The 72,089-nt window shown below is 42.0% G+C and overlaps 1 protein-coding gene across 1 annotated transcript; it reads right to left on the bottom strand.

The window, feature by feature from the left end:
- Nucleotides 1-19,298: 19,298 nt before the first annotated feature.
- vps25 (vacuolar protein sorting 25 homolog) lies at nt 19,299-47,742 on the bottom strand. The gene is made up of 6 exons (XM_063037177.1): nt 47,590-47,742; nt 32,362-32,507; nt 30,576-30,629; nt 29,934-30,022; nt 27,472-27,547; nt 19,299-23,043 (listed from the first exon to the last, which is right to left on the bottom strand). The coding sequence occupies exons 1-6, from the start codon at nt 47,634-47,636 to the stop codon at nt 22,931-22,933; spliced, it is 525 nt and encodes a 174-aa protein (XP_062893247.1). The 5' UTR covers nt 47,637-47,742; the 3' UTR covers nt 19,299-22,930.
- Nucleotides 47,743-72,089: the final 24,347 nt, after the last annotated feature.

Here is a 72,089-nt window from a genome sequence, read left to right as displayed (position 1 = left end):
AAACCTCGGTCTTCACCCTGCCTTGTGTAGCTGGATCCTGGACTTCCTGTCAGATCGTCAGCAGGTGATAAGAGTGGGCTCCCTCACCTCCACCCCTCAGGGCTGTGGACTAAGCCTCCTCCTTTACTCTCTAGACACCCATGACAGTGTTGCCACCCACAGCCCCAACCTGCAAATTAAATTTGCTGACGATACTACATTAATTGGCCTAATCTCAAATGATAATGAGGCAGTCTACAGAGCGGAAGTCATCACCCTGACACAATGGTGTCAAGAAAACAACCTCTCCCTCAATGTCACAAAAACAAAGGAGCTGGTTGTGGACTACAGGAGGAATGGAGACAGGCTCACCCCTATTGGCATCAATAGATCTGGGGTTGAGAGAGTGAACAGCTTTAAGTTCCTCAGCATAAACATCACTGAGGATCTCACATGGTCTATACATACCGGCTGTGTGGTGAAAAAGGCACAACAGTGCCTCTTACTGTTGAAGAAGTTTGGTATGGCCCTCCATATTCTAAGAACTTTCTATAAGGCCACGATTGAGAACATCCTGACTGGCTGCATCACTGCTTGGTATGGGAACTGTACTTCCCTCAATCGTAGGACTCTGCAGAGAGTGGTGTGGACAGCCCAGTGCATCTGTAGATGTGAACTTCCCACTATTGAGGACTTTTACAAAGACAGGTGTGTAAAAAGGGCCCGAAGGATCATTGGAGACTCGAGTCACCCCAACCACAAACTGTTCCAGCTGCTACCATCCAGGAAACTGTACCGCAGCATAAAAGCCAGGACCAACAGGCTTTGGGACAGCTTCTTCCACCACGCCATCAGACTGATTAATTCATGCTGACGCAACTGTATTTTTATAAATTACTATAATTGCACATTGTACATTTGAATGGAGGCGTAACGTAAAGATTTTTACTCAGGTATATGAAGGATGTAAGTAATATAGTCAATTCAATTCAAAAGACCACACCCTATAGGAACAAACTGTGTAAATATGAACAGAAAAAAATAATGAATAAGCATTAAATATCAAGAACATGAGGTGAAGAGTCCTTGAAAGGGGGTCCATAGGTTGTGGGAACAATTCAGTGATGGGGTGAGTGAGTTATCCCTTCTGCTTCAAGAACTTGATGGACTGGACTGTATCCACTACTTTTTGTAGGATTTTCCTTTCAAGGGCATTGGTGTTTCCATATTAGGCTGTGATGCAACCAGTCAATATATTCTCCACGACAATCTATAGAAGCTTGACAAAGTTTTAGATGTCATGCCGAATCTTCCCAAACTTCTAAGGAAGTATAGGTGCTACCGTGCTTTCTTCATAACTACACTTTTGCACAGTCCCAGGCCAGATCCTTTAAAATGATAACACCAAGGAATTTAAAGTTGCTGATCCTCTCCACTTTTGATTCCCCGATGAGGACTGGCTCATGGACCTCCGGTTTCCTCCTCTTGAATTCAATAATCAGCTCCTTGGTCTTGCTGACATTGACTGCGAAGTTACATAAACTAATTTTCATATACATTAATAAGCATTTTTTAAGTAAAACTGAAATTGCAAAGGTAACAGTATTAATATATTGTCAGTATGCCTAAATTTCCCTTAATTGAATATATTGGCAGACTTTCCAAAGGCAATCAAGAGACATAAGGCCATTGCAGAAAGAATGTTTCAATAAAAGATCAGCATGATTTTATTGAATGACAGAACAGGCATGAGGGGCTGGATGGCCTGCTCCATTTCTTATGGTTTAATTCAGCTGTTGTAAATGTTAGCATTTGTTATCCAATGGAGATAAAATTATAAACTTCGCTGACCTTCATCCCTCACCTTTTGATTATGTGTCTATTAGTACGTGTGTGAACAGCTGTTCAGTTTTTAATGGAAACTTGACTGATTCATAACTGTTGTTGATTTTTATACAATGGGTGTTGATTTACTTTGCTGCTGACATATCTTCAGCTTCACAGACTTCCTTCACCAACTTGGTACTTTCTTATGTTAGTGTAATGCCCATTCTTGCAAAACAGGGGCATTGGGCCAGTCAGTTCTTATAAATGAAAACTGATCGCTAATTTATTCTTTATATAATTAACACATAAAGAAAGACTGTCACATGGGATGGCCAGGGACACAGTACAGAAGTATAGACGTTAGGGTTAAATGAAATATTTGCATGTTGATAGACAATTCTCCTTGTAGAAATTTAGGGCTAATTGAATCATGGAATATCACATCCTGACATGGATATTTTTCTCCTTTAGTCATTAAATATTTGCAATTACTTAGTTAAAAATACATAACAAACGCTACCATTGTCTTACTACCAAAAGTCTTCCTCTGCTGTCAATAGATAGGAAAGGTAAAGAGGGAAACAGGCCCAATACAGGCAAATGGAATTAGTGTAGATAGGCATTATGGTTGGCATGGACACGGTACGTATGCCCATTTTTGTGCTGTTTGTTTCTATGACTCTATGATCATTCTCAGTATATGACTGAAGATTTGCTCTTTTTAATATTTCTGCTGAAATTATTGGTGTGATTTAGAACTTTGATTGTCCTTAACACAGGGAACAACAATTAATATTAGTAGTTGATTTCTGTTATTGATTTAAAACTTTTCAAATAGATAAAAAATGTAAATGAAATGTAAAAAATATATAAATTTAATTCCTTCATAGACACTCCAATGGAATCCAGTTCTGAGGAGTGAAACACAATTTCTTTTAACATGAGATGGGCATTGCACGTCGGACATGATAAATTGAAATTTTGATCCATTGGCAAGAAGGTTCTGGAAAACTGAGATCAGGCTCTGCTGTACAGTCATAGTGTACACAGATAACTGGACAGATACATACTCACACTTACACTTCAAGATGATATATACACATGGGCACATCTGACCTTGTCCACAATTCATGACAAATAGATATAAGGCAGTTAAGCTTCTTAGTGGATGAATGAGGTCTTCCATGTCAAAGTCATCAAAATCGAGGAAGAAAGGTGTAATGTATTTAATATTTCAGTTATATTTGAGTAATATTGTAAATATATCATTTGATTAAGCATTCTTTGTTCACATAGCTCATTCATTATGGGTTATACTTATAAGTACATGAATTGCATAAGTCATGATGCCACCACGTCATATGTGAGTGCCTTACTAAAAAAAAACAAGGAAAGAGAAGCTAAGTAGACCATTATCCTGCCTCCGGTGTCTTCCTTTTGATTAGTTACAAAACATAAGGTTGTAGCAATATTCCTGTGTCTGGATGTTCAATTTAATTTAAAACACTTTAATTAAAACCATTCTGATAAAAATTAAGTAAGTAAATTATTTTCCTTCATTTATCTTTTTACTTTCAAACAAATGGGGCAGCAATTCTTACATCGGTCACAACTGTCAAAAGCTGAGGAGCCAGGTGCAATTTATATTTGGCCAATTTCTGCCAAAAATTGAACAGTACTGGTGGATATACATTAAACAGTTGCCGCACTAAGGGGCAAATACATTAGGTTCAAGGAACCCATCAGCAGAGTTCAGTTCTGCATGAAATCTAGACTATTATTTGTTTGGGACTGCACTTGCCTTCACCAGTGCAGAGATAGTGAAGGAAATCAGGCAAAACCAAGTCACAGCAGGTGAATAGTGGGATCAGTAATCATAAGAGTTGGGGTAGGTAGGATTGGTCAGTAATCCACAAAAAAACCCCACCAAATTTAATATAAAGCTTTGACATTACTGTTAAAGAAAACTTTTTTTTATGGACGTGTTATTGACAAATTTAGTGGCTATTAATTTCACATGGTTTCTCAGAGCAATAGGATGAGAACTAGAGGATGGAAAACAACGCTTACATGAGGGTACAAGAGCCTGCAGCATCAGGCGCAACAAACAATCTGTTGGAGGATCTCAGCAGGTTGAACAGCATCTGTAGATGCTTCATAGATAGAAGGGACTATCAATGTTTGGGATCACAACCTTGCATCAAGACTGGGGCTGAACCTGGAGGCCTTGAAACAGAACTGCAATTCAGGCAGGTAGAAATGGCGGTGAAGACAAGTACTGAGAAAGGATTTGTGGTTACAGTACAGTAGTGACTCTTGGTAAGAGCATTGCCTTGTGGAAACCAGAAGGGGGAGCAGTGAGAGAGGGTCTCACAAAACTCCCATCAAGGAGAGGAGAAATCCTTCTTCAAAGTCGGCACACCACAAGCAGACTTTACAGAGGAGAAGTGAAATTGAGACACAGAAAACTCCTGGAATTTGAAGCAACAAATTCTGCAACTCCAGCAACAAATGCTGGAGGAAATCAGTTGGTCAAGTGGCACATATTGCGGGTTTGGGGGAGAAATTGCCAGTGCTTTAGGTTGAAATCCTGGATCAGGACACAAAATGTTAACCATTCCTCCTCTCCTTCCAACCCTCTTCCCCATGTTGCTTGACAGTTTCTCCAGCAGACTGTTTGTTGCTCTTGCATGAAGGTTGGTTGTGGGGCTGTGGTAGGGTACATAACCACCTCATGGGTGCAAGAATAGGGCACTTGCTTTCAGAATTCTCAAACAAGTAACATTTTTTTCAGGCTTGTTTCAGCCCCTTATGTGCCCTGATCTGCAATGCTTTCAACCAGGAGCTGAAATTAGACAGTGTTGTAATGGTGGTTGTGAGACAAATGGCCTTCTCTGATCTTGTGTTGTTAACCATTTGCCAATTGATATTGTTACGTACCCCGTAACTGGGTTGCCAAACCAGCAGAAATGGATCACTCAGTTGGAGTCTGGAGTACTAGAACTAAGAAAGTTTTATTAAAGAAACAAGCAACACAGTAATCGAAAGGATAATAAATGCAACAATTCAACAATGATAACCACACATGTGCACAGAATTAAGATAACAGCATCAATCAAGCTCTATCGTTGTCTAGGGGTAAATGACCAATTTCAAAATGACTCAAAGTTCAGTCCAGTTTGTAGTTCAGTTCGCAGTAATCGTTGCCATGGCGATGGACAAGGTGGGGGAAGAGAGACAGAATAGGAACAACTGATCATTCAGAACACTGCTTCACTCACAGACCAGCGAGATGGCTCACAAACAGCTTTTGGGCAGGTCCTTGGTGATGTCACCTGAGGTCACCGACTGTGACCCCTCCTCCAGCTGCGGTCGATCCTCTGCAGTGAACCCGGCACCCAGGCAAGGGCGGACACACACCGGGTTCCCGCTGATCGTACCTTTCCACCCTTGTCGTTGTCTGGCACTTCTCACCCACTCGTGAGAGGCGCACCGCTTCCAGGGTCTCGTTACCTCGGGTGGCGTGTGTGTCTGTCTTAGCGAACCTGTCCCTTTTTATCCCCCTGCTGGGGTATCGCCTGTCCATCACTTCAAACAGTTCAGGGTTCAAAGGGGGGAGCCGCTCCAGACAGCTCTTCCTCCCACATCCCTTCATTACACATCTCCAGACGCTGCTCCATTGTTCCTTATCTCTCCTTCCCCTGAGGGCAGGTGGCAGACCAACTGCTGATGCCACTGATGCTAGCCCAGGCCAGCAAACATCTTAATTTTATGTGTATTCTCGTAACACTTCCCCCCTTTAAGGATTTTTACCGGGAGGTAAAAATTACAAACATGACTACATTATCTGATACATACACAATATACATCTTTAACAGTTATTTAGCTAATACAGAGAATTTGAAGCTGTCAACACCTTGACAGACAGTCATCACATTTTCTGTTCCTTTTACACGTGTTATTAATAATCCCTTAGACCAGGCTCCAACTCAGCAAACTTCATAGTGGCCAAAAACACTGATGAATTGCGACCAATGTAACCTCTCATTTGGTTTTGTCCCGGACCACAATAACAAGGGTCGTCCCATTCCGACTCAGTTTTCTCTCGCAAGGGCTTAGTAGGAGGGGGACGGGTATTGACCGCAGAGTTATTGCAAAACTTCCTGCAGTACCCCACCATCTCCAAAAGCCTTCTGAGGGCCCTCTTGTCTGTCGGGGTTGGGAGGTCAGCGATAGCCTGCACTGTAGCTTGCATCACTGCCAGCTGCCCCTGTGTCACCACAATTCCCAGGTAAGTGACCTTCGTGTGGCCGAATTCATTTTTTCCAAGGCTCACTATCACGCTGGCTTCAGACAGCCGTATTAAATTGCCAATACACACCTCTGTGTTCATCAGCCCTTTAGTCACTGAATTACTCGAAAAATATGGGTGTTGTTTGCTTGGCTGCCCTATTGTAACCACAATCACCCAACGTCCCAGTTCTTTGCATTTCCTCGGGACAATCAAACACATAGGTGCGAGTCGTTTAATTACTCCTTCGGGGATTAAGGGAGAGACCTTATCAGTAGACCTGGCCAAAAGAATAGCCTTCTCCCATCTGACCGATCCCATCCTAATCTTTTCAAAATGGTTTTTTCCTCTTAGCAGGGGGCCCCTAGCTTCATTGATTTCCACGCTAACACCGACTAGGTTTGTTAGCATATCAAAAGCCGGTGACCGTCTCAGTTCGCGTCGGTCATGATCAATAACATTCTTCCCCCTGGGCAGCCGGTAAATCTCTTTCATGATTCCACCAACTGTTTCCCCCAGCACCGCAAAATGTCCACCGGGGGGTACCTCGTGGGCCATGTTAAAAACCTCATCCCCATAACTCTTTTGCACCACCCCCCACTCCTCATCTGCGGATGCTGTACTTGATTTCCCTTTCTTCCTTAGCACTTCCTCATCCGCACAATAGCTTGTCAAGGCTGTGTCAGAGAGAGCGGTCTCGGCAAAAACCATCAGCCCCTCGTCTCGCTCCTGCGTCTGCACAAATTCTTTCCTGGCTACTGCTACGTCCGTCCCAGCTCCCTCACTACCTCTTATCTCACTACACCCTGTCTCATACAAGGTTGGCAGAAATGTTTCAGCCAAATTCACCATCGCGGGCGGGGCCTCCATGCTGGCAGGCTGACCCGTCAATCTCACGACTGGGAACACGATCCCTCCGGCGATGTCATTACCGAGCAAGACTTCCACGTCTTTCATCGGTAATTCGGACCTCACCCCAATCGTGACTAGTCCAGAGACCAGGTTGCTCTGTAAATGTATCTGGTGCAAAGGGACTGACTCTGTCCCTTCCCCAACACCTTTGACCTCTACCTCCCCAGTCTGGGTCTCTGAGCTAAACTCTAATACACTCTTCAGTATTAGTGACTGACGCGCTCCCGTGTCTCTCCAGATCCGCACTGGAACTGGTTTTAACCCCTCCTTCACTGACACCAGTCCGGCCGAGATAAACCTCTCGCGCCCTTCCTGGACTTTTTCAGACCTGTCCTTCCCTAGCGGTTCGCCTAACAGCTCAATACAGCCATTCAAAATTTCCGCTTTTCCTTTCCCCGTCTCCTTCCTTGGGGCAAAGCACCTGGACGCAAAGTGTCCGACTTTCCCCCAATTATAACAGACGACTCCAGGAGACTTCCTACCAGACTGCTCCCGGTCTACCTTATCCTTTTCACTAGTCCCCGGCTTACTTTCTGACTTTTCCGGTGGACTCTCCCCGCCGTCCTGACTACCCTTCTGGTAGCCTTTACTCGGGGCAACCTTCATTTTATGCGTCAACGCATACTCATCCGCTAACTTAGCAGTTGCGGCTAACGTGGCTGCCTCTTTCTCATCGAGGTAGGGTCTCATACCCTCAGGGACACAACCTTTAAACTGCTCAATCAGAATCAGCTGCAGCAGTCTGTCATAATCCCCCTCTACCCCTTTCGAGGCGCACCAACGCTCACAATATGTTTGCATCTCACGAGCAAACTCCAAATACGTGCGGTCCCACCGCTTCCTCGCATTCCGGAACCTCTGCCGGTATGCCTCCGGGACCAACTCATAAATCCTGAGGATGGCCTCTTTCACCACCTCATACCTCTGGGCATCTTCCGCGGATAAAGCTGAGTAAGCTTGTTGGGCCTTCCCTTTCAGTACACTCTGAAGTAAAACAACCCACTTATCCCTCGGCCAGTCCTGACTTATGGCCACTTTTTCGAAATGGAGAAAGTACCGATCCACATCGGTATCGTCAAATGGGGGAACCAGCCTAACCTCCTGGGTCGCCCGGAACCCTCCACCTTGGTTCGGCACGAGCCCCTGCTCGGCCCTTATCTTTAACTTCTCCAGCTCAAATTCCCTTTCCCTCTGTTTCTCCTCTCTCTCCAACTGTCTGTCCCTCTCTCTCTCTTCTCTCTCCAACTGTCTGTCCCTCTCTCTCTCTTCTCTCTCCAACTGTCTTTCTCTCTCTTGCCTTTCTACCTCTTTCTCTCTCTCCCGCCTTTCTAACTCTCTCTCTTTCTCCTGCCTTTCTAACTCTCTCTCTTTCTCCTGCCTTTCTAACTCTCTCTCTTTCTCCCGCCTTTCTAACTCTCTCTCTTTCTCCTGCCTTTCTAACTGCCGTACCCGGAACTCGTGCTCGAGTCTCAGTTTTTCAAGCTGTACCTGTACCGCGTCTCCAGCAGGTTTTTCAATAGACACCTCCCCCAGCTCACCTTGGGGAAACACACCTTTAGATACATAGTGCTCTACAATAGCTCTGTGTATCTCCTCTCTCCTCATTGTCGACTTCACCTTAGCAAGATTCACCCGTTTTGCCACAGCTATCAATTCCGATTTCCTGGCATCCTCTAATGCCTCCAAGGTCGGCGCCTTTATAAATTCCTCAACCTCCATTTCTGCTGTTTGTCTTTTCTTTCTTTCGGGAATTTTAACCCAATCAATTTACTCCGTCCCAAATTTAGCGTTCAAAATCGCGGACGAGAACCCCACTTATGTTACGTACCCCGTAACTGGGTTGCCAAACCAGCAGAAATGGATCACTCAGTTGGAGTCTGGAGTACTAGAACTAAGAAAGTTTTATTAAAGAAACAAGCAACACAGTAATCGAAAGGATAATAAATGCAACAATTCAGCGATGATAAACGCACATGTGCACAGAATTAAGATAACCGCATCAATCAAGCTCTATCGTTGTCTAGGGGTAAATGACCAATTTCAAAATGACTCAAAGTTCAGTCCAGTTTGTAGTTCAGTTCGCAGTAATCGTTGCCATGGCGATGGACAAGGTGGGGGAAGAGAGACAGAATAGGAACAACTGATCATTCAGAACACTGCTTCACTCACAGACCAGCGAGATGGCTCACAGACCGGCGATATGGCTCACAAGCAACTTTTGGGCGGGTCCTTGGTGATGTCACCTGAGGTCACCGACTGTGACCCCTCCTCCAGATGCGGTCGATCCTCTGCAGTGAACCCGGCACCCAGGCAAGGGCGGACACACACCGGGTTCCCGCTGATCGTACCTTTCCACCCTGTGCGTTGTCCGGTACTTCCCACCGACTCGTGAGAGGCGCACCGCTTCCAGGGTCTCGTTACCTCGGGTGGCGTGTGTCCCTGTCTTAGTGAACCTGTCCCTTTTTATCCCCCTGCTGGGGTATCGCCTGTCCATCACTTCAAACAGTTCAGGGTTCAAAGGGGGGAGCCGCTCCAGACAGCTCTCTCTCCCCCGTCCCTTCATTACACATCTCCAGACGCTGCTCCATTGTTCCTTATCTCTCCTTCCCCTGAGGGCAGGTGGCAGACCACTTGCTGATGTCACTGATGCTAGCCCAGGCCAGCAAACATCTTAATTTTATGTGTATTCTCGTAACAATATCAATGTAACAATGCAGCTGGTCCAAAAATAGAAACAGATATAAAGCGATCCACTTGTCATCATACACTGAGCTGTTTTTTTCTGAATAGGGATACTGAAGGGTATCTTGAACTATTCACAAGTAACAGATGAAGGCTTTGAGGTGAAGGTAGAGTCCTGATGAAGGATCTCAGCTCAAAACGTTGACTGTTTATTTATTTCCATAGATGCTGTCTGACCTGCTGAGTTCCTCCAGGATTTTCAGTGTGTTGCTATAGATGTCCCACATCTGCGGAATCTTGTGTTTATGAAGACTTTAGACCACAAGACAAAGGAGAAGTAGGCCATTCGGCCCATCGAGTCTGCTCCGCCATTTTATCATGAGCTGATCCATTCTCCTATTTAGTCCCACTCCCCCGCCTTCTCACCATAACCCTTGATGCCCTGGCTACTCAGATACCTATCAATCTCTGCCTTAAATACACCCAATGACTTGGCCTCCACTGCTGTCCATGGCAACAAATTCCATAGATTCACCACCCTCTGACCCTTTAGTTAATATTAAAACTGAAAGCATATTTTGCTTGTGTGTGTATTTGTCTTGGTATCTTAATTGCTTTCCCGATCAACTTTGCAGCAATTTTAACCTTTCATTACCAGCAGTGAACTTTAAATGTGTCGATTAATGTTCCAACTGCAATTTTAACTTCAGCCTGCCTACAGTACTCACGCTTGTCTTTCCTATCACATTCAGATGAAAACAGGGACTGGAATGCCTCCTATCTGCCATCTGCAAATTTGAACACATTCAAAAATCTGCTGTCTGCCCTAGCCTCTGAAACATACTAGTCATCCATTGTCTGTACACTTACTGATTTAAATTGGCTCTTGGTTAAGTAAACATAGAAACATAGAAACATAGAAAATAGGTGCAGGAGTAGGCCATTCGGCCCTTCGAGCCTGCACCGCCATTTATTATGATCATGGCTGATCCTCCAACTCAGAACTCCGCCCCAGCCTTCCCTCTATACCCCCTGACCCCCGTAGCCACAAGGGCCATATCTAACTCCCTCTTAAATATAGCCAATGAACTGGCCTCAACTGTTTCTCTTTTGCAGAGAATTCCACAGATTCACCACTCTCTGTGTGAAGAAGTTTTTCCTAATCTCGGTCCTAAAAGGCTTCCCCTCTATCCTCAAACTGTGGCCTCTCGTTCTGGACTTCCCCAACATCGGGAACAATCTTCCTGCATCTAGCCTGTCCAATCCCTTTAGGATCTTATACGTTTCAATCAGATCCCCCCTCAATCTTCTAAATTCCAACGAGTACAAGCCCAGTTCATCCAGTCTTTCTTCATATGAAAGTCCTGCCATCCCAGGAATCAATCTGGTGAACCTTCTTTGTACTCCCTCTATTGCAAGGATGTCTTTCCTCAGATTGGGGGACCAAAACTGCACACAGTACTCCAGGTGTGGTCTCACCAGGGCCTTGTACAACTGCAGTAGTACCTCCCTGCTCCTGTACTCGAATCCTCTCGCTATAAATGCCAGCATACCATTCGCCTTTTTCACCGCCTGCTGTACCTGCATGCCCACTTTCAATGACTGGTGTATAATGACACCCAGGTCCCGTTGCACCTCCCCTTTTCCTAATTGGCCACCATTCAGATAATAATCTGTAAAGTTCTCATCTCCATTTACAACTGTAAGGAGTGTAGAAATTCCTAAATTCAGTTGTGGCCCTTTGATCACCTCTGTATTCACTGCATAACTTCTGGAATTTCCTCCCTAAATCCATTTCCTTCTCTTTCTTCTTTCAAGTCCTACCTTTAGTTGAGTTTCTGCCGACCTGAACGAATATTTTCAAAATTTGCTTGACATGCCTTGTGGAAAACCTTGGGATGATTTTCTATTTTAAGTGGCAAGAGGTCCTTGTAGGTAAGTTTGTCACCTTCTTCATGACATCATATGGTAGAGGAGTGCCCTTCTTGAACCCTGTTTAAGAAGTTCCTTCCTCGCCCTGTGATGAGAATACACATAAAAATTAAGATGTTTGCTGGCCTGGGTTAGCATCAGTGACATCAGCAAGTGGTCTGCCACCTGCCCTCAGGGGAAGGAGAGATAAGGAACAATGGAGCAGCGTCTGGAGATGTGTAATGAAGGGACGTGGGAGAGAGAGAGCTGTCTGGAGCGGCTCCCCCTTTGAACCCTGAACTGTTTGAAGTGATGGACAGGCAATACCCCAGCAGGGGGATAAGAAGGGACAGGTTCGCTAAGGCACACACGACACCCGAGGTAACGAGACCCTGGAAGCGGTACGCCTCTCACGAGTCGGTGAGAAGTATCAGACAACGCCCGGCGTGGAAAGGTACGATCAGCGGGAACCCGGTGTGTGTCCGCCCTTGCCTGGGTGCCGGGTTCACTGCAGAGGATCGACCGCATCTGGAGGAGGGGTCACAGTCGGTGACCTCAGGTGACATCACCAAGGACCCGCCCAAAAGTTGCTTGTGAGCCATCTCGCCGGTCTGTGAGTGAAGCCGTGTATGAATAGTTGTTCCTGTTCTATCTCTCTCTTCCCCCACGTTGTCCATCACCATGGCAACGATTACTGCGAACTGAACTACTAAACTGGACTGAACTTTGAGTCACTTTGAAATTTGGTCATTTACCCCTAGACAACGATAGAGCTTGATTGATGCTGTTATCTTAATTCTGTGCACATGTGTGTTTAGCATCGCTGAACTGTTGCATTTATTATCCTTTCGATGACTGTGTTGCTTGTTCCTTTAATAAAACTTTCTTAGTTCTAGTACTCCAGACTCCAACTGAGTGATCCATTTCTGCTGGTTTGGCAACCCAGTTACGGGGTACGTAACAGCCCATACCACCCTTTTCTCCTGTAAGAGAAACTCTACAATCTCTTTCTCGCACCTTCCCACATTGGCAGATAGCCATCAGGTTCCCAAAATCAGCAGGCAGGTTACCCACTGGCATATTAGTAACACCCAGGAACTAAAGGAGGTTAGTCCTGATTCTTTTCAACCTGGTGTCAACACCTGCTAAAATCTTTTCCCATTTAAAAAATCTGGGAATAGAAACATAGAAACATAGAAAATAGGAGCAGGAGTAGGCCATTCGGCCCTTTGAGCCTGCACCGCCATTTATTATGATCATGGCTGATCATCCAACTCAGAATCCTGCCCCAGCCTTCCCTCCATACCCCCTGATCCCTGTAGCCACAAGGGATATATCTAACTCCCTCTTAAATATAGCCAATGAACTGGCCTCAACTGTTTCCTGTGGCAGAGAATTCCACAGATTCACCACTCTCTGTGTGAAGAAGTTTTTCCTAATCTCGGTCCTAAAAGGTTTCCCCTCTATCCTCAAACTGTGACCCCTCGTTCTGGACTTCCCCAACATCGGGAACAATCTTCCTGCATCTCGCCTGTCCAATCCCTTTAGGATCTTATACGTTTCAATCAGATCCCCCCTCAATCTTCTAAATTCCAACGAGTACAAGCCCAGTTCATCCAGTCTTTCTTCATATGAAAGTCCTGCCATCCCAGGAATCAATTTGGTGAACCTTCTTTGTACTCCCTCTATAGCAAAGATGTCTTTCCTCAGATTAGGGGACCAAAACTGCACACAATACTCCAGGTGTGGTCTCACCAAGGCCTTGTACAACTGCAGTAGTACCTCCCTGCTCCTGTACTCGAATCCTCTCGCTATAAATGCCAGTATAACCATTCGCCTTTTTCATCGCCTGCTGTACCTGCATGCCCACTTTCAATGACTGGTGTATAATGACACCCAGGTCTTGTTGCACCTCCCCTTTTCCTAATCGGCCACCATTCAGATAATAATCTGTTTTCCTATTTTTGCCACCAAAGTGGATAACTTCACATTTATCCACATTAAATTGCATCTGCCATGAATTTGCCCACTCACCCAACCTATCCAAGTCACCCTGCATCCTCTTAGCATTCTCCTCACTGCTAACACTGCCGCCCAGCTTCGTGTCATCCGCAAACTTGGAGATGCTGCATTTAATTCCCTCATCCAAGTCATTAATATATATTGTAAACACCTGGGGTCCCAGCACTGAGCCTTGCGGTACCCCACTAGTCACCACCTGCCATTCTGAAAAGGTCCCGTTTATTCCCACTCTTTGCTTCCTGTCTGCTAACCAATTCTCCACCCACACCAATACCTTACCCCCAATACCGTGTGCTTTAAGTTTGCACACTAATCTCCTGTGTGGGACCTTGTCAAAAGCCTTTTGAAAATCCAAATATACCACATCCACTGGTTCTCCCCTATCCACTCTACTAGTTACATCCTCAAAAAATTCTATGAGCTTCGTCAGACATGATTTTCCTTTCACAAATCCATGCTGACTTTGTCCGATCATTTCACCGCTTTCCAAATGTGCTGTTATCACATCCTTGATAACTGACTCCAGCAGTTTCCCCACCACCGACGTTAGGCTAACCGGTCTATAATTCCCCGGTTTCTTTCTCCCTCCTTTTTTAAAAAGTGGGGTTACATTAGCCACCCTCCAATCCTCAGGAACTAGTCCAGAATCTAACGAGTTTTGAAAAATTATCACTAATGCATCCACTATTTCTTGGGCTACTTCCTTAAGCACTCTAGGATGCAGACCATCTGGCCCTGGGGATTTATCTGCCTTCAATCCCTTCAATTTACCTAACACCACTTCCCTACTAACATGTATTTCGCTCGGTTCCTCCATCTCACTGGACCCTCTGTCCCTTACTATTTCTGGAAGATTATTTATGTCCTCCTTAGTGAAGACAGAACCAAAATAATTATTCAATTGGTCTGCCATGTCCTTGCTCCCCATAATCAATTCACCTGTTTCTGTCTGCAGGGGACCTACATTTGTCTTTACCAGTCTTTTCCTTTTTACATATCTATAAAAGCTTTTACAGAATAGATGTTTCCAATATACATCCCATTTTCTGAATGGCTTTCTTTACTGATTGCTGCAAGATGTCTTCATTCCATTTTCAGCAGTGGTTGTAAAACTACCTGAATTCTCTGAAAATTAATGAAACATCGAGCCAAGACTTCCCCTCAGCTGCTTCTTGACCTGCTGAGTTCCTTGAGCAGTTATTTGTTGGTACAGTTTAATAACAAGCCTGTTAGAGTTCTTTGAGGAGGTGACCAGGCATATAGGTGAGGGTAGTGCAGTGGGTGTGATCTACATGGATTTTAGTAAGGCATTTGACAAGGTTCCACATGGTAGGCTTATTCAGAAAGTCAGAAGGCATGGGATCCAGGGAAGTTTGGCCAGGTGGATTCAGAATTGGCTTGCCTGCAGAAGGCAGAGGGTCGTGGTGGAGGGAGTACATTCAGATTGGAGGGTTGTGACTTGTGGTGTCCCACAAGGATCTGTTCTGGGACTTCTACTTTTCGTGATTTTTATTAATGACCTAGATGTGGGGGTCGAAGGGTGGGTTGGAAAATTTGCAGACGACACAAAGGTTGGTGGTGTTGTAGATAGTGTAGAGGATTGTCAAAGATTGCAGAGAGACATTGATAGGATGCAGAAGTGGGCTGAGAAGTGGCAGATGGAGTTCAACCCGGAGAAGTGTGAGGTGGTACACTTTGGAAGGACAAACTCCAAGGCAGAGTACAAAGTAAATGGCAGGATACTTGTGTAAGGGGGTTTCGACTTTTATGTTACTGCGGAGGCTAATTAAAATGGCGTCTTTGTTATGTTAATCTGGGGAATGCGGCTTTGTTGTGTTAAACGCTGAGAAAGTTTGCGCTAGCAGCTTGTTTTTGCTTTAGAGTGTGATAAGAAAGTGCTATTAACCAATTGGGATAGTTGTTATGGTTTTGGTGTATTTGAAGATACTGTATGCGCAGGGTTTTGGGGCAGAAGGCGGGAGAGCGAGACAGAGGATGGACCAGGTGCTGTGAGTCCACTAACAGGGTCGGACCCCGAGCGAGGAGATGGAGACGGACTCGTGTGGAGTGTCTGGTCGACCACCGTTGTTGGTCCCAGGCGGCCAGTCGAGGTGGTCCGAGGGGGTCGCAGGGTGAAGAAGGTGGTCCTTGAGCTCCAACGGTTTTTGTGCACGAAGAGATTGAACTTTGATAAGTGTGGCGCCTTTTATTTTCCTTTCATATTTTATTCTCTCTTAATTATATAGTTCCAGTAATATCTATAAACTGTAAATCATTTAATCGTATCTGGTGTATTGTCTGTTATTTGGGTGGGGTGGGTTACCTCACACAGCATCCACACAAACTAATTACCCAGTTTGGCGGGGCCGAGGCTGTTTCCCTAGACGACAGCGAGCCGAGCGACCCTGAGGGTGGCCGGGGGGGGGCTACGTTGTGGGGGCTCGTCCGGGATTGAGTCTGCTGGTATGCTGTGTGGGTGCCCTGTTTAAATCTGTAATGTGTGTCTCTGTGGGTTATTTGCTGTTGATTGCTGTATGCGTTGTGGGTGCGGTCTTTGTTCGAGTTTGGGCTGGCATTGACGAGTTGGAGGTGGCACTTGGGGCTGTCCATGCGGTTGGGAGAGAGGGGAAAGAGTAGTCTGATTTGGAGGTAGAGTCTGCGAATAAATGTTCTAGCTCTGGCAGGCTCTGCCTGGCACTTGGGATAGTGTCCACCCCAAGAGGGGTGGAGGCATGCGAGACATGGGTGGAGCGGATCTCTCAGTTGTTAGATGAGTGGCAGTGCTCGGTTGAGGGAGAGCGACAGGGATTGGTTGAAAGTTTGAGTAGGTGGGCTGGTGACGGTGTTAGAGCTGTCAGGTTCACTTACACCGTAGTGACAGCTGTCAGTTATCTGAAAGAGGGGGGAAAGTTTTCAGTGCGTCTTCTCTGGCTAGGAGGGTGGCTAAATTGCTTGCAGTGCCGGGGGATCATTTTAGGGGATCAGTTGTTCAGCTGATCAGAGAGGTGTCGGGAAACTTAGTGGAGGCCCAGTGGGGGAACGGCTTGGGGTCTCCGGGGAAGCACGTTCCCAGCAATGTACCAATGAACTTCCGAAAGGAAAAGACCCTATTCCTGAAGGCTTAGAGGGGCCACGCCCCAGGGTGTCGCTATGGTTAGAGGGAAGCGATGCTAAAGCTATCCTCGACCCCGGGGCACAGATCAAGTTGTTGCACAGTTCATTTTACAACCGGTGTCTGAAGCATTTATCCTTGACAACCGCAAGGGCACCGGAGACTTTGGGTACTAGTGGCAGTAGTTATCCAGAAGCTCTCAGATAGGTTGGCCTATGTAGTGCCCGTGGGACGGGAGTAAGGTCCACTGTTTGGGGAGCACTGTCACAGTGTGTATTTGTGTATGTGTGTGTTGTGTGTCTGCAGGACTGGTTGGCGAGTTATTTAGAGGTCATGAGGACATGACTTTCTTTGGTGGGGGGAGAGTGTAAGGGGGGTTTCGATTTTTATGTTACTGCGGAGGCTAATTAAAATGGCGTCTTTGTTATGTTAATCTGGGAATGCGGCTTTGTTGTGTTAAACGCTGAGAAAGTTTGCGCTAGCAGCTTGTTTTTGCTTTAGAGTGTGATAAGAAAGTGCTATTAACCAATTGGGATAGTTGTTATGGTTTTGGTGTATTTGAAGATACTGTATGCGCGGAGTTTTGGGGCAGAAGGCGGGAGAGTGAGATGGAGGATGGACCAGGTGCTATGAGTCCGCTAACGGGGTCGGACCCCGAGCGGGACGTTCGGCAAGGAGACGGAGAGGGGCTCGTGTGGAGCGTCTGGTCGACCACCATTTGTTGGTCCCAGGCAGCCGGTCGAGGTGGTCCGAGGGGTCGCAGGGTGAAGAAGGTGGTCCTTGAGCTCCAACGGGTTTTGTGCACGAAGAGATTGAACTTTGATAAGTGTGGCGCCTTTTATTTTCCTTTCATATTTTATTCTCTCTTAATTATATAGTTCCAGTAATATCTATAAACTGTAAATCATTTAATCGTATCTGGTGTATTGTCTGTTATTTGGGCGGCGTGGGGTACCTCACACAGCATCCACACAAACTAATTACCCAGTTTGGCGGGCCGAGGCTGTTTCCCTAGACGACAGCGAGCCGAGCGACCCTGAGGGTGGCCGGGGGGGGGGGGCTACACTTGATAGTGTGGAGGAGCAGAGGGATCTGGGGGTACACGTCCACAGATCCCTGAAAGTTGCCTCACAGGTAGATAGGGTAGTTAAGAAAGCTTATGGGGTGTTAGCTTTCATAAGCTAAGGGATAGAGTTTAAGAGTCGCGATGTAATGATGCAGCTCTATGAAACTCTGGTTAGGCCACACTTGGAGTACTGTGTCCATTTCTGGTCGCCTCATTATAGGAAGGATGTGGAAGCATTGGAAAGGGTACAGAGGCGATTTACCAGGATGCTGCCTGGTTTAGAGAGTATGGATTATGATCAGAGATCAAGGAAGCTAGGGTTTTATTCTTTGGAGAGAAGGAGGATGAGAGGAGACATGATAGAGGTGTACAAGATATTAAGAGGAATTTAGATAGAGTGGATAGCCAGCGCCTCTTCCCCAGGGCACCACTGCTCAATACAAGAGGACATGGCTTTAAGGTAAGGGGTGGGAAGTTCAAGGGGGATATTAGAGGAAGGATTTTTACTCAGAGAGTGGTTGGTGCGTGGAATGCACTGCCTGAGTCAGTGGTGGAGGCAGATACACTAGTGAAGTTTAAGAGACTACTAGACAGGTATATGGAGGAATTTAAGGTGGGGGGTTATGTGGGAGGCAGGGTTTGAGGGTCGGCACAACATTGTGGGCCGAAGGGCCTGTAATGTGCTGTACTATTCTATGTTCTATAACAGGGGGTGAACTAAGAAGCTAGGAAGAGATAGGTGAAAGATGTAAAGGGATGAAGGAGTCTAAGGATGGACGGACAGTGGTCAAGAAGGAAGGGGTAACAGGAGGAGAACCAGAGGGAGGTGATTGGCAGGTGAGAAGGGCTGAGAGGGCAACCAGAATGGGGACTGGAAAAACAGAAGAAGGAGTGGTAGATATTACTGGAAGTTGGAGAAATCGATGATCATGCCATCAGGTTGGAAACTACCCAGAAGGAATATGAGGTATTTCTCCTAAAACCTGAATTTGGCCTTTTGGCAGTAGAGGAGCCCATGGACAAGGGCATCAAAATGGGAATGGGAAGCTGAATTGAAATGGGTAGCAACTGGAAACTGTTTCATTTTTCATAGATACAGTCTGACTTGCTGAGAGTTTCCAGCATTTTTCAATTGTTTTTAATATTAGATTTCTATGATAACTTGATGTTCACAAGGTCATACAGGCTGAAGAAAAATGAAGGTACTCGTGAGAGGAAGTATACTACAGCAACATATGAAGAAACGAATCTCGGTATGCAAATATGAAGACGTTTAAAAGGTAGAAATGCAGTTTGGAAAGATATGTCAGGATATATGAGCAGTAAATATAAGAGTCAGGAAATTATTTTGAATTTGTTAAGGAGCTGATACTGTATGTGGCAATTAGTATTCTTTTTACACTTTCCATGGCTGTAACATACTTCAAATAAGAGTCAATACAAAGAAAGGAATTAATGTCTAGTTATGAAAAACATCATCTCATCAGTTAGTCATAGTCATACTTTATTGATCCCGGGGGAAATTGGTTTTCGTTACAGTTGCACCATAGATAAATAAATAGTAATAAAACCATAAATAGTTAAATAGTAATAGGTAAATCATGCCAGGAAATAAGTCCAGGACCAGCCTATCGGCTCAGGGTGTCTGACCCTCCAAGGGAGGAGTTGTAAAGTTTGATGGCCACAGGCAGGAATGACTTCCTATGACGCTCTGTGTTGCATCTCGGTGGAATGAGTCTCTGGCTGAATGTACTCCTGTGCCCAACCAGTACATTATGTAGTGGATGGGAGACATTGTAGAGATAGAGTTAGTAGAAATATTAACAAAGGAGCATGGATATATAGTCATGACCAAAAAAATAAAAATAGAACGAAGTAGTTCTGGAAAAAGGAAAAGAACTTAAAGATCCCTAGGTATTTCAGTGGCAAACTGATAATCCTAAAGCAGACAAAAGTAACGGACAACATACTAACAAAATAAAAAGTTATTCTTCTTTTAGAGATAGGGATAAATGTAGGCCTAGAAACCAGATTTCCCTATTCCTTTTTGTGACTACTTGGGGATTTTCTCTGATCAACTGCTGTAGCAGATGGGGCCTGAGATCACATTTAAAAGATGTTTTTTTCAGTGCTATACTTAAGTGTAAACTTAAATGATGGAGTTTGCCCTGAACCTACAAACTTCTGGTTTAGAGCTGAGACAGACATTTGCAGTAGAGATTATAACATCATTTTAAATTGAGTGATATTAGTTGGTATTAGATTACTGAAGTTGAATAGTAACAAAGATATATTGGGATAATTGGTCTCATGATATGCAAGTACAATAATTACCAATGTTATATTTCTTCCATGGTTGCATCTATAATTCTTTCATAACTTATGATTCTGCAGCATCCTTTTAAATGTTAATTTATATTGATGTTGGGGGCAAATAATTTTGGACACAAGGCATGAATCATATGCATCTGGATCATCACATGCAGTACCATTTTGACATGACCTACTTTCATCTTTTGAATCGAAGTTTGTTCAAACATCTCATACTTGTAAATATCAGATAAAAAAACACAGAATTTTAAGTTTGTTTGCACATACTTTTGGTTTCTGGATATATTCTATACTCTACAAAGTTCAAACCTTGCCACTTAGGCGACTAGTACATTTTCTTATTAGATTTTTCTGTCCAATGAAAAGCTGATTTTAATTTACTCTTCTGTAAGTCTTTCACTTCCATTGTCTTTATTTTCCTCCTTAACCTTTTCCAATCTATTTTTACTTAACTCATGATTAGCAATTATATGCTAGGCTTATTGACAAATCATTCACTCTGACTCCATTAAACATATATGAAAGAAAAATGCTTTATTTTAAAACAACTAAACCAGAAGTCCAATATAAACAAAGTCCGTTTTGGGGAGGCAGTTTACAAGAAAAAAACACCTACTTAAAACAAGATTTCAATATTGTCATCGTGTTGAATTAGTAAGGGTTGCTGTTTCTGTTCTATAACCTGCAATAAACTGACATATATTTTCTATCCATTTTTAATCAGTAGATACTTCTAACACATTTTCATCATGTTCAAAAGGCTATCAATTAAATCAAATGCAGAACTTCTTTGATAGCACTTTCAAAATCTGGAACATCTACCACCTAGAAGTATAATAGCGATACCAGCACCTGCATTCTTCCCTCCAAAGTAAACACACCATCCCGACTTGGAAATTTAACACCATTCCTCATCACTACTGGGTTAAAAATCCTGGAACTCCCCCGTCAACAGCAACACAGCAGTATCTTTACTCATAAGCGCTTTAACGGTAATTCACCACTAACTTTGCAAGTGTAATTAGGGATGGGCAATAAATACTGGCCTTATTAGCATATCTATATTCCACAAGTGAATAAACATAGGTCTTCCCAAAAAAAACTGTCAAGCCTACTTAGAATACAAATACAAAACATATTTATTGTAAATGTAATTGAATGGAAAAAGATCCACCAATGCAGGCCAGTTAACTCCTTAAACCAGTTGCATTCTTTCAATCTGATCATGCTTGATCCTTTTAATATTTATTCTTTAGCAACCACTATTCCTTGCTATCATTAATAAGCATCTGTTGATTTCCAGAATTCTTGAAAACAGATACAAAAATGTTCCAGATTTTCACTTCCCTTTATGTAATGCACCTTCTGATCTTTTCCCTAACTTTTCCAGCTCAAATTTGAAGATAACGCCCTCTTGCTCCAAGTTCACCGATTCAAGGAAAGTTTTGGTCCTTACTCTAGTGAAACCAAACACAATACCCTAAAGTTGATCGAACCATGAACTACGATCTACACTTGACCTGGAAGCCTGTTTATTGGATAGGAAGCTCTGGTGATTTGACACCTGAAGTAAACTCATGTAATCGAGTAGGGAAATTGAACTAGTTAACTTGTGTGTTCTGGGACAGGAAAAATGTTCTTCAAATTCAGCAAATAATATTAATTTTTCATTTGACTGACAGGATTTCAAGTATGCAATAGTAACAATAAATGCGAAAGGTTGAAAATTCTTTGCAGTTAATGATAAATGACTGTTCATGCTAATCAGAACATAACTATTTGCATTAAAAAGAAAACACTTTGATTACATTTTTCAAATAGAGATACATTTAATTATCTCAGTACTGATTTTAAATGAAAATAAAGTTTAAGGTTTATTGATTCAAAAAGGTGTGGCAACTGTGCTACCCAAATCAGCCATCACAGTGCACCTGATCATAAAATAACTGAGAATTCAAATTTGCTGCTGAAGTATGCTCTTTCATATTTTTAGTACTCTAGCTAACTGAAAAATTCTAACTCTGTCCAACTCAAGTACGCAACTGGGCCCAGGATGGAAACTGAATACCCTGGCACTATCAAACTTGCACATTACATTTTGTACCTTCATGAGGTTTGTATTCCCTTAACGGAGCTGTTGATATTTCACATTCATATAATATTTGCTTTTTATTCAGGCTGGAAGTCATAAAAACTCACGTGATTCCCAATATCGACAGAGGGTTTTCCACTGTCTAATGCTTTAATACACAGACAATAAGAAAATGCCTTTTCCAAGATAGATCCGGGGGCTGAAGGAAAAATTAACAAACTAATCTCTGAACATGCTGACAGGCTTTTTGGAGTTATATCAAGAAGAGCTTGAGAGGCATCTGCACATCATATTATCAGTTTAATTTGTCTTTAAGCCAGCATAATCATAACTAAAGGAAGTAGGTAACATTATTGTGGGTTTGCAATACACCATAGACTTGTTTCTCATCTCTTAACTCTGAGCCTGTACTGACTTGTAATGGTGCATTTTTGAGTCTTTTTTTTCTTCTGTCAACACATAGAACAGTACAGAGTATTCAGTACTTGAAGCCATAATTGCTTTAAGCTTAGCTGAAGAATGAAAAGGAGATTGCAGTTTCAGGTAGCCAGATTGTGCATTACAATCAAGTCAATGGTGCAACAGTGATATCTGGAGATCTGAAGTTCAATATAATTTCTTTTGGGGTCTTGAATTTATCTTCATTGATAATGCTTTGATTTCTGTATGAGTCTCCAGCAGCAGGTCAGACCAACATGGGTAGCATCAGAAGAACTTGACCCCTTTACTGTCAGCAAGGGTGATAATCTCTGCTTTTCGCTCAGACTGTAGAGCTTGCAGTGCCCGTAGCAGAAGCCATTCTTCCAAACCATGGAACTCTAGCAAGGACAGAACACAGTCATGGCTTTTAGCAGTGACACCATTGCAATCTAAATAATACAATTCTATGGAAATTAACCAGTTGCTCTGAGCACATATTGGAGAACGTTGCGACATGAATTCCTTGGAAGGTAGAGCAGGCTCACCAATACTTGATGGAAAATGGCAGGAGACCATTCCTTGGCAGCGTGACACTCTTTGGACACACACATAGAAACTTACTAGTCTCAGTCACCAAATTACCTGTTGTGTATTTTCCTTCTTTAGGTCAGATTTCATCATTTGTCATCATGAACGGAAGACTGACATGTTTTGCTTAAAATTATTTCATTTTGCAGTACAGTATTCTCAAACATTAAATTTTGGAAGATAGAAAAAGCTGAAAGAATGCAGGTGGATTGTCTTTTGAGTTGTAATTGTAAGACCATAAGATATAAGAGCAGAATTAGGTCATTTGGCCCATTGAATCTGCTCCGTCATTTCATCATGGCTGATTCAATTTTCCTTTCAACCCCAATCTCTTACCTTCTTCCCGTATCCCTTCATGCCCTGACCAATCAAGAATCTATCAACCTCTGCCTTAAATATACATAAAGACTTGGCCTCCACAGTTGCCCGTGGCAACGAATTCCACAGATTCACCACTCTCTGGCTAAAGACATTCCTCCTCATTTCCATTCTAAAAGGATGCTCCTCTATTCTCAGGCTATGTCCTCTGGTCTTAGGAGTCTTCCACCATAGGGAACATCCTCTCCCTATCCAGTCTATCAAGGCCTTTTACTATTCGATAGGATTCAAGGAGGTCATCCTTCATTCTTCTGAATTCTGGTAAGTACAGGGCCAGAGCCATCAAATGCTCCTCATATGACAAGCCATTCAATCCTGGAATCATTTTCGGGAGCCTCCTTTGAACCCTCTCCAGTTTCAGTACGTCCTTTCTAAGATAAGGGGCCCAAAACTGCTCATAAGATTCCAAGTGAGGCCTCACCAGTGCTTTACAAAGTCTCAACGTTGCATCCTTTTTTAAAATTGTAAATGTGTTTACCTGGTTGATGAACTGATAAGGGAGCATAGGAGGTGGGCAAGTGCTAAAACGCTTCCTTGCAGACTAGATGAATAAAGGTTAACCGAGTTATGCAAACTAACATAATTTAAAAAGCACAATACATAATTGTGTGGATAAAGATTAGAAAAGAATATAAGGACAGGGAGAGAATTGAATTCTAGTCAATGTTAGTGAAATGGGCCAAAGTCTCCTCTTGCACCGCAGATTCTAGGTGATTCTAAATTTGGTAGGAATTGAGGAACCAGAAGAAACAATTTCTTTTCTTCATTGTACCAAGGCAACATGGCTTTAAAGCTAAGTGTAATAGAATACATATATGAAATGAGAACTGCACATTTTGAAGTAACTGACTAGTGCTTTGATCAGTATAATGGCAAAGGTTATTTATACTCAAATAGGTGGTTACACTCATCTCCCTCAGATCCCATCATCAGCTCCTGGGTCCTCAGAGGCTCTATCTTCCTCTCACCCCAAACCCCCCCCTCCACTGACACCACCAGCCTCCCTCCCCCTCTGATCCCAGCTCCCATTCGTGTCGGGTCTTTACCACCCCCCCCCCACCGACCTTCCACTCTCTGAGGCAGAGTGCTCTGTCCTCAGTAAGGGTCTTACCTTTGTCCCCCTTCGCCCACATCTCAGCGAGTTCCGTGTGCGCCATGACACTGAACTCCTCTTCCACCAGCTCCGTCTTTGAGCCTACTTCTTCGGCAAGGACTCTTCCACCCCCACCGATGACCCCTTCTCCTCTTCATGGACACCCGGCTCTGGTCTTCTGCCTGCTCTGGATCTCTTTATCGCTAACTGCCGATGGGACATCAACCGTCTCGACTTCACCGCACCTTGTTCCCACTCCAACTTTACTCCTTCCGAACGCTCTGCTCTCCACTCCCTCCGCACTAATCCTAACCTTACTATAAAACCCGCCGATAAGGGGGGTGCTGTTTTAGTCTGACGTACTGACCTCTACCTTGCTGAGGCACAGTGACAACTCGTGGATACCTCCTCTTATTTACCCCTCGATCATGACCCCACTAAGGAGCACCAGGCCATTGTTTCCCACACCATCACCAACTTTATCCACTCAGGGGATCTCCCATTCACTGCTACCAACCTTATAGTTCCCACACCCGGCACTTCCCGTTTCTACCTCCTAGCCAAGATCCACAAACCTGCCTGTCCAGGTAGACCCATTGTTTCAGCTTGCTCCTGTCCCACCGAACTCATTTCTGCATACCTCGACACTGTTTTATCCCCCCTTGTTCAATCCCTTCCTACCTATGTTCGTGACACTTCTCACGCTCTGAATTTTTTCAATGATTTTAAGTTCCCTGGCCCCCACCGCCTTATTTTCACCACGGATGTCCAGTCCCTATATACCTCCATCCCCCACCAGGAAGGTCTCAAAGCTCTCCGCTTTTTTTTGGATTCCAGACATAATCAGTTCCCCTCTACCACCACTCTCCTGCATCTAGCGGAATTAGTCCTTACTCTTAATAATTTCTCCTTTGGCTCCTCCCACTTCCTCCAAACTAAAGGTGTAGCCATGGGCACCTGTATGGGTCCCAGCTATGCCTGCCTTTTTGTTGGCTACGTGGACCTGTCCATGTTCCTAGCCTATATCTGTCCCCCACTTTTCCTTCGCTATATCGACGACTGCATTGGCACTGCTTCCTGCACACACGCTGAGCTCGTTGACTCCATTAACTTTGCCTCCAACTTTCACCCTGCCCTCAAATTTACCTGGTCCGTTTCCGGCACCTCCCTCCCCTTTCTTGACCTTTCTGTCTCTATCTTTGGAGACAGCTTATCTACTGATGTCTACTATAAGCCCACGGACTCTCACAGCTATCTGGACTATTCCTCTTCCCACCTTGTCACTTGCAAAGATGCCATCCCCTTCTCGCAATTCCTCCGTCTCTGCCGCATCTGCTCTCAGGATGAGGCTTTTCATTCCAGGACGAAGGAGGTATCTTCCTTTTTTAAAGAAAGAGGCTTCCCTTCCTCCACGATCAACTCTGCTCTCAAACGCATCTCTCCTATTTCACGCACATCTGCTCTCACCCCATCCTCCTGGTACCCCACGAGGGATAGGGTTCCCCTTGTCCTCACCTACCACCCCACCAGCCTCTGGGTCCAACATATAATTCTCCGTAACTTCCACCACCTCCAACGGGATCCCACCACCAAGCACATCTTTCCCTCCCTCTCCCTTTCTGCTTTCCACAGGGATCGCTCCCTATGTGACTCCCTTGTTCATTCGTACCCCCCCATCCCTCCCCACTGATCTCCCTCCTGGCACTTATCCTTGTAAGCGGAACAAGTGCTACACCTGCCCTTACACTTCCTCCCTCACCAATATTCAGGGCCCCAGACAGTCCTTCCAGGTGAGGTGACACTTCATCTGTGAGTCGGCTGCTGTGATATACTGTGTCCGGTGCTCCCGATGCGGCCTTCTATATATTGGCGAGACCCGATGCAGACTGGGAGATCGTTTCGCTGAACACCTACGCTCTGTCTGACAGAGAAAGCAGGATCTCCCAGTGGCCACATATTTTAATTCTACGTCCCATTCCCATTCTGATATGTCAATCCACGGCATCCTCTACTGTAAAGATGAAGCCACACTCAGGTTGGAGGAATAACACCTTATATTCCGTCTGGGTAGCCTCCAACCTGATGGCATGAACATTGATTTCTCTAACTTCCGCTAATGCCCCTCCTCCCCTTCCTACTCCATCCCCCATTTAATTTATTCATTTATTATTCCCCCCCCCCATTTTTTCTCTCTCTCTTTCCCTCTCACAATCACTCCTTGCCTGCTCACCATCTTCCTCTGGTACTCCCCTCCCCCTTTCTTTCTCCCGTGTTTCCAGCTTTGTTTCTCTTTTGCCAATCAACTGTCCAGCTCTTAGCTCCATCCCTCCCCCTCCCATCATCTCCTATCATTTTGGATCTCCCCCTCCCCCTTTCAAATCTCTTACTATCTCTTCTTTCAGTTAGTCCTGATGAAGGGTCTCGGCCCGAAACGTCGACTGTACTTCTTCCTATAGATGCTGCCTGGCCTGTTGTGTTTTACCAGCATTTTGTGTGTGTTGCTTGAATTTCCAGCATCTGCAGACTTTCTTTTGTTTAGGTGGTTACGAGATTGTTTTTATCAGAGAAACCAGACTGTTAGCCAGACATAAAATACACCTCTGTGTTATCAGTGGAAGAGGCTTCACAGAAAAGTGATAACATTGCGACTCAATACAATAGAAGGATATAAACAGTTTAAAATAGAAATAAACAAATGAACATGATGCCAATTAGCCTCTTGGTTCCTAAGCTAATTTAACAGCAGGTAATTATAAGTCCATCTTACCTTCACCTACTGTGTCATCACCATTGGAAAGTTCATAAAATGTAAATACAGAGTTTGTCAAGCCATTCTTTGAAACCTGCAGGATATTAATATCAGATATTGACATGCAATAGATAAAATTTAAAAATGAATAGTTCTATGCATTGGGTTTAGGCACAGATAATCAAGCTAATTAGCCCTAAATTTTAAGTTACCTTACCCCATTACTGTATTGGATTGCCATTAAATTTGAAATAATTGAAAGATTGATAAAAATCAGCTCTACACAAAATGGATAAATATTTGAGATTTGATTAGCATCCAGTTATCAACGACAGCCCAAACATTCAGACACATACCAGCTTCAGGTGACATTATCTGGTGAATGGCCAATATCCTAAATCTATAAAGTCGTGGGAATTCCTTGGTGATTGAGGTAATGATGCTATACAAATCTCATTGACAATTATGAAATCCAGCAATGCACAACCTGCTTCCTTTAATCAAATCAACTGGGATCAATTAAAATTTGGGACAGGCATAAAGGGCTGAATGGCCTGTTTCAATTTTTTCATTCTTATAGGACAGTGGTTGCACTTCAATGAAATTAATTATGTGAATTAATGCCAAAGCAAATTCTATGTTAAATATTAGACAATTGATACAATATACTATACAAATGCTATGATATTACCTACATTCTAAATTCCACTTTTGGATTAAGACATGCTGCACTTTTAACTAAATTACTGTACACAGTAAACTACAAAACAATTGCTTTCAACAGCATTAAGTCTTTGACACAGAAATTTTATTTTTGCATTTAAAATATAACACGGTAACAGGCCCTTCCAGCCAAACAAGCCCGCCCGGCTCAACTGCATCATGTGACCAATTAACCTACTAACCCGTACCTCTTTGGAATGTGGGAGGAAACTGAAGCACCCAGAGGAAATGCATATGATCACAGGGAGAATGTACAGACAGTGGCAGAAATTGAACCCAGGTCACAGGCACTGTAATAGTGTTATGTCAACCACCACGCTACTATGCCACCTTACTTCATAAATAATACTACATGAACAACTCGTTTGTTTGCTGAACTCAGGATAGCTTTGATGAAACCTATTTTTGGATTTTCTTTATATCAGGGGTCCCCAACCTTTTGGCACTGCGGACCAGTTTAATATTGACAATATTCTTGCGGACCGGCCAACTGGGAGGGCGGGGTGCTCAAGTAGGGTTAAACTCACCTCAACATGTCTCCTACAGTTAGGGTTGCCAACTTTCTCACTCCCAAATAAGGGACAAAAGTAGCAGTCAAATCCCAGGACACTTGTGTTTACCTCGAGGAAGACTACCATGACCACGAAGCCTTGCGCGGGGCACCTGTGCGCATGCGTGACGTGCACATATGTGATGTGCGCATGCGTGTACGTGCCGATTTTTTTCCACAAATCGGTTTTGGCTTAATCTTTCCGACTGTACTGTACATACATTATTTCTACTTTATATAGGCTGTGTATTTATCATATCATTCCTGCTTTTACTATATGTTAGTGTTATTTTAGGTTTAATGTGTTATTTGGTATGATTTGGCAGGTTATTTTTTGGGTCTGGGAACACTCAAAAATTTTTCCCATATAAATTAATGGTAATTGCTTCTTCTCTTTACACCATTTCGGCACAAAAGGTTTCATAGGAACGCTCTACCTTAGCGGGGGAAATACGGGACAAGGGCGGTCCCGTATGGGACAAACCAATTTAGCCCAATATACGGAATGTCCCAGCAAATATGGGACAGTTGGCAACCCTATGTTCAAGTTCAACAGTGCGTGACAGGGAATGAGGAAAGGTGCAGCTGACTCATATCGTTTCCTCGCGGCCCAGTAGCACATGCGGCCTGGTGGCTGGGGACCGCTGCTTTATATATAATCAGCATCAAAATACACTGGGGTCAGACATCTGTTAGATGCAGTCTCGCTTCACCAGAATGATATTTCTATTTAACATACATCTTGGTAGCCTCTTAGTGACATGTGCAGCAAGTCTATTTGGCTGGTTAGGATGAGTTTATAAATGAACTGCTTTCAGTTGGACTCTTGCGTCCTAAAGCATGGAGTCTTTAATTGTGTCATTCATACTATTTGAAAGGGTGGAGACAACCTACTACCAAGCCTTTTGAATATATAGGCAGGCTACTGAATATTTAAGGTACTGATTGTTTTTTTTAAAAGTACAACACTTTCATTGCTATTCTTTTGTTTTTTTTTGGAAATTTAGTTTCAAGAAGGGGAAAATGTGATGAGCTTCTCTTTGTTCCAAACAGTTGCTGTTTAGAAAGATCTACCTTTTAACATTATCAGCCTGCCAAAATAAGTGCATCAAATAAAACAAATATTAATAGAGAGAATTAATTTTACAACCCTCCAGGATATTAACTGCAGAGTCTGAAGTACTGTAGTCAGCAAGCTACTTCTTACCCACTGATACACAAGTTTTCCCCATTCTTCTGGTCTCCTCCACATAATGAGACAGCGAGTTTTATTTTTATCAATCCATTCTAAGTTTCCTGAGAGTAAAAACAAATGGAGATACAGTCCATAAACCTTAAGCTACATATTCCCCAAAACCAAATCCAGCACATAAGCAGGAAAAGAAAATTCTGTTTTTTTGTCAACTATTCAATCATCATATCAAAATTTAAACATCCAGTATTTGCCTATTTCTTCATGATGGGTTACTTAACCAAAACAATCTTAGGGGAATCTGAAAATCAAAATAAACTGCAGATGCTGTAAATATGAAATTAAAAATGTTAGAAAACTCTCAGGCCAGATAGCATTTGCTCTGGGTCACAAATATCTTGTTTCAGTCTTTGCTGAGATCAGCTATCACAACATAAACCTTACTCTGCGTGAACCAGTAACACAGCATGTGATTTGTATACTTACTAAACCAGCAGGAGGGCAGTGAGCAGCTGAGGTAATTATTAAGTTTATACATAAAGATAGGAATGCAACACACAAAGAAGTATTTTATTCTAACTTTATTTAATTTTTTTTTGAAGGGAAAAAAAATCTCGTCTCAATTTCTGAGAAGAATGAATAACGCAGTCTACTAACCTTTTTTCCGGAGTTCTTCTAATACAACTTGGATAGCTTCTAAGGGAAACTTCCCTTCAAACTGAAGTTAGGGAAAATGCTTTACTTTGCAATTTTTCTTGACTATATCCCATCTACAATGATTAAGGCATTCTATTAACAATGAAGTACTTTTGAAGTGTGTAGTGCTAGAATATGGGAAATGTGGCAAGCAACACATAAGAAATATGCAAAGGAATAATGAGCAGATAGACTGTTTAAAGGATAATTATTGGCCATTTCAGCAGGGATAATACCTAAATCTTTCTTGAAAGAGCTCCACAGGTTCTTTTACATCCTTTACAGAACAATTCAAGCACCCCAATTCAAAGGCTTTTTGGACAGCATCTCTATAGTAGAGTAGTCAGAATCAGAAACAGGTTTAATATAACTGGCATATGTTGTGAAATTTGTTGTCTTTGCAGCAGCAGTACAATGTGATACATAATAAGAGAAAAAAGACTGAATTATAGTAAGTATAAATATTAAATAGTTAAATTAAATAAGTAACTCAAAATGAGAGAAAAAATGAAAAAGTAGTGAGGTAGTGTTCATGGGTTCAATGTCCATTCAGATTGCAGAGGGAAGAAGCTATTCCTGAATCAATGCATATACTTTATACTTTATTGTCACCAAACAATTGATACTAGAGCGTACAATCATCACAGCGATATTTGATTCTGCTCTTCATGCTCCTTGGAGTACAAATCAATAGTAAATATTAAAAATTTAAATTATAAATCATAAATAGGAAATAGAAAAGGGAAAGTAAGGTAGTGCAAAAAAAACCGAGAGGCAGGTCCGGATATTTGGAGGGTACGGCCCAGATCCGGGTCAGGATCTGTTCAGCAGTCTTATCACAGTTGGAAAGAAGTTGTTCCCAAATCTGGCCGTATGAGTCTTCAAGCTCCTGAGCCTTCTTCCGGAGGGAAGAGGGACGGAAAGTGTGTTGGCTGGGCGGGTCGTGTTCTTGATTACCCTGGCAGCACTGCTCCGACAGCGTGCGGTGTAAAGTGAGTCCACAGACGGAAGATTGGTTTGTGTGATGTGCTGTACCGTGTTCACGGTCTTCTGCAGCTTCTTCCAGTCTTGGACAGGACAACTTCCATACCAGGTTGTGATGCACCCTAGAAGAATGCTTTCTATGGTGCATCTATAAAGATTAGTGAGGGTTTTAGGGGACAGGCCAAATTTCCTTAGCTTTCTCAGGAAGTAAAGGCGCCTTCAAGCTCCTGTACTTCCTTCCTGATAGTAACACTGAGAACATGGCATGACCCGGGTGTTGGGGGTCGTTCATGATGGACGCCACCTTTTTGAGGTATCGCTCCTTGAAGATGTCCTGGATACTATGGAGGCCAATGCTCATGATGGAAATGGCTAAGTTTACAACTCTCTGCAGCTTATTTCAATCCTGTGTCTTCCTTCAGTATGACAGTGGAGTGTTAGCTTAGATTTTTGTGCTTGAACTCCTGAGGGCAGTTTTGGACCCATAACCTTCAGACTCAGAACAGAAAGTGCAACCAACTGAGTCAAGGCTGCTGCAGAAGATGAACAATTCTTTTAGAAAGATAGCACAAATGGTAGCCATGTACAATTCCATAAAATTTCAAACATCTATGAAACCTAACTTTGATAGGTGAAATACAACAAAATACTAAATCTACTGTATAATGCATATTAACAAACACTACATCTGAATCTACTGTACTGACAAACACTAAATCTAAACACTAAATTTACTGTATAATGTAGATTAGCAAAAGGATACTTTGGATCTTCTTATTGTTGAATAGTGGGCTTTCTTGGGCCTCCAATACATCAATAGTGTAAAGCTTGTGATAGCGTAGATAAGAGAGCACCAGTGAGCACCATGCTGCTAGTTGCTTACGCTGTGTGTTAACATTTGGTTGTAGTCTGGCAATAAAAAACACAGAATTATGTGGGTAAGAAAATGTTTTTAGTTAGTAGGTTATTCTAAAAACTACTCATTACTTGGCCTTATAGTGATAAATGTATCAGCAAACCAACGTACACGCATGAAACGTTTTGACATTTTGTCAAAGTAATAGAACAGCAATTGCAAATTCTAATACAAGTTGACTCCCCAGTGTATCAATATTGGTGCAATTGTAATACTGAAACATGTGAATAGGAGTGTAGGACTCAAGTTAATCCTTATTCCTCACATTTAATGCAAGTATATATTGAGATGGGTACTTATCTGATTAAATATCTTCATACATAAATACACTGCTCAGTCAATAACAACACCGCTGTAAGATTAATAGTTATTATATTCCAAGACTGTCGCACCTTCAGATGCTTAATTTTGAAAGGTAAGTGTGATGTTAGTGTTCTAGCATGTATCTAACAAGTGAATAAGTATTGGATTAATGCATAGGCTCAAAAACATAAGCAAGCTTTGGAGTATTTCTGGAATGGAGAATTTCATTTATGACAACATAATGAAGGCAGCATCCTAAAATCCCTTATTGGCCTTTATTATCCAGACCAAAGAATACAAGAGCAGAGAGGTTATGATACACCTTATAAAACATTAGATTTGCCATAGCTGAAGTACTGCACATGGCATTAATTGTTACATTTATGTTTTGAGCCTATGCATTATATGACAGAAGACTGGATAGGCTGGCTTTATTTTTCTTGGGACTGAAGAAGGATAAGAGGCGACCTCAGCTTAGACAGGGTAGATAGCAGAAACTTTCCCCATAACAGAGGTATCTAAAGTTAGAGGGCATACGTTTAGGATAAGGATACAAGGTTTAGAGTGGTCTGAAAAAGAACCTTTTCACCCATAGGATGGTTGGAGCTTGGAACACACTGCTTGAAAAGGTATTACTGACAAATGCTTACAACGTTTAAGCATCTAAATAAAGTAGTCTACAGAAGAAGTACTGGTAATGGGTTAGAAAAGATGGATACTTGATGGTCAACATGGACACCGTTGGCCAAAGAGCCAATTCTTTGCTAAATGACTATAATAGTTTAAGAAATTATTTCCGTTATTCCTCAAGTATTCCATACACAGGCTCAACTGCCAATGTTTGCTTCTGTATTTTTCCAGCTATTGATCACATAGAGGCCTACTCTGCATTCACATATCCACACTCCATTTCATGCAAAGCTGTCTAACAACTAACATTATACTCTCAAATCATTCTAAAATTAGCTTCAATGTCCTTTGTCCTGTGCTTATAGTGTGAAATTCAATCCAATTTACCTACTCAAACTTTCACATCTTAAATATATGTTTGAATCTCTGTAAATTTTCAACTTGGTTGAACAATCTTTCAATTGGGAATAGATTAAATGGAAAAGGACTGATTGCTTTGTGGAACATCGCTATTAATAATACTTGGTAAGACAGTCAGTAAAACATAACTATACCCTATGACCTCATTTCTGTAGCTCTTGTATTTATCCATAGTTTAAATGACTGTTTGTAAGGGAAGGAAAAAACCATGCAGTTCTCCTGTTCTTGCCTTACAGCAAGCATGTCAGTAATCAAAAATCTGGATTTCTATTAACTTCACCATTTACCTTATGACTGAGAGTTTGCCCACAAATAAATTCACAAAAGAACATTAAATAGGAGATTAAAAGATGTTGTGCAGTCTCTCAGAAATACGTACAATCGAAAAAGTACTTTGCTCCCTATTACATTTACATAGATGCTGCGTCTGCTGTAAAGAATTGATAGTTTTGCTTAAATTTTCTGCTAATCTTTGACAGCACTGGGAAAGTGTGTCCAATATCCACAAGTTCATTCTTTTTTGTATTAATCATTCTATATTTAGTATCCCTTCTCCAAGCAGCAATCATTTCTGGTGACAGTGAATGGCAAAATTAACATCCACTGACGTTTGTGGTTAACCTTTGGACTTTTGTTTCTTTTAGTTTTTATTTAAGCGATGAAGTTATATTTCCCAATAACTGAGACAAACGGCCAGTGAGGCTTCATTAGTTACATCACCGCCTCCCACCCCCAAAATATCATGCCATTCTGCTTGAAGAGTCTTTCCCAAATCTAAGCATGGTTAAACAAGCATGAATTGTCTAATCACAAAGATTTATTTGTAGGTGTCTGTAGAGCTCTTCATTTGTCTCTCTTTCACCTTGCCTCATTCCTCAACCACGAAATGGTGGAAATCACAAAGGGGAAGGAACACAACAATGAAAAATATTCCACTGTTCAACTCTGTATTCTTTTGTTATTTCCCCCCCTGGAGAATCATTCTATTGTGAGAGGTGAGATAATGGTGGCAGACTACTTGTCTGCAAACATACCCAATTCTGTGCTCACTGGGCACTCAGTTATAAGCAGCATGGGCTCTAGATTGAAACCATGAACATTGCCTCATTATTCCTTTTTTTGCACTATTTATTTTGTAATTCATAGCAATTTTACACCTTTACATTGTACTGCTGCTACAAAACAACTGACTTTATGCCATAGAATTCAGTGACAGTAAACCTCACTCTAGTTGGAAATGTCACTGGGTGACAGCAATACCTGGATTAAGTACAAGTACAACCATTAGCTGTCATCCTCAGACAGCTCTATGGCTTTGCCCCTTGCATTATCTCCAGTTTAAAGCCATTCTTCTGGCAACCAAAATAAAATGAAGGATTTATGTTCATACCCTACTGCAGTACTGTGTAAAAGTCTTAGGTATATATCAACGTAGAGCAGAGAGCGAGTTTGTAAATCTGGCGGGAGCAAAGGATGTTGGGAATGGTGAGGGTGGAACGCTGCGGCAGGATTTTGGGACAGGTGGCAGAGGAGGAGTGCCAGGGCCAGGTGCAGACACACCCAGCCCTGAGACACCAGGCAACATACTTTGATTCCACATGATTACTTTATTGACCATTACAGACCGTCTCTCTGGTACTTCCTGTTCCCTCCCCTCTCCCTTCCTCTTTTCCCAACCATGATCCCCTTCTCTGTGCCCTCTTCCCACTCTCAGTCCACAACACAGACCCATATCAGAATCAGGTTTATCATCACTCACATATGTCATGAAATTTGTTTTTTTGTGTGGCAGTACAGTACAATACATAAAATCAGCCCTCTCCTTCCCACCCTCCCCCCACCTTCTTTATAGGGCCTCTGCCCCTTCCCTCTACAGTCCCGACGAAGGGTTCTGGCCCGAAACGTCGACCGATCTTTTACACTGATGCTGCCCGACCTGCTGAGTTCCTCCAGCGTGTTGTGTGTGTTTGTGTTTACGTAAAATTGTTATAGTATTGTACAAAAGTCTTAGGCACCCTCGCTATATTTATGTGCCTAAGACTTTTGTACAGTACTGTATGTCCACCTCACTAGTGGCACTCATGCCTTCTGGTTTGTCAGCTCCAAGATCCGGAATTTTCTTACTCAATCTCTTTGTCTCACTCTATTTCTTCTTCTAAGACATTCAATAAAATACTGCATTGCTTGAATTTTTATTTATTTGTCCCAATTTATTCAAGTTGTGTCAATTTTTTGTCTTTTGTGAAGCACCTTGGGATATTTTCCATCATTATAAAGGCTCCTTCCTGTTGTTCTGGCGAAATTTGCAAGGCTGATGACAGGATTAACCAGTATTTCCTGTCCAACATCATGAAATGAGATTGATCAGGAACTGTTCTCACATCTACCAATCAGCTTCAGGCTTGTATTTATTTTGTGCCTTTCTCAACCTCAGCATGATATAAATAATGCTTCTTCCAATGAGTATCTTTTGTAGACACTCTTATAATATAAAACACATAGCAGTCAATTTTCACATAGCACCTCTTCGAAAAGCAGTGGAGTAATAACTGGATAAATAATCACCCAGGAAACCAACTACAAGGCTACTTAAGAGATCAGTTTTAACTTTTCACATAAAAAAAAAACAACTTTTGACAATGCAACCTACTTTTGGTACTCTAAAAAAGTGTAAACCTACAGTTTTGGGCTTAAGCTTTTAAATTGGCCTTGAATGTACAAACCTCAGATTCAAACTTGACAGTGCTTCTCAACTGGATCACAACTGAGAAAATGAATGAAATGATGCTGTTTTTAGTTTCTTTTCATCAGATGCATCAGGGAAAACAAGAAAGTGCATATAATTCAAGGCTGTGAATTGCAAGTTTAAGACAGAAATACTGCTTTCAAAGTTCAAAGTAAATTTATTATCAAAGTATACATATGTCACCATATACAACCCTGAGATTCATTTTCTTCCGGGCATACTCAATAAGTCCATAATAAATAAAAAAAGCCATAACAGAATCAATGAAAGACCACACCAATTGGTCATTCAACCAGTGTGCAAAAGACAACAAACTGTGCAAATACAAAAAGAAAGAAATAATAATGATAAATAAACAGACAATAAATATCAAGAATATGAGATGACGAGTCATTGAAAGTGAGCCCAAAGGTTGTGGGAATAGTTCAGTGATGGGGCAAGTGGAGTTGAGTGAAGTTATCCCCTCTGGTTCAACAACCTGATGGTTGAGGGGTAATAACTGTTCCTGAACCTAGTGGTGTGGGTCCTGAGGATCCTGTATCTTCTTCCTGATGGCAGCAGCGAGAAGAGAGAATGTTCTGGGTGGTGGGGTTCTTTGATGATGGATGCTGCTTTCCAGCAACAATGCTCCATGTAGATGTGCTCAATGGTTGAGAGGGCTTTGCCTGTGATGGACTGGGCTGTATCCAGTATTTTTTGCAGGATTTTCCATTCAAGAGCATTGGTGCTTCCACACCAGGCTGTGACGCAGCCAGTCAATATACTCTCCACTGCACATCTATAGAAGTTTGTCAAAGTTTTAGATGTCATTCCAAATCTTTGCAAACTCCTAAGGAAGTTACACAGAATGTCATCAAGTGTTGCAATAATAGTTTATAAGTGAGACTAATGGCCATTCAATGCAATGCTACATAAGTCGTCAAGAATATAATCAAATGTTCCGAGAATGATTACTTTCCTTAGCTGCACATATTTGATGTATTGCTATGTTATGGAGCCAGGCTGGCAGCAGATTTTTCTTCCAGTTCATGTTACAACAGAGGGTTCTAAGAAAGCCAACAGAGAACTCAAGAAGAAACTTATTTATCTCAGCTGGGAATGCAACTACTGTCACTGGAATTGTTTTAAGGGGAAATGCTTGAAGGGAATAATACTGATGTATTGTTGACGATGACGATACCACTGTTGTCTGAATTAAAGGTAGTGAAGAATCAGCATATAGAAAATTGAAAATCTGGTTGAGTGATGCCACAACAACCACTCCTCATTCAATGTCAGCAAAATGAAAGGGTTGATTTATCGACTACAAGAGGAGCCAATCAGCTGAAACAATTAGATGAAGATTACGCTTTGACCTCAGATCCTGCTGTATATAAAAGACGGGTTGAAATTAAAGCTAAACATGATTTTTTATTAACATACCCTATTGAAACTCAACTTTTAAAGGATAAAGACAATTTTATATCCATGGGGATAAAACCGGTAAATTATTGGCTAACCAAATTAAAACTTTGAGTGCTAAACGACAGATTAAAGAAATTTATAAAGCTAACAGTACTAGGACAACTGATCATTTAGAAATAGGTGATACTTTTAGAGAATTTTATTCTAAACTTTATAGCTCTGATCTTCTTAAAGATAATACTGTAATGGATAACTTTTTAGACCAAATAAATATCCCTACGCTTTCTGTCGATGACCGAAAACAGTGGATCAATGTATTTCTCACGAAGAAATAGCCGAAGCTATACGTTTGTTGCATTCAGGGAAAGCTCCAGGTCCTGACGAATTTTCTGGAGAATTTTATACCGCTTTTTCCTCTTTGCTCATACCCCATTTATGTTCAGTTTTTTCAGACTCTCTTAAGTTAGGTAGGTTACCGCAATCCTTTTACGAAGCTTCTATTTCACTTATCCTTAAAAAGAATAAGAACCCAACTGAATGTTCTTCATATAGACCAATTTCTTCACTTACTGTTGATGCTAAAATTTTATCTAAAGTTCTGGCCCGTAGGATGGAAAATATCTTACCATCTGTCATTTCTGACTATCAGACTAGCTTTATTAAAAATCGATATTCGCATTTTAATATCTGTCGATTATTAAATGTTATTTATTCTCCTTCTAAGGAGATATCGGAGTGTGTGATATCCTTAGACGCTGAGAAGGCTTTTGATCGGGTTGAATGCATTATTTATTTAAAATTTTAGAAAAATTTAATTTTGGGTCCAACTTTATTCAATGGATTAAATTACTGTATTTATCCCCTTTTGCTCAGGTTCTTACTAATTCTCAGAATTGTAAACCATTCAAACTTCAACGTGGAACCAGACAAGGTTGCCCTTTGAGTCCTTTACTCTTTGACCTGGCTTTAGAACCTTTAGTTATTGCTTTTTGAGAATCTAAGGATATCACTGGTATTCTATGGAAGGGTACTATCCACAAAGTTTCACTTTATGCGGATGATTTATTGCTTTACATTTCTAATGTCTGTTGAAACCTCATTACCTTCTGTGCTTTCTTTACTATCTTGTTTTAGTCAATTTTCTGGATATAAACTGAACCTACACAAGAGCAAACTCTTTCCTTTGAATAATTTGGTATTAACTGATATTAACCACCCTTTTAAAACTGTAAGAAACCAATTCACTTATTTGGGTGTAACAATTACTAAGAATTATAAATACCTATTTAAAGAAAATTTTCTTACTTTATTAAATTATATAAAAAGAACCTGATAATCCAATATTCTAAGGAGAAGATGGCGGTGCGACGCAGTTTGCAGCGGCCACTCCGGTGATGAATATCTGTTATCTGTCAAGTAGGGTGCCGTGCACAATCCTGATTTGATGGAGACAGACGTGAGAGCATGGAGGAACATCTGGTGAAACTTCTGAGATGCCTGTTTCGCTGCCGCTGCTACTGTGTGATTCAGAATCTCGGGAGGGGAAGGCCCCAAGTCCTCGGCTTTGCTTGCTGCTCAGCGGCCGGGGCAGGGTCGAAGCGCTCGGCAGAGATGGCGCTCAGTGTCGGAGGCTCGAAGTTTTCGGACAGACTCAGTCAGCTGTGGTCGGGTGCTTCCAGGGTGCTGCATCGGCAAGTTTGTGGTGCTGGAGGTTCATGGCAGGGAGAGTTTCTCCCTTCTACCGTCTGCGTGACATGATGGGCTATTGGGACTTTGAGACTTTTTTTTTACCGTGCCCATGGTCTGCTCTTTATCAAATTATGGTATTGCTTTGCACTGCTGTAACTATATGTTATAATTATGTGGTTTTTGTCAGTTTTAGTCTTGGTCTGTCCTGTGTTTCTGTGATATCATACTGGAGGAACATAGTATCATTTCTTCATGCATGCATTTCTAAATGACAATAAAAGATAGATGTCCTCATAATCTAATCTAATCTAAATATGTTGTTGGGAATGAGAAATGGTTCTTTAGACAAGATTAAAAATCTTTGGGAACAAGATTTACAGACCTCAATTTCAGAAGAAACTTGGAATGAGATTTTTAAATTGGTTAATACTTCATTGCTATGTGCTCGTCATTCCCTCCTACAATTTAAAGTGGTTCATAGGGCTTATATGACCACGGGTAAATTATCTCGTTTTTATATGGATATATCTCCCTACTGTGATAGGTGTAACATATGAATAAGCTTCACTTATTCATATGTTTTGGACGTGCCCAAGTCTTGGAAAATATTGGAAGGAAGTATTCCAAACTTTTTCTGTATTCTTTAAAGTAAATTTTAAGCCTCATCCTTTGACTGCCCTATTTGGTATTGTTGGAAGGAAAGATATCATCTTGAAGACATCTGATCTGCACATTCTGTCTTTTATCTCTCTTATGGCTAGGAGGGCGCTTTTGTTTAAATGGAAGGATGCTGTTCTGCCTAATCATGCTCAGTGGTTATGGGATGTTATGGCATGCCTAAATTTAAAAAAGATTCGTTGTTCAATTTCTGAATCTAACCAAGATTTTCAAAATTTGTAGGGGCCGTTTTTAAGTTATTTTCATAATCTTTGACTTGTTAAAGTACAGAAGTTGGTTAACAGTATATTTTATTATCTGATATGTTTCTTTTTTCTTTTTTTCCCCAAACAGCTTCGGCTTTGGTAGTGGGTGTAGATCTTTTTTTTTCTTAATAAAATTGTTTATATTCTAATATATGAACTAATCTAATCCATATGAATATAGAGTAAGGAGTTCGCTAATGTGATTCAATATACTGTATCTGGTATTATTATATTTTGTCTTTTGTTTTATAATATGTATTCTCTTGAACTCTGTATTCTTCTATATATAGAAATCAAAATCAATAAAAATACTGAAAAGGAACTACAAGAGGAAGAAGCTGGAGGGCCAAGAGCTAATCCTCATTCAGGGAATGGAGATGGAGAGCATCAGTAACTGTTACAGTAATTAATCACAATAGTAACTCTACTTTCTTAGAAGTTTGTATAGATCCAGCATTTCATCAAAAACTTTCGACAAGTTTCTATAAATGCACAGTGGAGAGTATCCTATCTGGCTGCATCACTGCCTGGTATGAAAACACCAGGAATGGCAAAGACCACAGAAAGTGGTGGATACAGCCCAGTCCATCACAGGCAAATTCCTCTCCACCACTGAGCATATTTACATAGAGCGTTGCCACTAGAAAGCAACATCCCTCATCAAAGACCCCCACCATCCAGACCATGTTCTCTTCTCACTCCTATCATCGGGATGGAGGTACAGGAGCCTTAGGTCCTATACCAACAGGTTCAGGAACAATTATTACCCTACAACCATCAGGCTCCTAAATCAGCATGGTTAATTTCAATCACCACGACTCTGAACAAATTCTACGACCTTCTGACTCACTTTCAAGATCCCTTTACAACTCAGATTCTCAGTATTTTTTTATTTGCACAACTTGTCTTTTTTGCACATCGGTTGTCAGTCTTTATGTACAGTTTCTTTATTTTCCTGTAAATGCATGCAGGAAAAAAATCTCAATGTATGATAACATATCCGTACTTTGATAATAAATGATTTTTGACTTTGTATTATGGTAACAACAGACAAACGTGTTAGAGAGAAAGGAAAACAAGAATTACATAAGGAAAAAGTGCAGAAAAAAAATTATGAGGATGTTGCCAGGACTTGAGAGACTAAGTTATAGAAAAGGATTCGCAGGCTGGGACATTATTCATTGGTGCATATTAGAATGAGGGGTGATCTTACAGAGGTGTATAAAAACACAAGGAGCATGGATAAAGTGAGTCTTTTTCCCCAGGGTTAGGGAATCAAGAACTAGAGTGTATAGGTTTAAGACAGGGGTTCCCAACCTCTTTTATGCCATAGACCAATAACATTAAGCAGATTGGGAAACCCTGGTTTAAGGTGAGAGGAGAGAGATTTAATAAGAACTTATGGGGCAACTTTTTCACCCTGAGGGTGGTCCGTATATGGAATGAACTGCCAGAAGATGTGGTTGATGTGTTAATGTGATGTGGTACATTAACAACATTTAAAAGGCAACTGGACAAGCACGTGGACAGGAAGTTAGAGGGATATGGACCAAACAGGACTAATTTAACGGGCATCTTGGTCAGCATGGATCGGTTGGGCTGAAGAGCCCAATGCTCTATGACTCCTTGAGGAACAAGGAAAAGAGGCTTGAGCGGAGCGTAAATGTTAGTGTGGCCTGCTTTTGCAAAAAACCGCCTTCTGTGCTGTATGTCCCATGTAATGTCAAGCAACACACACAAAATGTTGGAGGAACTCAACAGGTCAGGCAGCATCTATGGAAATGGCCAAACAGTCGATGTTTCAGGCTGACACCCTTTTTCAGGACTGAGAAGGAAGGGGGAAGACGCCAGGATAAAAAAGTTGGGGGAGTGGAAGGAAGACTAGCTAGAAGTTGATGGGTGAAGCCAGGTGGGTGGGAAAGGTAAAGGGCTGGATAAGAAAGAATCTGATAGGAGAGAAGAGTGGACCATAGGAGAAAGGGAAGAAGGAGGGGACTCAGGGGGAGGTGACAGACAGGCGAGAAGAGGTAAGAGGCCAGAGTGTGAAACAGGAGATGGAAGGGAGAAGTAAAAAATGTATTACTGGAAGGAGAAATTGACATCCATGCCATCAGGTTGGAGGTTCCCCAGACAAAATATGAAGTGTTGCTCCTCCAACCTGACAGCGGCCTCATCGTGGCAGAAGAGAAGGCCATGGAACAACATGTTGGAACGGGAATGGGAACAGGAATTAAAATGGTTGGCCACCGGCAAATTCCGCTTTTGGCGGATGGTGTGGAGGTACTCAACAGAACAGTCCCCCAATTTACAGTGGGTCTCACCAATGCCTTGGAGGGTTAATGATTTCAAATATAAACATTGCCTTTTGGTTAAAGGGTTTATTTGTGCAGTTTTTAGACAAAGGTTATGACATACTTTCATGCTTCTATAACCTCAATGTATGAGATGATTATTCAACATCTCCAATGTACTGTTCACTCAGCTGGTACAATCAATGCCGTAAATAGAAAATTGTTCAGAACAAAACAAACAATTTAGGAGAGATGGTAAATCATTTGGCCCCTTGAATCTGCTTTGTACTTCATTCAATAAGTTGATGGCTGATCTGATTGTAACCTGACCAGCTCATCCACATTTTTGCTTATCAAGAATTTATCCAACTTTGCCTTTAAAATATTCAAAGGCTCTGCTTCTACTGTTCTTTCAAAACAAAATGCCAAATTCTCAAAGTGCAGAAAAGAATGGTCGTATTTCTGACTTTGAGAGTACCTCTCCTTGAATCGTTCTAAATTCTCCCACAACACGAAACATCCACTCAGTCAAGCCTCCTCAGGATTTTATGTCTCAATCAAGTCACCCCTCACTTTTTTAAACTCCATGAATATAAGCCTAGCCTATTCAGCCTTTCTTCATAAGACTACCTGTTAATTCAAGGGTCAGTCTAGTATACCACCTCTGAACTACTTCCAATATTTTTTATTGAGAACATAGGTTAGTGAACAGTACAACAAAGGAACAGGCTCTTTGGCCCACAATGTTTTGCCGACCCAATTAAATTAGCAATCAAATGGGCAATTAAACTAATCTCTTCTGCCTACATAATGTCCATATCCTTCCATTTCTATACAATTACAATCAGAATCACTTCATAGCCAGTATGTGAAACATACCAGAATTGACTGTAGTTTGGTTCTAAGCATAAAACACAGGACAATACCATAACTGACAGCACAATAGCAATCAACAATTTAAAAGTCAATAGTGCAGTCATAAGCAATCAACAATTAGCAGAACAGTTACATGCACAAACGACAATAACCATACTTAAATGAATGTCAACATACGAACAGATTAAATAATTATCCACAGAACAAGGATACTCTGCTCAATTCTGGTCGCCTCACTACAGGAAGGACATGAAAACCACAGAAAGGGTGCAGAGGAGATTTACAAGGATGTTGCCTGGATTGGGGAGCATGCCTTATGAGAATAGGTTGAGTGAACTCAGCCTTTTCTCCTTGGAGCGACGGAGGATGAGGGGTGACCTGATTGAGGTGTACAAGATAATGAGAGGCATTGATCGTGTGTTTAGTCAGAGGCTTTTTCCCAGGGCTGAAATGGCTAGCATGAGAGGGCACAGTTTTAAGCTGCTTGGAAGTAGGTACAGAGGAGATGTCAGGGGTAAGTTTTTTTACACAGAGAGTGGTGAGTGTGTGGGATGGGCTGCCAGCGGCAGTGGAAACGATAGGGTCTTTTAAGAGACTCCTGGATAGCTACATGGAGCTTAGAAAAATAGAGGGCGATGGGTAAAGCCTAGGTAGTTCTTAGGTAGGGACATGCTTAGTACAGCTTTGTGGGCCGAAGGGCCTGTATTGTGCTGTACGTTTTCTGTGTTTCTAAGGAGAACAACAAAGACCACTTGGCGGATGCTGTGCAGGTTCAGTTAGGTTGACCACCTGAATAAATTTTGTTGAGAAGCTGGATAGCTGCAGGAAAGAAGCTTTGGTCCTGGTGGTGATGGACTTATAGGGTCTCCCTGATGGCAATTTTATGAATAGTGACTGCGAGGGTGGGTAGAATCAGCAGTAATTTTTTCAGTTCTTTCCTTTGCTCTGACGGTGAACAGGTCTTCTAATGTTGGTCGCTGTCAGCCAATGATCTTCTCCGCTGAGTGGACCACTCGTTGTAACCTGGACTTGGAGAGGGAGAAGGAGGCAGGAAACCAAATGTGGTCACAACACACTCAATGATGGCTGAGTAAAAATTCAACAGGATACGCCCTCAGATGTTAAGGGCTATCCAAATGTCTCTTAGTATCTGCCTCTATCACCACCCAAGTAGCATATTCCACGCACTCACCATTCTCCGTGTAAAAAAACTTACTCCTCACATCTCCCTTGAAATGACCCCATCTCACCTTAAGTGGATGCTCTCTTTCCTTTCTTAAATAGAGAGGCCAATCAGGTTAAAATTATACCCCCATGTATTGACCATCTCACCCTAGGAAAAAGTCTCCGGATATCTGCTCGATCTATGCCTCTTGTCATCTTGTACACCTCTATCAAGATATCTCTCACACTCCTTTACTCCAAAGAGAAAAGCCCGAGCTCACTCACTCTGTGCTCCTAACATGTCCTCCAGTCCAGGCAAGTTTCCTGGTAAATCACCCCTGCACCCTCTCATCAAGTAACTCATCTCTTCACTGCCTAAAGCCTTCCTTTTATTGACAAAGGTGCAAATCAGGAACATGTCAGAATATTCTTCACGCATCTGGCTGAGTCAACAACAATCAAGAATCCCAGCACCATCCGGTTAAAACAGCCTGACTGCTTGTTCTAACCTCAATATTTATGCTGGAAATTAAGTTATCAAGACACATATTTTCTGTGCTATGTGATTCAATTTCTGTAAGCAATAAACTTGAAGGAAAATCAGGTTATTACAGTATGATCTGTGAAGTCTGACATTTGCTTTCCTCTAATGCCTAACACAGGAAGATGCCTGGACATGAACACTGGCATCGAATGGCATGCCATTCACATCTGGATGCTGCACTTGGCATTTTTATTCTCAATGCAATGAACCATACTATCTGTAAGTCAAGGATGCAAAACCGGCTCCCAACACACACGTGAGGCCTGCTTTTGTAGGAACAGAAGTTGAACTGCCAATGCAGGAGCCAGGTGGTTGCTGGGAGCTCCAGTCAAGTTAGATCTCTTTGAAGTTATGTGCTGAGTGGTTTTTCTTCCAGATATCCCATCAATTAAATGATCCCTCAGTTAAATGATCACCTAAATCACCAGCCCAACCCCACTCACCAACCAATTCCCAACTTTCAATCCATCAGTTACCTGATATGATCCCGCTCCCTGATCAACAGGCGAGATGACCACCTTTACCCTAGCCTCTAACTTTAATCACAGGCTCTTATCACCACTTGTTCTCCACCCCCCAACTTTGATTCTCAACACCAAGTGGCTCTCTCTGGACCTGGATGCAAACCCTGACTATCTGACTTTTGATTGGACACCTTGAATTGGCTTAATAGGTAAAGAATGTTCTTCACTCATTTAAGGCCAATTCAGCAGCACCCAATGACTTGGACATTGGATACCATTTAATTTCCAGGTAGTTAATCTAGCATCAAAATGGCAGCTTGTGTAGTGCACAGTAGCTGTTCATTACATCTCTGCAGGAAAGTGAGGAAATTCACTTTGGTTACATGTGCTCTACCAGTTCCTGAACAGTTCTCCCTCTTCTGCAAAGGCAACTACTGCACAGAACACACAAGATGCAATTCTCCTTTCTGCTTTTGCACTATTCCGACTTGAATCACCATCCATGTACAGTATCTTTGCTGGGTCCAAGTCCTGGAATTCCCTGCAAAATGGTACTTTAGGTATATTTTCACCTCGGAACCTGTAGTCATCAAAAAATGCAGCTTATCATCACCGTCTCATGAACATTTAGAAATAATTGCTCCATAATCTCTGAAACACCCGAGCACTTTACGACACTTACAATGCAGGGTGCTAACAGGCACTATCCTTTTAAATGATGTCACATGGTCCTTGACAGCGATTGCAGAATATTTCACCCTCCTGCTTAAAGAAAATCAAGAAGTATCTCTGTATTGGTGCAATAGACTTGCTTTCCACAACAAGCAACTTTCATATATGGCAACTTTGTATTGTGAGGAATATTAATAAAAACTTGTCTGTATTTTCTCTAATGATCAGAATGAAATTACTTTTCTCCAATACAGTATCTGGATTCAGGAAGTGGGTGGATAGGCTTGGTACCAGGGAGCTAGGAATATTCTTGCATCAAAGGAGAGGATGGTTGCCCTGTATCTCTTGGGTTAGAGAAAGAATTTGGGACAGAAGTTTGACAAACCTGGTTTCAGGAGATGAAAACACACAAAGTGTTCCTCTATCCCATACAAGCCAAGGCAGGAAAGGGTGCATCCTATGATTGGAAGTAGGCTAATTGGTCAAGACTGGAGAGCAACCGCCTCGTTTCAGAGGTGCGGTATTTAAATAATAAGGGAACAGGGTAAGTTATACAGACTGATAAGCTGTTTGCATGTCTAAATTGTTAGAAGAGATACGTTCGTTGCATGTAAAAAGGTACCCTGGGCCCAGGGAAAGGAATACGCCTGAGCTAGGGAGCTTGCTGCAAGGTGATGGCTGGATTTTGGGAGGGTTTGAAATAAGGTGGCAATTGGGAGAACTGAAGTGTCCACAAAGGTAGACCCTTCTGCGTTCGGGTCTTGGCTCACAAAGTGGTGAGAAACAGGTGGGAAGAGTCAGGGAGGCGACTCTTCCTCGTTCCCTATTGACAACTTCCTCTGTGACGATCTCCGCGGGAAGCGCCTATCCATCCGACCTCGGTCTCTTATTCAGTTCATTTGCTTTATTCCACATCTCCAACGTGAAAAGCGAATCAAATACGACTTACGTGTAGAAAGGAGGGAAGTTATATTGCCAGGGCCACTCAAAACTCATGGCGGAGGCCGCAACCGGTGGCGCTGCTGTCTTCCTGTTCCCCCTGCACCAGCGAACGCTGTCAAAATATCCCACATCAAACAGTTCCTACCGCGCACAGACCTCAGCAAATCTAACTCGGAACTCTCGCTTTCGTTTCACACTGCCTTATTTTTGCAGGGAATCAAAATCAATAAGTGTTGGAAATAAGAATTGAAACAGATTTAAATATGTAGTCAATTTTTGCCGTGTTTTTGCAATAATTTTAACACTGGTCTTATAGCATTCACTATTTTATTTAAATCAATTGTGTTTTTTTAGGAGTAAACAGCTTGCCAGTCCACAGCAGACTTAAAGGACTGATGGGTCAACATATAATTAGATATGTGGCATGAAACCATTCTTTTTCTAAATAAATTATTCCATGTCACACTTTTTGAGTTCTTGGTTAGTCATTGGGGGGAGGGTTTGGAGAATGTTTACGAGAATGATCCCGGAAATGAAAGGGTTAATATATGATGAGCATTTGAAGACTTTGGGCTTGCACTGACTGGTGTTTAGAAGAATGAAAAGGGAATCTCATTGAATCCAACTCAATGTTGAAAGGCCTAGATAGAGTAAATATGGAGAGGGTGTTTCTAATAGTGGGGGAGTCTAGGATCAGAGGGCACCACCTCAGAATAGAAGGATATCCCTTTAGAACAGAAATGCGGAGGAATTTCGAGAAGAACATCTCTTTAGAGTAGAGATGCAGAAGAATTTATTTAGCTGGAGGGTGATGAATCTGTGGAATTCATTGCTACAAATGGCTGTAGAGGCCAAGCCATTGGGTATTTTAAAATGGATATTGATAAGTAATGGTGCCAAAGATTGTGGGAAGATTGTAGGAGAACATGGTTGTAAGGGAATATAAATAAGTCTTGGTCGAATGGCGAAGTTGATTCAATGGGCTAAGTGACCTAATTCTGTTCCTTTGTCTTATGGTTTTTATAGAAATAGATGCTTGAAAGCTACTTGTTAACTAATTTATTCAGGTTATGACTAGAGGGGGCATCATGTATTGTTGATTACTACATTTTGGACTCCACCGTTGAGGTTTTGAACAATAAAACAAGTATGATGCTCTTACAATTTGGTGTCAGTCCCTTAATATAAAATTAGAAAGGGGGGTTTATCCTATGAGGGCTTCTTTAATTAGAGCTGAATGTCTGCTTGATACTGTTCTGCTAACAGTATAATGCTACACTTCATGGGCCTCTTATTTATATAGGAATGAAAATGAGAAAAACAGAGTATGATAGTCTTAATGTCGGAAGAATGCTTTAGTCTGAAAATAGTGTTCCTTTTGCTTATTTTCAGAATAACTGCAGAGCTACATTTAAAAAAAAAGAAGAAATCGAGCATTGCCGCCTTTCTCTAGTACTTATTTTTTTTTGTTTGTTTAAATCTGACCATGGCAACTACAGGTTTGAGACCTGTAGTTGACAAATATGTAAATGTAGCTTAAAATACCAGTAAGTATATCAAAATGTAACTGAATCCTGTGTGTTTTTTTTCATTTGGATGTCAAGAACCACAGCTATAATTTCCAGTGACATACACCAGAATTCCAAGTGCAAATTAATATAATCGAAATTTTTGCAGACTGGAAGGGCATCTGTAAGTGACTTCTCAAAAGTATAGTACGTTTCATTTGTTAAAAAAAATTGCAGAAATCAAATAAATATGATTTAGATAGAAGCAGAAGAAATTATCTAATACACTGGCAGAAAATAGTGTGTCACCTAGTATTTTTTCCACGGTAACATCGTTTGATTTCTCTGGTATATTTATTTGATTCATCCATTTTGACAGTGCTCATGTTTGGTCAAGATTACTGCAAATTGGTAATTGCTCTAAAGCATCAAAATAGAACATCCAAAAACCTTTCAGCTGCAGTATTTTCCATAAAGCCTAGTATCCATTAATTTCCATGTTGTCAATACATTTTTAATCTGATTTTTTTTAAAAAGACCTGTCGTATCTTTACATGTTTGATTTTTTAAAAACTCTATATCCTGATTTTGTTTACCAAACTTCTAATTGGTAATAAGAAATGAAGTAATTTACTTTGAAAGTTGAAGCCTCCTTGTGTGTGGAACGAGCTTCCAGTAGAAGTGGTTGAGGCAGGTTCGATATTGTCATTTAAAGTTAAACTGGATAGATATTTGGACAGGAAAGGAATGGAGGGTTATGGGCTGAGTGCAGGTCGGTGGGACTAGGTGAGAGTAAGAGTTCGGCATGGACTAGAAGGGCCGAGATGGCCCGTTTCCGTGCTGTAATTGTTATATGGTTATATATCATTTATTCAAGATTGGTTATTGTCTTTTCTAATACACAAGTGTAAAGAACAAAATAATTGTTACTCCAGATCCGATTCAGGAGTGTTTGTACATAATGTGACTGACGGGAAATGATAAAGTGGTGGTGGTTGGTGGTGTGGTGGGGTGCAGGTGTTAATCAGCCTTGCTGCTTGGGGAAAGTAACTGTTTTGGAGTCTGGTGGTCTTGGTATGGATGCTATGTAGCCTCCTCCCTAATGTGAGTGGGTCAAGCAGTCCATGAGCAGGGTGGGTGGAATCCTTCATGATATTGCTGGAATTTTTTCCAGCACCTTTCTGTACATATGCTCTCGACAGTGGGTAGGCTGGTGCTGGTGATGGACTGGGCAGTTTTGACTTCCCGTTGTGGAGCGTTCCCGTCCGCTGCAGTGCAGGTTCCGTACCATGCAGTGATGCACATCTGTAGAAGATCCTGAGTATTAATGTGCATAGTCTAGCTCTCTTCAGCCTCCTCAGAAAGTAGTGGGATTGGTGAGCTCTCGTGATTGTGTAGGATGTGTTCTGGGACCATGAGAGGTTGTGCGAGACGAGCACTCCCGGGAATTTGAAACTGGTCACAGTTTCCACCGCTGTGCTGCTGATATAAAGGGAGGTGTGAGTGGTATGAGTTCTCTTGAAGTCAATAACCATCTCCTTTGTCTTGTCGACAGTGAGGAAGATGTTATTTGCCCAGCACCAGGACTCGAGCTCTTCTATCTCATCTCTGTAGGCCTACAATGAGCTTGTCCTGTTTTGGTTACATCCTGTTTATTGCTTAAACTTGTACCATCCTTACATAGCACAGATATCTCACCTCTCCCGGAAGTTCTGGGAGTCTCCCGCATATTAATAGTGGCTCCCTGATGCCCGCAAATTACATACAATGTCCCGGAAATCAATTTTTTTGCCAGTGAGAGAGCGCGCGAGAGTGACCACAAGAGAGAGAGTGAGCGTGAGAGCGAGAGAGCGACCACAAGAGAGAGAAAGCGCCATGGCAGAGTGTTCCAGAAAAAGAAAATATAAAACGTACGTCACCCCAGACTACACTAACGTGTACCCCTGCCTAATAGGGGTCAAAAATAATGACAGTGTTGCTCACTGCACTGTTTGCAACAGTGACTTTTCTATTGCCCATGGTGGGTTAAGACTGTAAAAGACATGTTGAGGTGAGTTTAACAGGTGTCATTCGTTCATTAGCATAGCTAACGTTATTTAAACTAGCTGGCTGGCTGCTAAGGAGCTACTCTATTGCAGACATCCCACCCCTCCCGGAAGTTCCAGGAGTCTCCCACAAATTGATGGTACTACCTCCCTGAAATGAGTTTTTTGCAGGGTGGGATGTCTGATAGCATCTTACATGCGGCTACTCATAAGTTCATGGAGAACTCTAAAGAACTGCCAATACCCAAAGAACAATTAAAATGTGGAATTCCCCACCATATAAACTATGTGGTGGGGGAATGGTAAAGGTGCAGTTATCTCAGCTTAGGATGTGAGGAAGAAAGGAATAAAACAATGTGCTGATGTGGTTAAATGGTTAAATGCAGTGTGGAAATATTGTTTGCAGACTAAATATCAGTATCAATCAAATGGGAAGAATGGCCTGTTTCTGTTCTGTAAATATTTGTTGTTTAAGAAAGAGAATTAAAGGCAATGAATGACGAAATATATTTTTGTGAGAACTGTCGGAGGAGGAGAGAAGCATCAAGGCATTCATGGATTAACTGCAAGACTGGCCACAATTAGTGGAATAAAAATATAAGGAATAATCTAGACATTGATGCTTGCTATCATCTTGAATGAAGTAAGATTGGGCTGCCTAATTTTAAAACAATACTTTTTAAATGTGAACGCAGTTCCACGATTTCTAATTTGATTCATTATTAGTGATCACGTGATACTTGACACAACTTCAAGTGTTACCGATCCATTCATACATGGATCCTGAGAACTGTGGAGGTTCATGTTTCACAGAACCCCGAAGGTAGCAATGTCATTAGATAATGTTACTTCTATGGTATGGGGGGGAGGAGGGTTGTGGGGCACTGCACAGGATCGAAATAATCTGCAGAAAGTTGTAAACTCAGTCAGCTCCAGCATCCAGGACATCTTCAAGGAGTGATGCCTCAAAAAGGCGACATCCTTCATTAAGGACCCCCATCACTCCAGGACATGCCCTCTTCTCATTGCCATCATCAGGGGGTTGGTACAGAGGCCCGAAGACAATCGATGATTCAGGAACAGTTCTTCCTCTCCACCAGTAGATTTATGAATGAACATCGAACCCATGAACATTGCCTCACTACATTTTTATTTTGCACTACTTATTTCATTTTAACATATATACATTTACTGTAATTCACAGTTTTTATTATGTATTGTAATGTACTGCTGCCAAATAACAACAAATTTCACGACATATGCTGCTGCTATTAAACCTGATTCTGATTCCTTTCTCCTATTGGCTGATACACAGAAGTGCAAGGAGATCTTGATGGTGTAGAAGAGATTAATGAGGTTATTTCCAATACCAGGAGATTACATAAAGTGAGATGGTCCAGGCTAGAGTTGTTTTCTCTGAACTTGAGAGAAATAGGGACATTTAATTGTGGTGATTCAAATTGGGAAAGGCCTAGGCAGTGTAAACAGCAACAACTACAAACGTTTGTAATTTCCCCTGGTGATTCTTTTGAATTCTCTCTCCTGGAGAGTTATAGAGATTAGATCATTGCAGGTATTTAAAGAGATGAACAAAGTTTTGAAAGATCGAAAATGTTGGGTTTAGAGGAATTGGTGAAATTAGCACAGACAGAGTTGAGATCTGAGTCATGTTCATAAATAAACCTGTGTTCATTAAAACCTGTGTGGACGAGTGTGTGGCTACAAAGACTTACTGCACATTCCCAGACCAAAAGCCGTGGATGAACCAGAAGGTACATCATCTGCTGAAGGCTGGATCTGTGGCATTCAGGGCTGGTAACCCAGGTCTGTACCAGAAAACCAGGTATGATTTGCAGAGGGCTATTTCAAGGGCAAAGAGACAATTTCGAACGAGGTTGAAGGCGACATCGGATGTATGACAATGCTGGCAGGGTTTGCAAGACATAACTTCCTACAAAGCGAAACCCAATAGCATGAATGGCAGTGATGCTTCACTACCAGATGAACTCAATGCCTTCTACACCCGCTTTGAAAGGGAGAATACAACTACAGCTGTGAGGATCCCTGCTACACCTGATGACCCTGTGATCTCTGTCTCAAAGGCCAATTTTAGGCTGCCTTTAAAGAGAGTGAACCCTCGCAAGGTGGAAGGTCCCGATGGAGTACCTGGTAAGGCTCTGAAAACCTGTGCCAACCAACTAGTGGGAATATTCAAGGACATTTTCAACATCTCACTGCTATGGGTGGAAGTTCCCACTTGCTTCAAAAAGGCAGCAGTTTTACCGGTGCCTAAGAAGAATAATGTGGGCTGAGTTCCTGCAGCATTTTGTGTGTGTTGCTACAGTTTATATTATTTTAGCTGGAAACTAAGCAATAGTTGTATGAGTTTTGCATCACCTCCTTGGTACTGTTTGAAAAGTCATGGCATCCAGTCAGTTTTACAACCACCTTATTTTTTTCCAGTTTTTATATAGTTGTCATCTGAACCATTGTGTTATTTGCTTCTTGTCCCATTTAAAGATTTACTGTTCAGGTTATACTTTCAACCTCTCACTGCTACGGGCAGAAGTTCCCACTTGCTTCAAAAGGGCAACAATTGTACCGGTGCCTAAGAAGAATAATGTGAGCTGCCTTAATGACTATCGCCCGGTAGCACTCACATCTACAGTGATGAAATGCTTTGAGAGGTTGGTCATGACTAGACTGAACTCCTGCCTCAGCAAGGACCTGGACCCATTACAATTTGCCTATTGCCACAATAGGTCAATGGCAGACGCAATCTCAATGGCTCTCCACACGGCTTTAGACCACCTGGAAAACACAAACACCTATGTCAGGATGCTGTTCATCGACTATAGCTCAGCATTTAATACCATCATTCCCACAATCCTGATTGAGAAGTTGCAGAACCTGGGCCTCTGTACCTCCCTCTGCAATTGGATCCTCGACTTCCTAACCAGAAGACCACAGTCTGTGTGGATTGGTGATAACATCTCCTCCTCGCTGATGATCAATACTGGCGCACCTCAGGGGTGTGTGCTTAGCCCACTGCTCTACTCTCTGTATACACATAACTGTGTGGCTGGGCATAGCTTGAATACCATCTATAAATTTGCTGACAATACAACCATTGTTGGTAGAACCTCAGGTGGTGACGAGAGGGCATACAGGAGTGAGATATACCAACTAGTGGAGTGGTGTCGCAGCAACAACCTGGCACTCAATGTCAGCAAGATGAAAGAGCTGACTGTGGACTTCAGGAAGGGTAAGATGAAGGAACACATACCAATCCTCATAGAGGGAGCAGAAGTGGAGAGAGTGAGCAGCTTCAAGTTCCTGGGTGTCAAGATCTCTGAGGTTCTAACCAGGTCCAAGCATAATCGATGTAGCTATAAAGAAGGCAAGACAGCGGCTATACTTTATTAGGAATTTGAAGAGATTTGGCATGTTAACAAATACACTCAAAAACTTCTATAGTTGTACCATGGAGAGCATTCTGACAGGCTGCATCACTGTCTGGTATGGAGGGGCTACTGCACAGGACAGAAAGAAGCTGCAGAGGGTTGTAAATCTAGTCAGCTCCATCTTGGGTACTAGCCTACAAAGTACTCAGGACATCTTTAGGGAGCGGTGTTTCAGAAAGGCAGTGTCCGTTATTAAGGACTTCCAGCACCCAGGGCATGCCCTTTTCTCACTGTTACCATCAGGTAGGAGATACAGAAGCCTGAAGGCACACACTCAGTGATTCAGGAACAACTTCTGGGTTCCGGCCCGAAACGTCAACCGATCTTTTCCACGGATGCTGCCCGACCTGCTGAGTTCCTCCAGCGTGTTGTGAGTGTTGCTTCTTCCCCTCTGCTGTCCGATTCCTAAATGGACATTGAACCCTTGAACACTACCTCACTTTTTAAATATATATTATTTCTGTTTTTTGCACAATTTTTAATCAATTCAATATACGTATACTGTAATTGATTTACTTTATTATTATTATTCACTTTTTCTTCTTCTAGATTATGTATTGCATTGAACTGCTGCTGCTAAGTTAACAAATTTCATGTCACATGCTGGTGATAATTAACCTGATTCTGAGTAAATGATGAGGAAGAACTCAAAGGGCCAGGTTGCCTAGACCTGCTGCTTTCTAGTTTTATGCTCTTGTGTTTGTAACAGAGAAATTAGTAGCCAGACTTAAGTAATTGGTAAAAGGGATAAATACACTTCCTACTTCAAAACAATCAGGTTAAACACCCGCAATGCAATGAACTCTGATTGCAAAGTGGAATGAATCTAAAGACCATTTTCGATTGACGTGGGCATGATGAAACAGATGACCTCCGAGCTGAAAATCTCTATGACTCATTAACATTCTGGGATTTGTTTTCTTCTAATTTATTTTTGCAACAAAATTCAAATTCAGGCACCTCTCAATCTATAGAATAGAATTGAAAAAGATAATCTAGAATATTTACAAACGTTTGTATAATAGACGCCAGTATTTGAGGAGATGTGCAGAACATGCATGTAATATACAAACTGCTACTTTGGAAAATAACAAACATTGTAAACTCAAAATAATCATAAGTGTAACCAGATCTGATGCCCTAGTAGATGGAACTGGCTCACACTTCCATCACAATCCAGAAATGCAAATTTATTTATTTATTTTCAGATGAGAGAGTGCTGCAGTGATTGATGGGTAGCTTGTGGCATAAAGAACAGAAACAAATGCAGTCCATTCTGCCCATCACAGCTACCCTAGTTTTTAATTAAAAATATAGCTCATCTTTTACCATGTCACCACTTTCCTACACTAAACTTACCTTCTTTGATTATGTGAGAATTTTTATTTTATAATTTAAGTAGAAATGCAAACAAGGTGACTGTAGGGGGTACTGGGGAACCTTCTCCATAGATTGTCACCTTGTCGTGGTGGAGAAGCTTGTGTGGTCCTGTGATCCCGAGAGCAATGCCGTCTGGAGCTATGCTCCTGGTAGGGTCACCCATGGCAGTAAGGTCGAGGGTGAGGTCCCTGACAAAGAACAATCCAACCAAGACCTCAACAGTGAAACAGGCGGACCAAGTTACTTTGAACTCAACGGCTGTGAAGGCGGATGAAGGCTGCAACAAATCCATCAGCTCCAATCGTCGTGGTTTCCATGCCATTGGAATCAGTTGGTTGATTTGTGAAAGTATCGTGTGCTTCTTGGAGTGCAACATCAAGTACACGTTAAACAAATACACGCACAGGCATCTTCACTCTGTGGGCCACTTCTTCAGAACAAAGACCATCATCCTCGACCTCGAGGGATAGCCACAACGACAACTGGGGAACAATAATTTAGTTTCTATCCAGACCTGAACACATTAGTTCAAGTTCTATTATGGTCACTGGGGAATTTAAATTCAAGTAAGTTATTCTGCAGTTTAAAAAAAAACTAACATCAAAAGCTACCAGGTTATTGCAAGAAAAAACATCAGATTCAGAAGTATCTTTCAGGCAGACAAAAAGACGGCATCCATCATCAAGGACCCGCATCGCTGAGGACATGCCCTCTGCTCATTGCTACCATCAGGAAAAAGGTACAGAAGCCTGAAGGCACACACTGATTGATTCAGGAACAGCTTGTTCCCCTCTGCAATCAGATTTCTGAATGGACATTGAACCCATGAACACAACCTCACTACTTTTTTTGCACTACCTATTTAAAATTTCACGACATATGCCAGTGATATTAAACCTGATTTGATTCTGACCAACAGCAGCATGGTTCACTCTTACTTCTCCCTTGAGTAACCTTCGGAAGATGAGAAGCTCAGCAGATGCTGGAAATCCAGGCAACAACTTAGTGCTGATGAAGGGTCTCAGCCAGAAATGTTGACTGTTTACTCTTTTCCATTGGTGCTGCTTGGTCTGCTGAGTTCCTCCAGCAGTTTGTGAACCTTCAGAAGAGATTGAGTCCAGTAATCAGGCCATTAAGTACTAGTCCCTTCACCAATAGCTATGTCCTATGACTGAATATTGCCAGAGCTCCTTTCAAACATCAAAGTGCATTTATTATCAAGGTAATACAGTGTATGTCACTATATACAACCCTGAGATTAATTTTTTTCTTGTGGGCATTCTCAGTAGATACAAGAAACACAACAGAATCAATGAAAGACCGCACCCAACAGGACAGACAAACAACCAATGTGCAAAAGACAATTAACTGTGCAAATACAAAAAGAAAAAAAAGTAAGTAAGCAATAAATATCAAGAACATAATTTCTCCCTTTAGACTCCTTTGTTCTCCCACACTGGGTAGCAGAAAACAACTAAGAGTCCTATGGTGAATGAATCTTATGGTAGAATGCACACTGAATGGAAACAACCCAATTGTCATTTATGTCTCTGATGCCCTTGGCTTCTTAGCCTTCAAACATCTCATCATCTTTCACTGTAAATCCTCATTGTTCACTCACTAGGAATCACATCCTTCTTTCCTGCTTATCTTTGTTCCAGACTATAGTTTCTGACTAATAGGAGTCCCGTATAAAATCAACGGTTGAAATGCACTTAGATCCAAAAAGTTTTAAACAGTATTTGTATCCAGAGTCATGTTATTTTGTAAGTCCAACAATGTTTTTTCTTAACTATGGTTATGAATTGTTGAGTTCCTAAAGTCCAATCCAGATGAATTTACCCACTTAGCAAAAAATAATTCTTTCAAAACCACCTGAAAATATGTTATGAAATATGTTCATAAATAAATCATGCTGGCCAGAAGAGGGCGCGTAGAGTCAACAGGAGACGGAGATGTTAGTGGAAATTCTTATTGAAAATGAAAGAACTTGAACACTTAATTTATAAACACAATACTCTAAGTATGGTCTAACCAGATTTTTATAGAGCTGCAACATTACCTCACAGCTCTTGAACTCAATTCCCTGACTAATGAAGGCCAGCACACCAATCACCTTTGTAAATACCCACTCAACTTGCACAGCAACTTTGAGGGAAATATGGACTTGATAGTGCTTTGCTGGTGTTAGCAACAGGGGATGATAGTGCTAAATAATGACAAGGAAATCATTTCTGTCAGTAAACACTGAACCCTCATCTCAATTTAACATCAATGTGAAAATCTGTCAAAAATACACTCTTCAAAGAAGAGATATTAAAAAACTCCGAAGGTTTCTCTGTATTTCTAGTCTTATCTGTTTATGAATCAACAGTTTGCACCTGCTCAGTATGTTGATAAAGTAACAAGTGATCAGGCTATTTTTAGATTCAACATTGTCCAACAAGAAAGGTTAAGTCATAAACCTGTATTTAGGGAACATTAAGAAAGAATGATTATAAAATTTTGGAATGTTATAACAGATTTAAAGTGATATGGTTTAATCTAAGACCAGTGTCTTAAGTCTGAACAAAGGGGTGTGTAGGTTTTGTCATCATTATGAAACAGTTGAACATATTCTGTTACAATGTGAAGCATATAAGGTTGAAAGAAAGCAAATGCAGGCTGCACTACTAGCTTTGGGGGTTGACAGTTTTCATTTAAAAACTTCACTAAATTATGGAAGTGAGTTTAATTCACAATATTGTCTTTCATTACCTACAATCTATAAGGATTTTTGGGGTAATTTAGTTTTCATTTGGTAAAGAACTAGTAGGGGTTTTATTTCCCATTTCTCTACACCACACTCCAGTCTAGTTGGTGGTGGTAATGCACCTTTAAATTGGACTGCCAACTGCCAATAAAAGTCAGAAGAAGTCTGAACGAAGCAAAAGATCTAGGGATGAGGTGTGAGTAACTTTAATGGGTTGGAATTGACATTAAAAGTGATTAGAGTGGTTAATATTTCAAGAACTAGCCAAGAATTTCCAAAAAAATACCCACTCTTTTTAAGACACAAACCACCAACAGGAAAATAATAGTAAGAAGAAAAGATAAAGAGGGCATTAGATCAAACAAAAATGTGTTGTCATCAAAAAGAGCGGGCAGCAAATGGATGAGAAGGAAATAGAGTCATAGAGCAGTACAGCGCAGTAACAGGCCCTTCAGCCCATCTGTTATTTTGACTGGTCCCATTGACGTGCACCTGGACCCTAGCCTTCCATACACCCATCGACATATTTATCCAAACCTCATAAATGTTGCAATTGAACCTGCACGTTCCTCACTTGTACCATCCCCTGAGAGAAGAAGATCCCCTTTAGATTCTCTATAAATAATTTTTCAGCAAAGGTGAATCAAGAAGTTGATAGGTAACGTGAGTGTTGAATATGAGAATACCATAAAAACAGACTGATAAAGCTTCCAAAGGTATGTGAAAAACAAAAGATTATTAAGAGTTAATGTGGGTCCCTTCTAGACTGAGGAATAAGGAAGTAGTAAGCAGTAAATCAAATACTTTAAGTTTTTCTTCATGGAAGAAGACATGGTAAACCTTCCGGAACTTGTGAAGATGGTTAAACCTGAAGTAAAGGAGGAGATGAAAGAAATAAATAGTAATGAAAAAGTAGTACTGGAGAAATTAAAGGGAATAAAAGCCATTAATTCCTTTGGGTTTAATTATCTGCATCCCAAAGGTTTGAAAGAGGTGGATAGTGAGAGGATGGTTGCCACCTTCCAAACTTGCATGGATTCTGGCATGTTTCCTGTAGATTAGAGGGCAGGGAATGTAACTCTACTTGATGGGAGAGGGAAATCAGGGAAAGGCAGATCATTTTGCCTGACGTTGGTGGCTTATATCTGGAAACTCTCCTAGAGACCATAGTCTCTACTCTCTCTACCTCCACGACTGTGTGGTTAGGCACAGCTCAAACACCATCTGTAAATTTGTCGATGACACAACTATTGTTGGCAGAATTTCAGATGGTGTTGAGGAGGCACACAAGAGTCAGCAGGTTGAGTGCTGTCAGAACAACGATCTTGCATTCAACGTCAGTAAGAGCAAGGAATTGATTGCGGACTTCAGAAAGAGTAAAACGGGGGAACACACACCAGCCCTAATAGAGGGATCGGAAGTGGAGAGTGTGAGCAATTTCAAGTTCCTGGGTGTCAATACCTCTGGAAATCTACCCTGGGTCCAACATAATGATGCAATTTTACAGAAGGCACAGCAACGGCTGTATTTTAGGAGTTTGAGGAGAATTGGTATGTCACCAAAGACTCGCCATTTTCTACATGGAAGGCCTTCTAACTGGTTGCATCACCACCTGGCATGGAGGGGCCACTGCAAAGGATCAGAGAAAGCTGCAGAAAGTTGTAAACTTAGCCAGTCCCATCATGGGCACGAGCCTCCCCAGCATCAAGGGCACCTTCAAAAGACGATGTCTCAAAAAGACGGCATCCATCATTAGGGACCTCCATCATGCAAGCTATGCCCTTTTCTCATGTTACCATCAAGGAGGTGGTACAGAAGCTTGAAGTCCCACACTCAATGATTCAGGAACAGCTTCTTCCCCTCTGCCATCTGATTCCTAAATGAACAATGAACCCATGAACACTACCTCAATATTTTTGTGCTCTCTTTTTGCACTACACACTTAATTTAATATTTTATATGTATTTCTTATTGCAATTTATAGTTTAAAAATTATGTATTTGTAATATACTGTTGCCATAAAACAACAAAATTTTACGACATATGTCAGTGATATTAAACCTGATTCTGATTCCAAGTTCTTTGATGTTGTAAATGGCAGAGCAGAAGATATCATGTACTTGGACGTTCAGAGGGCCTTAAATAGGTGCCACACAGGTGGTAATTCAACAAAACGAGAGCATGTGAGATTGGATATTATGAACTGCGTGTGTCAGGAAACCAGAGCAGCTAGAAGAAACTCTTCTGGTCATAGGAAGAATCAGAAACACCATACAAGGTCGGGATTGAATCTAGCATCTGGCTGTACCAATGTCCTGCCCTAAGATCAGCCATGAGCTTATTGAAGGGCAGAGTGGCAGAGTGGGCTTGGGAGGTCAAATGACTTTCTCCTGCTTTTATTTCTTGTGTTTTAATTTTGACACGTTATACACCCAGTGGCCACTTATTGTAGGTACCTCCTGCACCCTGCACCTAATAAAGTAGCCACTGAATGTACGTCCGTGGTCTTCTGCTCCTGTAACCCATCAATTTCAAGGTTAAGGCAACACACATCAAAGTTGCTGGTGAACGCAGCAGGCCAGGCAGCATCTCTAGGAAGAGGTACAGTCGACGTTTCAGGCCGAGACCCTTCGTCAGGACTAACTGAAGGAAGAGTTAGTAACAGATTTGAAAGTGGGAGGGGGAGGGGGAAATCCAAAATGATAAGAGAAGACAGGAGGGGGAGGGATGGAGCCAAGATCTGGACAGGTGATTGGCAAAAGGGATATGAGAGGATCATGGGACAGGAGGCCCAGGGAGAAAGACAAGGGGCGGGGGGAACCAGAGGATGGGCAAGGGGTATATTCAGAGGGACAGAGGGAGAAAAAGGAGAGTGAGAGAAAGAATGTGTGTATAAAAATAAGTAACAGATGGGGTACGAGGGGGAGGTGGGGCCTAGCGGAAGTTAGAGAAGTCGATGTTCATGCCATCAGGTTGGAGGCTACCCAGACGGAATATAAGGTGTTGTTCCTCCAACCTGAGTGTGGCTTCATCTTTACAGTAGAGGAGGCCGTGGATAGACATATCAGAATGGGAATGAGACGTGGAATTAAAATGTGTGGCCACTGGGAGATCCTGTTTTCTCTGGCAGACAGAGCGTAGGTCTTCAGCGAAACAATCTCCCAGTCTGCGTTGGGTCTCGCCAATATATAGAAGGCCACATCGGGAGCACCGGACGCAGTATATCACCCCAGCCGACTCACAGGTGGAGTGTCGCCTCACCTGGAAGGATTGTCTAGGGCCCTGAATGGTAGTGAGGGAGGAAGTGTAAGGGCATGTTTAGCACTTGTTCTGCTTACAAGGATAAGTGTCAGGAGGGAGATCAGTGGGGAGGGATGGGGGGGATGAATGGACAAGGGAGTCGTGTAGGGAGCGATCCCTGCGGAAAGCTGGGGGGGGGGGAGGGAAGGAAAGATGTGCTTAGTGGTGGGATCCCGTTGGAGGTGGTGGAAGTTATTGAATTTCAAGGTGCTCAGATACTCTTTTTTTGCATAGAAACATAGAAACATAGAAAATAGGTGCAGGAGTAGGCCATTCGGCCCTTCGAGCCTGCACCGCCATTTATTATGATCATGGCTGATCATCCAACTCAGAACCCTGTACATGCCTTCTCTCCATACCCCCTGATCCCTCTAGCCACAAGCGCCGTATCTAACTCCCTCTTAAATATAGCCAATGAACTGGCCTCAACTGTTTCCTGTGGCAGAGAATTCCACAGATTCACCACTCTCTGTGTGAAGAAGTTTTTCCTAATCTCGGTCCTAAAAGGCTTCCCCTTTATCCTCAAAATGTGACCCCTTGTTCTGGACTTCCCCAAAATCGGGAACAATCTTCCTGCATCTAGCCTGTCCAATCCCTTTAGGATTTTATACGTTTCAATCAGATCCCCCCTCAATCTTCTAAATTCCAACGAGTACAAGCCCAGTTCATCCAATCTTTCTTTATATGAAAGTCCTGCCATCCCAGGAATCAATCTGGTGAACCTTCTTTGTACTCCCTCTCTGGCAAAGATGTCTTTCCTCAGACTAGGGGATCAAAACTGCACACAATACTCCAGGTGTGGTCTCACCAAGGCCTTGTACAACTGCAGTAGTACCTCCCTGCTGCATAGTAGGGGAATTAAAGGTTATGTGGAAAAGACAGGTGGGTGGAGATGGCCATGATCTTATTGAATGGTGCACCAGGTTCAACGGGCCAGATGGCCTACTCCCGCTCCTATTTCTCACGTTCTGCACACCACTGTTGTATCGCGATTATTTGAATTACCATTGATTTCCTGTCAGCTTGAACCAGCCTGGCCAGTCTTCTCTGACCCTTCCCATTAACAAGGAATTTTTGTCCACAGAACTGCCGCTCAGCTGGATGTTCTTTTGTTTTTTGCACATTCTCAGTAAAGTCTAGAGATTGTTGTGCAAGAAAATTGCAGGAGATCAGCAGTCTCTGAGATACTCAAACCACCCCACCTGGCACCAACACTCAATCCACGATCAAAGTCACTTAGGTCATATTTCTTCCTCATTCTGATGTTTGGTCTGAACAACTGAACCTCTTAACCATGTCTGCATGCTTTTTTGCATTAAGTTGCTGTCACATGATTGGCTGATTAGATATTTGAATTAACGAGCAGGTGTACAGGTGTACCTAATAAAGTGGCCACTGAGTGTATAACAGTGCCTTCCATTTCATGTGACAATCTTGCTCATTAAGAGTTTAAATAAGGAACTTGAAAAATAAAGAACAGGATTTTACACTGCTCTTCATACAGTGAGGTAAAATCTCCAGTAGTTTCTATTTAACAATGTATTAGAATGCAAACACACTCCTAGTCACTGATTTAAAGTCAAGCCATGCCCTTGTAAGGGGCACCCATGAACAAGCCGTACAAGGAGCTATGATTCCAGTAGCATGTGACTCCATCAAAACAAGCTTGTCAAATATTAACAAAAGATAGTTGACATTTTTAATACTGAGTTCAAATTACTGAGAAGTACTAGTATTGCAATAGTGAATAATCTGAGAATAAATATTAAAAGATTTGCAGTTACTTTTGTGGAACCCCAGTGAAAGTGCATTATACAGTTAATATTTATCAGTGGATCTGTGAAGTGGTTTAACTTTCATAATTTGCCTGCTACATATTACCTATATTATCAGTTATAACACCTTTACATCTTCATTTCTATTCATCCTTACAAAAATACTGATGTTCATTGGCATGCATCTTAAAAAGGTACTGCTTTCATATCAACTATTCTTCTTTTTGCAAAGGGAAAGAAAAAGACTTGATTTTTGAAATTTGTCACTATTTTACTCTCCTTACGGTCATTCACATCAAGCGTCACAGGTCACCCCACTTCCTTAACCATTAAACATGTTAACTCTACATGTATATAGACGGATTTGCAAATCATGCATCTTCTTTAAGCACTTCACCAAATGTAATCATGTTTCAACTCTGTCTTTGCTGATAACTCGGCCTTAATAGTCCCATCTGCGTGGTCACAGAAGAAGTCGGCTCAGGTACTACTGTGATTCTCTGTGCTTTTCCTTCCTTTTTACCCAGTCCCCTCCCCACTCTCATACCTTGACCCACAACTTTAAGACTCTTCAAATGAGTAATCCTGGACATGCCTAAAACAACAAAGGTCCAGTGTAACCAAGGATGAAGGTGTTCCCCACACTTACACTTTTTGGTGGTCTTCAGTAAAGGCTTCTGGAAACAAATTTAATACTCCATAAATGGCTTAAGTAGACAAACTAAATGGGGATTGACCCAAATAAAAACAATGCAGCTTGTAAGAGAAACACACACACACACAAAGTGCTGGAGGAACTCAGCAGGTTGGGCAGCATCGATGGAAGGGAACAAACAGTTGACGTTTTAGACGAAGCTCTTCATGAGGACTGGAAAGGAAGGGGGCAGAAACCAGAATAAGAAGCTGAAAGGAAGGTAGCCAGAATAGGGGATGGATGCAGAGATTTTTCCGGTTGGCTACCCATTTCAATTTGAATTCCTATTTTGATATGTTTGTCTTTGGCACGGAGAAATCGATGTTCATGCCATCAGGTTGGAGGCTACCCAGACGGAATATCAGGTGTTGCTCCTTCAAACTGAGTTTGGCCTCATCATAGCAGTCGAGGAGGCCATGGACAAACATATCAGAATGGGAATTTGAATTGAAATGGGTAGCTACCGCAAAAAAAAAGTCTTTTTCCATGCTCTCTTTTTCCATTCCCTATTCTAGTTACCCTCTCACCCCTTTTCTTCTCCTCACCTGCCCACCATCTCACTCTGGTTCCCTCCTCCTTCCCTTTATTTCATGGTCCACTGTCCTTCTCTATGATTCCTTCCTCTTCAGCCCTTTACCTCTTCCACCTATCTCCTTACTTCATCCCCTCTTCCTCAAACACCCACTTTCTGCTTCACCCAGTTTCACCTATCACCTACCAGCTTGCACTCCTTTCCCCCACCCCCCCCCACCTTCTTATTCTGGCTTCTGCCCCTTCCTTTCCAGTCCTGATGAAGGGTCTTGGCCTGAAACGTAGGCTATTTATTTCTTGCCATCGATGCTGCTTGACTTGCTGAGCTCCAGCATTTTGTGAGTGTTGCTCAAGATTCCAACGCCTGCAGAGTCTCTTGTGTTTATTTTAGCTTGTAAGAGAAAAAACAATTCTGTTACCAAAGGGTAGTTATAATGAAAGTCAATCCCAACTTAATGGCCAATGGTGCTGATGTTCGTTGTCCCACTCTCACATCCAGTGAAATACTACAACACACACAGAAGGAGGTCGATTTTCATCCACTGATCCATCAGCTTACTGCATGGGAGTTTTTTTCTACCATTTATGTGTCAGAGATTCATTGATCATAGAGTCACACAGCAGAGAAACAGGCCCTTTCTGTCCATATTGTCCATGCTGACAGTGATGCCTATCTGTCCTAATTCCATTTGCCTGCATTATGTTCGCCTTATGTCTTTCCCATCTAAGTACCTGTCCAAATGCCTTTTAAGCATTTCAGCAGTGAAGATGAAGGAATACAGCCTGGATTTCAAAGAGGCATTCTCTGGTGCAAGGAACTCATTTAAAACCAAACAGTAAGGCTCCCGTGAAGGACATGGACAATTCTGAACAAGATCCAAAATGGTCTTGGCCCATGTGGCCAGTTAATGCACACAAGATGAAATAAAAAATAAAAATACAAACAGAAAATGCTGAAAATACTCAGCAGGTCAGACCACATCTGTAGGAGGAGAAACGGGGTCGATGTTTCCGACTGAAGACACTTCTTCTTCTTGTAACGTTTAATGGCGGTTGACAGACCAACATTACCGCCACCTGCGGAGTTGGAGTGTGGAGCAAAGTGACAGGAAATATACCCACTAAGCTCCACCCCTCAAAGAAACCTCAAATAATTTCCAAAAGTCTAATGCTTTTCAGAAAGTCAAATACTCACTTATATACATTATGATGGCATCGGTATTCTAACAAACTTTCCATGTAAAATTGTGTTTGTCCCAAAGATCTCAATTTAGCAATTAGATGCTTCCTTTGCACCTCATAGGAACAGCATTCAAACAAAATATGCAAAACCATTTCTTGACAAGTACACTTCCTACAGATGCCAGTATCAGGCATATTAATTCTGAACAAGGAATTATTCACCCTTGTACATCCAATATGTAAACATGAAAGTATAATTTCTTCTTTCCTTTCATACCCATTTCCCAGTACAGTTTCCATCATTCTCTTATTATATATAAACACCATCCTTTCTTTTCCTGATCCCAACTTTGTTGCCACAGTGATTGAATAAACTTTTTGATTATGGCTTTCATCTCCCCTTGTTCAAAGGCAGTACTTCACATATATCCTTAATTTTAAGTGATTTCTTGGCAAGAATGTCTTCCACCTCGTTTCCTTCAACCCCAACATGGGCAGGGACCCATATGAAATGCATACGCAGGCCTAGGCCCTGCAGCCTCAACAGATGTTGCCCGATCTTAAGGAGAATGCCTGGCCTACAATTTGAAATTTCTATTTCAATACAATGTCAAAACTGAGAATGAATCAGAGTACAGAAGCACATAATCAGGACGTACTTCTTCAACCCATTCCAAGGCTAAAATGATAGCAACCATCTTGGATGTGAATACTGATACTTAGTCTGATAATCTTTTCTTAATAGTCAGCTGAAACTTTGGAAGATAAACAGAAACACTGATAACCTGTCACTGGATCTTTTGCACCATCTGTGTAGATATGTAAGAATCCATAAAGATAGATCTGGTCCTAGGGTTGAGGTTCTAAACTGGAAGAAGGTCAGATTTGAAGAAATGAGAAAGGATCTAAAAAGCGTGGATTGGGACAGATTGTTCTCTGGCAAGGATGTGATCGGTAAGTGGGAAGCCTTCAAAGGAGAAATTTTGAGAGTGCAGAGCTTGTATGTTCCTGTCAGGATTAAAGGCAAAGTGAATAGGAATAAGGAACCTTGGTTCTCAAGGGATATTGCAACTCTGATAAAGAGGAAGAGAGAGTTGTATGACATGTATAGGAAACAGGGAGTAAATAAGGTGCTTGAGGAGTATAAAAAGTGCAAGAAAATACTTAAGAAGGAAATCAGGAGGGCTAAAAGAAGACAGGAGGTTGCCTTGGCAGTCAAAGTCATTTGTATACTTTGATGATAAATGTACAGTGGACTTTGAGAGGCATGGGATATTGATGAAATACTCTAAAGGCCTTGTTAAGAACGGTAGAACTTAATGAATTAACCTCTCCTTCGCCAGTGGATGTGATAATTCAGATCAGAAGTGGATTATATCATCACATCCAGTTCTTGAATAATATTCTATTAAGGTAAACTTCTTCTCACAAATGACCCATGGATCCTGAACCTAATTTATTGGGTTTAGTTTGGTAGATTAGTGGTTAGTGCAACACTATTACAGCTTGGGGCGTCTGAGTTCAGAGTTCAATTCCAGCGTACTCTATAAGGAAGTTTGTATATTCTTCCCGTGTGTGTGTGTGTGTGTGTGTGTGTGTGAGTTTCCTCCAGGTGCTCCAGTTTCCTCCCACAGTCTAAAGACATACCGATTAGTAGGTTAATTGGTCATTGTAAATTGTCCTGTGATTAGGCGAGGGTTAAATCGGTGGATTGCTGGGCGGTGTGACTCGGTGGGCTGGAAGGGCCCGTTTCGTTACAGGCCATAAAACATAGGAGCAAAATTAGGCCATTTGACCCATCGGGTTTGCTCCGCCATTCAATCATGGTTGATTCTTTTTTCCCCTTCTCAGCCCCACTTCCCGGCCTTCTCCCTGTAACCTTTGATGCTGTGTCCAATCAAGAACCTATCAATTTCTGCCTTAAATACACCCAACGACCTGGCCTCCACAGCTGCCTGTGGTAATAAGATCCACAAATTCACTACCCTCTGACTAAAGAAATTTCTCAACATCTCTGTTTTAAATGGATGCCCCTCTATCCTGAGGCTGTGCCCTCTTGTCCAACCATGGGAAACATCCTTTCCAAATCTACTCTGTCTAGGCCTTTTAACATTCGAAAGGTTTCAATGAGATCCCCCTCACCTTCTAAATTCCAGCGAGTACAGATCCAGAGCCATCATACGTTCCTCATATGATAACCCTTTCATTCCAGGAATCATCCTGGTGAACCTCCTCTGGACCCTCTCCAATGCCAGCACATCTTTTCTTAGAGGAGGAGCCCAAAACTGTTCACAATATTCAAGGTGAGGCCTCACCAGTGCCTTATAAAGCCTCAGCATCACATCCCTGCTCTTGTATTCTAGACCTCTTGAAATGAATGCTAACTTTGCATTTACCTTCCTCACCACCATCTCTACCTACAAGTTAACCTTTAGGGTGTTCTGCAAAAGGACTCCCAAGTCCCTTTGCATCTCAGATTTTTGGATTTTCTCCCCATTTAGAAAATAATCTGTACATTTATTTCTACTACCCAAGTGCATGACCATGCAATTTCCAACATTGTATTTCATTTGCCACTTTCTTGCCCATTCTCCTAATCTGTCTAAGCCCTTCTGCAGCCTATCTGTTTCCTCAATGCTACCTGCCCCTCCAACAATCTTCACATCATCTGCAAACTTGGCAACAAAGCCACCTATTCCATCATCTAAATCATTTATATACAGCATAAAAAGAAGTGGTCCCAACACCAACCCCTGTGGAGCACCACTAGTTGCCGGCAGCCAACCAGAAAAGGATCCTTTTATTCCCACTCACTGCCTCCTACAAATCAGCCAATGCTCTAACCATGCCAGTAGCCTTCCACGGGCTCTTAATTTGGTAAGCAGCTTCATGTGTGACACCTTGTCAAAGGCCTTCTGAAAGTCCAAGTATACAACATCCACTACATCCCTTTTACCTATACTACTTGTAATCTCCTCAAAGAATTCTAACAGGTTAGTCAGGCAAGATTTTCCCTTAAGCAAACCATACTGACTTTGTCCTATCTTGTCTGTGTCACCAAGTACTCCATCACCTCATCCTTAACAATGACTCCAACACCTTCCCTACCACTGAGGTCAGGCTAACTGGTCTATAATTTCCTTTCTGCTGCCTTCTTCCTTTCGTAAAGAGTGGGCTGACATTTGCAATTTTCCAGTCCTCTGGCACCATCCTAGAGTCCAATGATTTTTGAAAGATCATTACTAATGCCTCCACAATCTCCACTGCTACCTCTATCAGAACCCTTGGGTGCAGTTCACCTAGTCCGGGTGACTTATGTACTTCTAGGTCATTCAGTTTTTTGAGCACCTTCTCTCTTGTAACAGTAACTGCACCCACTTCTCTTCCTTCACACACTACAACATCTGGCACACTGCTAGTGTCTTCCAAAGTGAAGACTGATGTAAAATACTCATTTAGTTCATCTGCCATCTCCTTGTCCCCTGTTATTATTTCTCCTGCCTCATTTTCTAGCGGTCCTATATCCACTCTCATCTCTCTTTTATTTTTTTACATACTTGAAAAAGATTTTACTATCCATCTTAATATTGTTTGCTAGCTTGCTTTCATATTTCATCTTTTCCCACCTAATGATTCTTTTAGTTGCTCTCTGTAGGTTTTTAAAAGCTTCCCAATCGTCTAACTTCCTGCTAATTTTTGCTGTTATATGCCCTCTCTTTTGCTTTGCATAGCTTTGATTTCCCTCATCAGCCACAGTTGTACTATTTTGCCATTTGAGTATTTTGTCAGTTTTGGAATACATCTATCCTGCACCTTCCTCATTTTCCCCAGAAACTCACGCCATTACTGCTTTGCTAACATCCCTGCCAGCATCTCCTTCCAATTTAATTTGGCCAACTCCTCTCTCATAACACTGTATTTTCCTTAATGCCACTGAAACACTGCTATGTCAGACTTTACTTTCTCCCTATCAAATTTTGTTGAACTCAATCATATTGCGATCACTGTCTCTTTAGGGTTTTTTTTACCTTAGGCTCCCTAATGGCGTCTGGTTCATTACATAACACCTAATCCAGTATAGCTGATCCCCTAGTAGGCGCAATGACAAACTGCTCTAAAAAGCCATCTTGTAGGCATTTAATAAACTTACTCTCTTGAGATCCACTACCAACCTGATTTTCCCAATCGATCTGCATGTTGAAATCTCCCATGGTTATCACAATATCGCCCTTTTGACTCACCTTTTCTATTTCCCGCTGTAATCTGTGGTCCACATGCCAGCTACTGGCCTGTTTATAATGGCCATCAGGGCCCTTTTACCCTTGCAGTTTCTTAACTGAACCCACAAGGTTTCAACATCTTCCAATCATACATCACATCTTTCTACTGATTTGATGCTATTCTTTACCAGAGCCACACCACCCCCTCTGCCTACCTTCCTATCCCTCCGATATAACGTGGAACCTTGGACATTCAGCTCCCAACTACAACCATCCTTCAGCCACGATTCAGTGATGGCTACAATGTCATACGCAACAATCTGTAATATTGCAACAAGGTCATCCACCTTATTACTTATACTCCGTGCATTGAGATATAACACTTTGAGTACTGTACTTGCTACCCTTTTTTGATTTTGCATCTCTAATGTTTTGATACTCAGCCTGTTGGCTGCAACTATGTCCCATCACCTGCCTGCCCTTCCTGACAATCTGATTGCACGCTATCTTTACTTTTTTACCATCCGTCCTATTCTGAGTCCCTTCACTCTGGTTCCCACCCTCCTGCCAAATTAGTTTAAACCCTCCCCAACAGCTCTAACAAACCTGCCCATGAGAATATTGCTTCCCCTTGCAACCCGTCACTTTTGTACTGGTCATTCCTCCCCCAGGTGAGATCTCAATGATTCTAGAACCTGAAACCCTGCCTCCTACACCAGCTTCTCAGCCACGCATTCATCTGCCACATCATCCTGTTTCTACCCTCACTGGCTCTTGGCACAGGAAGCAATCCAGAAATTACTACCCTGGAGATCCTGCTTCTCAGCTTTCTACCTAGCAAATGCATTGGACATAATCCGAGACATTCCTGACCCTGGCACCTGGGAAGCAACATACCATTTGGTGTCCCATTCACGTCCACAGAATCTCCTGTCTGTTCCTCTGACTATCGAGTCCCCCATCACTACCACTTGCTCCCCTCTTCTCCCTCTTTCCCTTCTGCACCATGGACCGATGCTCAGTGCCAGTAACCCATTTTCCATGGCATTCCCCTGGGAGGTCATCCCCCACAATAGTATCCAAAATTGTGTACTTATTATTGAGGGGAATGGCCACAGGGGTGCTCTGTGCAAACTGCCTATTCACATTTCCATTTCTCCTGACAGTCACCCAGCTACTTGCCTCCTGCAACTTTTGGGTAACTACTTCCCTGTAACTCTGTTTGATGATCTCCTGTCTCTCCCATGCAAGCCGAAGGTCATCCGGCTGCTGCTCCAAATCCCTAACATGGTCTTCAAAGAGCTGCAGCTGGATGCACTGCACGCAGATGTAGTTCCCTGAGAGACTCTGGGTCTCCCAGGACTCCAACAACTGGCATGAAGAACACACAAGGGCCATTTACTACACTAAGTACAGTAAGAGGAAACAAAAAGGAAACCTTAACAGAAAGTTACCCAGAGCCAACACCCCTTTCAAGCCGAAGCCTCCTTTGAGCCAAAGCCTGACACTCCTACTCTCACCACTGGCCTACTCTCAACAATGGCCGCCCCATTTGTCCCTTCTGTACTTTTACTTAATTTGCTATGCTCTGCTCCCGCTGCTGATTGGGCCATTGGAATGAGTCCGTATGCCTGCAAAGCTCTCCATTTAAACACG

The sequence above is a fragment of the Mobula hypostoma genome, chromosome X1 (genome assembly GCF_963921235.1).
Source record: "Mobula hypostoma chromosome X1, sMobHyp1.1, whole genome shotgun sequence".
Classification (NCBI taxonomy): domain Eukaryota; kingdom Metazoa; phylum Chordata; class Chondrichthyes; order Myliobatiformes; family Myliobatidae; genus Mobula; species Mobula hypostoma.
This window is presented reverse-complemented; position numbering and strand designations above follow the sequence as displayed.

What these genes read in the sequence shown, in the direction of transcription:
- vps25 (XM_063037177.1), bottom strand. Translation starts at nt 47,636, where the DNA reads ATGAGTTTTGAGTGGCCCTGGCAATATAACTTCCCTCCTTTCTACAC. An exon ending in GAAAACTTGTGTATCAGTGG is followed by an intron (nt 27,548 to 29,933) that starts GTAAGAAGTAGC and finishes AATATCCTGCAG; the next exon opens with GTTTCAAAGAATGGCTTGAC. An exon ending in TGATGACACAGTAGGTGAAG is followed by an intron (nt 23,044 to 27,471) that starts GTAAGATGGACT and finishes TGTCCTTGCTAG; the next exon opens with AGTTCCATGGTTTGGAAGAA.